The sequence below is a fragment of the Bombina bombina genome, chromosome 2 (assembly GCF_027579735.1).
Source record: "Bombina bombina isolate aBomBom1 chromosome 2, aBomBom1.pri, whole genome shotgun sequence".
NCBI classification, from domain to species: domain Eukaryota; kingdom Metazoa; phylum Chordata; class Amphibia; order Anura; family Bombinatoridae; genus Bombina; species Bombina bombina.
This window is the reverse complement of record NC_069500.1, coordinates 950104026-950176114: the sequence shown is the minus strand read 5'-3', so window position 1 is coordinate 950176114 and position 72089 is coordinate 950104026.

Genomic DNA, 72089 nt, shown 5'->3' with positions numbered 1-72089 from the left:
AAAACTTTTAAACATAACATTTTTTGTCAAGTGTCGGCCGACAACTATAAGGGAAAAATGTTTTTCCTTTAAATATATTCCTACCTAACATTAACAGTATATTCACTACTATAAATGCATTTTGAGAATTACCTATCTATTTTTATCTGAATATTTATTTTCTTTATTTTCATTGTTTTATTTCATATATTCCTACCATGTTATCGTTTTAGCTTTTGATCTTTTTAGCTTTTGATCTACTCCCCTAATATAACATACCAAGAGCTTTTTACAGCCTACTCACTACACGAATTCCGCTAGACAAAATATACGTTTTTTCCATTAATATATAAATAATTTGTGTTTTTTGACTACTTTAGGGAATTGAACTAGGTATTCTATGTACTAGGTACAAATAACCTAATTAGCTGCTAACACTAAAAACAACGGAGCAAAATATACCAGCCAAATATATCAACCAAGGAAAAATAGATAAAAGTAGTATAACCTATGAAACTACATAAGGACCAAAACAATCCAACATAATTGCATACACTGCATGCATAGGGCCTTCCATATACCCCACATTTTGTAGTAACGACATCTATATGTTTTTAATGCCTATTTTTTAATGTATATGTATTTTTTGGAGTTAATAAAATAGCAACTTAAAAGTTTTATTTGTTATATCACTTGGTTATTTTTCAAAAACCTCATTCTGGAATTATTTCTGTCCATTTTAAACATAAGGGTATAAGCATTAAGTTGCGCCACTCACTCCTTAAACCCACACCCCTCCTGCACACCACAACTAGATATTTTTGGGGAAAATATCTTAGGGGTTAGGGCATACCCAAACAAGGCAGCGCAAAAAAGTTTTAAAACTCTCCTACCAAACATATGCTGTTAGTGCCTGGGCACCAGTATTCAAGCTTAGAGAGCTGGTGGTGGTGTGTATTGATGTCTGTCAAGACTTAAGGGACAGTATACTGTAAAATAGTTTCTCCCTTAATGTGTTTACAATTGCTTTTTTTACCAACTGCAGAGTAAAAAATGTATGAAAATTAGCTTTTAAGGCTTATTTGTGTATATTAAAGCTCTGATTTTGTGTTTTGAAGCAACAGCCTAATAAAATAGGTAGAGCTTGTAGGTATAATCAGATCTCATTATTGTATCACATTGTATACATATATCTGCTTCTTTATCTTATATCTGTCCTTAAAACAATCACCAGTACTTTGAGAGAACAATGGAAAAATCAACATTTTATTACTTTATCTCTGCTATATCCCACTGGAAGTGTAATTTCTTCTGCTGGCTGTGTTTATAAAGCTTATCTATAGCTGGTACGTGCGGCCACAAACTTTCAGAATAGGTGGGGATACCACATGCTAAATCAACAATTTCAAATGCCAATATAAGGGTAAAGGAGCTACTTGTAAACAATTTAATACACTCCAGCAGGTAAAGTGGATCATTGGGAACATATTAACCCCTTAACGACCGAGGACGTGCAGGGTACGTCCTCAAAAAAAGGCAGTTAATGCCTGAGAACGTACCCTGCACGTCCTCGGTGTGGAAAGCAGCTGGAAGCGATCCTGCTCGCTTCCAGCTGCTTTCCGGTTATTGCAGTGATGCCTCGATATGGAGGCATCCTGCAATAACCTTTTGAAGCCATCCGATGCAGAGAGAGCCACTCTGTGGCCCTCTCTGCACCGGAGATCGGTGGCTTCCTTCGTTGGTGGGTGGGAGCAGTACCGGGAGGCGGGTGGCGGCCATCGATGGCCCTGGAGATGTGGAGGGGGGCGGGATCGTGGGCGGGGATGCCCAGGGGCGCGCACGGACGCGCGCGCGTGCACGGGAGGGCGGGGGGGGGCGCGTGCACGGGGAGGGAGCGGGTGGGAACCGCTACACTACAGAAAAAGGCAATCAGTTCAAAAAATGTATAAAAAAAAAAATACGATCAATGAGATGGTGGGGGTTTGTGGTGGGGGGGGGGTGTTTGGGGAAGCTACACTACAGAAAAAAAATACATAAGAAAGAAAAATAACACTAAGAAAGAAAAAAAAAAAGCCCTTTTTTGTGCAAGCTGGGTACTGGCAGACAGCTGCCAGTACCCAAGATGGCCCCCAATAAGGCAGATAGGGAAGGGTTACAGAGCTGTTTTGGGGGGGATCAGGGAGGTTGGAGGCTAAGGGGGGTCCTACACAGCAGAAGAATTATTTTTTTATTTTTTAAAAAAACCTAAACCCCCAAAAAGCTTTTATTTTAGTACTGGCAGACTTTCTGCCAGTACTTAAGATGGCGGGGACAATTGTGGGGTGGGGGAGGGAATGGAGCTGTTTGGGAGGGATCAGGGGGTCTGATGTGTCAGGTGGGAGGCTGATCTCTACACTAAAGCTAAAATTAACCCTGCAAGCTCCCTACAAACTTCCTAATTAACCCCTTCACTGCTAGCCATAATACACGTGTGATGCACAGCAGCATTTTGCGGCCTTCTAATTACCAGAAAGCAACGCCAAAGTCATATATATCTGCTATTTCTGAACAAAGGGGATCCCAGAGAAGCATTTACAACCATTTGTGCCATAATTGCACAAGCTGTTTGTAAATGATTTCAGTGAGAAACCTAAAATTGTGAAAAATTTAACGTTTTTTTTTTTATTTGATCGCATTTGGCGGTGAAATGGTGGCATGAAATATACCAAAATGGGCCTAGATCAATACTTTGGGTTGTCTACTACACTACACTAAAGCTAACATTAACCATACAAGCTCCCTACAAGCTCCCTAATTAACCCCTGCACTGCTGGGCATAATACACGTGTGGTGCGCAGCGGCATTTAGCGGCCTACTAATTACCAAAAAGCAATGCCAAAGCCATATATGTCTGCTATTTCTGAACAAAGGGGATCCCAGAGAAGCATTTACAACCATTTGTGCCATAATTGCACAAGCTGTTTGTAAATAATTTCAGTGAGAAACCGAAAGTTTGTGAAAAAATTTGTGAAAAAGTGAATGATTTTTTGTATTTGATCGCATTTGGCGGTGAAATGGTGGCATGAAATATACCAAAATTGGCCTAGATCAATACTTTGGGATGTCTTCTAAAAAAAAATATATACATGTCCATTGATATTCAGGGATTCCTGAAAGATATTAGTGTTCCAATGTAACTAGCGCTAATTTTGAAAAAAAGTAGTTTGGAAATAGCAAAATGCTACTTGTATTTATGGCCCTATAGCTTTCAAAAAAAGCAAAGAACATGTAAATATTAGGTATTTCTAAACTCAGGACAAAATTTAGAAACTATTTAGCATGTTTTCTTTTTGGTGGTTGTAGATGTGTAACAGATTTTGGGGGTCAAAGTTAAAAAAAGTGTGTTTTTTTCCATTTTTTCCTCATATTTTATAAAAATTTTTATAGTAAATTATAAGATATGATGAAAATAATGATATTTTTAGAAAGTTAATTTAATGGCGAGAAAAACGGTATATAATATGTGTGGGTACAGTAAATGAGTAAGAGGGAAATTACAGCTAAACACAAACACCGCAAAAATGTAAAAATAGCCTTGGTCCCAAACGGACAGAAAATGGAAAAGTGCTGTGGTCATTAAGGGGTTAAAGGGGAGAACATTTTTGAGTAAACTGTCCCTTTAGGGCTACATGTACTAAGGGCTCGATTTACCAAAGCCCTACGGCTGCAAGTTCTCACAAGAACTTGCTCGCCATAATTTATCAAGCAGCGGTCACCAGACCGCTGCTTCCTTAACCTCTTCGCCACCTCTAAGGTGGCGAAATTCAATCTCCACGGTTGAGTCAGACCAAGGAGATTGACAGCTCCTGCCCACATGTGATTGGCTGTGCGCGGGCAGGGACACGTGTGCAATGTTGATTACCTGCGGGTAATTTCGCCCCGCCACTGGCGAGCTGAGGCGTACAGGGGCACGTATACGTGCCCCTGTACGCCTCAGCTTTGATAAATCTAGCACAAAGCAGCAAAGCTACTTTGGAGCCCTTGCAATGTAAGAAGCCGCATTCATCAGACCGCTGCTTCTTACCCTCTCCACCACTTCTGAGATGGCTGATTTAAATCACTCACTTGGGCTGAGGCAGGGAGGCAGCATTACACACTGTGTGTAATGGTACATATACAGGGTCCGCTGCCCATTCGACGCAAAGTTGTGCGGACAGGTTCTCCAGTTGACAACATTGTCCACACGTTGCTTAGTAAATGGGGCCCTTAATTTGCGTCATACATCCACTGCAAACTCTCTGAAATGTGTGGTGCTGGAAAGCTGGTGTATGGCCTCACAGCATATGTGCGTATGCTGCCAGAAAACAGTAATACGTTTTACAAGAATGCATTTTTGGTAATATAAGTATATTTAAAAAATGCTTCTATTCTAAAATTGAAATGCGCCCATATGCTAAGAGACGAGAGATCAAATAATACAAAGTTTCTAATACAATAGGATATTTAATAAAGATAAAACAATATTTATTTTTTTCACAAATAGAGAAACACCAGAACAAAGGGGTCACAATCTCAGGTTGGAGGGCAGTAGCCACATGAGTAAACTTTATAATTACTTTTTCAGAGAAAATGTGGGTATTTCATAGAATAGACTACTGTTAAAGGGACAGTATACACCAATTTTCATAAAATTGCATGCAATAGACACTACTATAAAGAAGAATATGCACAGATACTGATCTAAAAATCCAGTATGAAACTTTTTAAAAACTTACTAAGAAGCTCACAGTTTAGCACTGTTGATGAGGTTACACTGGGACAACCAGCAAAAAGGGGTTAAAAAAGCTGTAAGAGCAGACATTCCCCCATCCCTTGTATATGAAAATACCAATTACACAAACGGGAGAAGCAGAAATCTATGGATTTCAGGCTGCATATGATACTTTGGGGCTTGGTTAGGAGTCTGAAAATCAGCACAATGTTATTAAAAAAGCACAACTATACATTTTTTAACATTGTTATAGATGGGCTAAAAATATGATTAAATGGATAATCGGAAAAAAAAATATGCAAAGAAAAATCTAGTGTACAATATCCCTTTAAAGGTGTTAAGAGCAAATTCAGATAAGAAATTCCTGAATTCCTGGGATATGTAACGATTTGAATAATTTAACTCTTCAGAAGAAAACCTAGGCAGACTATTTGTTAAAGGGACAGTAAAGTCAAAATTAAACTTTCATTATTCAGATAGAGCAAGTAATTTTAAAGAATTTTCCAATTTACTTCTATTATCGTATTTGCTCAATTATCATTTGTTGAAAAGCATACCTAAGTAGGCTCAGGAGCAGTAATGCACTAGCGGGAGCTAATTGTTGATTGATGTCTGCACATACATAATATGTTAAGCTATCTCTGAGTAGTGCATTGATGCTTCTTTAACACTTGATACCAAGAGAATGAAGCAAATTGCACAATAGATGTAAAATAGAAAGCTGTCTAAAATGATATGCTCTATCTAAATCATCAAAGGATAGTTTTGTGTTTTATGTCCCTTTAAAGCTTGTAATGGGAGCTGAGAGTGTAAACTGGAAGATTATTGACCTTGTACAGACCAAAAAATACTTTAATAAGATAAACATTTTTTAGCTAAGATGTTGATAATATGAAAAAATGATCAATTAATTTTTATAGACAGTTTTCCTCATATTGACCATCACCATGACAACTGAATGCAAAACGTACTAACCATAGAGTTTATGGTATTAGAAATAATTTGATTTTACAAAGCAGGCATAGAAATAGCATGACTTGAGAAGTGGTATTCATGATCAATTTCCTCAGCTACTGGATAATGTAGCCAGACAAAATAGCAGGTCATATAAATAAAATATGAAAGACTGTATGTTATAAGGCTCCTTAGATTAATTGAAATCAAAATTGAAATATTGGTAAAAATTAGGGATGCATATAAGCATCCATCACAGCAATCAAGTTTGTCTATTGCTGCAACTGCTAAACAATAACATAGTGTTCATTTATCACAAAGCATCACGAGTGAGATAAATCAGATTGGAAATAATCATTGGCTTGTATCATTAGCATATTGACTATTCAAAGTATAATAATACATTAACAATGATGTCAATAATCTACATTAAAAAATAATCATACCTTATAGATTTTTTGACAAAACAAAAAACATGAAGCATAAATATTATAATGCACATTTTATCACATTATGGTGTTACTGCAATTAATATGATTGTTATTAAACACTGAATTCAAATGTATTTAGTTGTAAATTGTATTACAAAAATGATCTATATGTATGTATGTATGAATAATCTATCTATCTATCTATCTATCTATCTATCTATCTATCTATCTATCTATCTATCTATCTATCTATCTATCTATCTATCTATCTATCTATCTATCATCTATCCTATCTCTCTGTCTTTCTGTCTGTCTATTGATCAATCTATCTATCTATCTATCTATCTATCTATCTATCTATCTATCTATCTATCTATCTATCTATCTATCTATCTTTATGTATATATGCTGTATATATATATATATAGTATATGATCACAATCTGTATGGGGTATATGTATATAAGGTGTTTCTCCCCATATTTTAGGGTGATGGTTTCTCTTAGAACCTAAGCATACTTTTAGATGCTTAGCAAAAAGTTGATTGACATTCATTTAGCAGTGACCTACTATCTAGAGGGGAAGGGGACATCTCATTTGAATAAAGGTAATATGTTTGTTTATACTGTATATGGGATGGTGTGTGTACAGGTAGCCCTCAGTTTATGCCGGGGTTAGGTTCCAGAAGGAATGGTTGTAAATTGAAACCGTTGTAAATTGAAACCCAGTTTATAATGTAAGTCAAAGGGAAGTGAGGGAGTTAGGTTCCAGGCCCCTCTCAAAATTGGCATAAGTAACACCTAATACATTATTTTTAAAGCTTTGAAATGAAGACTTTAAATGCTAAACAGCATTATAAACCTAATAAAATAATCACACAATATTACCTATGTATTGACTAACTCCTCCTGTCTTGGGGATTTCAGAAATCGAGCATGCGAGTCCTCACCAAATGGGAGAGGAGATGGTTGACGGGCAGATCTTTGCGAGGTACCCTATCGTTTCATTACAAGACTCTACTCGACTCTTTCTGTTTCACAAAAACCCAGTCTACAGAGGATTGGGAGAGGGACCTGGGGTTGGTGGCCTCGGATGGGGCTTGGCAGCATGCTCTCCGGGATGTCAATACAGCAGTTTGATGCTCTAACTTGTTTGAATTATACATTAAAATCTTACTCAGGTGGTACTGGGTCCCGACCAGGTTACACAGAATATTCCCCTCCCGTTAAGCGGAATGCTGGAGGGGTTGTACATAACGAGGTACACACTTACACATCTGGTGGGAGTGCCCCAGACTGGGAACTTTCTGGACCCAGGTGGCGGACTTACTGAGACAATTGGGGCTGACTGGCGGTCTTACGGGAAACATGGCGCTTTTTCACCTTGGACTGCAGGATCTCCCAAAATCATCCCGACTATTAAGTGTTATTATTCTCCTGACAGCAAAACTTGTTATAGCTAGGCAGTGGATAAAAAACACATTATTAACACTAGCCCCAGTACTGGAGTCCCTAGACTACATTCAAAAAATGGAAGAATACGCACTGAGAGTCGAGGGTCGCTATGACCTCTATTGCTCTATTTGGTTCTTATGGGACGAGCATAGAAGGGTTAGAAATACACCTGGGCGAACCACTAGACCAGCTGGAGCTCAGGCTGCTCCGTAACACTCCGGACCGGTCTGTACTGCAGATGGCCTGGTTATTACTCCTCCATGGTCCCCTGGACCCCCCCTTTTTTTTCACTCCCCTTCTCTTCTTTCTCCCCTCTGGCCCTTCCCTTCTTCCCCCTAGAAGAGGTTCTTCTGGTTTTTATGTCTCCCATTTCTCCATTATGTTTACTTGTTATGCCATGCTTTAAAGTTTGAAAATTCATATATTGTTCAGTTTAGATGACGCTAATCTTGTAAAGCTCTCAGTTGTTCTAACTCTTATTGTGAGCTCTTGAAGCCGAGAACTCTGTCTTCCGATAAGTTCCAGCTATCAGATCCCTTCCGTGGATCTATTTTACATTGTTGACATCAGAGTGTTTCACTATCTAAAAACTGAGGCTACAATGAAGGTCAACACCACTGTTCAATTTATATTCTATTAACACTTGTTTATGGTGCGTAATTACTGTTTTGTATTAGTGCCTGAGTTGTTATCCTTCAATTTGTGTTTGTAACCCTGAATTTCATTGCCTCACTAAAATATTTATTAAAAAAAAAAAATAAAAAAAAATAATAATCACACAACACCGAATATATAATTAAACTAAGTTAAATGAACAAAACATTTGCTAAACAGCATTATAAACCTAATAACATAATCACACAACACAGACTTTACTTTCATTTTTCTGCAAACAGTTATTTCTATGCATTCCAATCTGGACTGATTTATAGACAGGATGATCTTGTTCCTTTGCAAGCTGCTCAATAGCTCAGGTCTGGTTAAACTGATTAATTTCAGCTTGCTTGGCTTGCATATCTTTGCTGCAACACAAGCGGACAGCTCCACCTACTGGCTATTTTAATCAATGCACTGCTTTTCAATGCTTTTCAATAGCAGTCACATGACTGAAAAAAAGGTTGTTATTCTGAAACAGTGCAAATTGAACCGTTGTAAACCGAGGGCCACCTGTATTATGCTTTCAAAAGGGAGAAATTAATAATTCAAAAAGGAACAGAAATGTTTTTTGGCTTCCTTTCCCTGCCCTTTGTTCAGTTCAGTCTTTATATAGTTTATAAATATTATGTGCAGTGCAGTACTCCTACCACAGAGGGCGCTGTGGCATTAGTTTAATTGCCTACAGTATGTTTCTTTCTGCAGTTTTCTGTGGTCTTCTGTTACACTGATGTTTAAAGGGACATAATACTCATATGCTAAATCACTTGAAACTGATGCAGTATAACTGTAAAAAGCTGACAGGAAAATATCACCTGAGCATCTCTATGTCAAAAAGGAAGATATTTTACCTCACAATCTCCTCAGCTCAGCAGAGTAAGTTCCGTGTAAAAAGTTATACTCAGCTGCTCCCAGCTGCAGGTAAAAAAAAAAAAAAAATGAAGAAATGAACAGCAGCCAATCAGCATCAGCAGTGCTGAGGTCATGAACTCTTTTACTGTGATCTCATGAGATTTGACTTAAAGTGTCAGTAAACCTTAAAAATAATGTTATATAATTCTGCACATAGTGCAGAATGATATAACATTATATTAGCGCAATCTTTATAAAACAAAATTTCCCCTTTGAATTTTTAAAAAAACCTGCTGTTTCACAGACCCGCTCTCTGTGATCTGCTAAGCGGGTCTGTTTTTTTCAAACAGCGCATCGGGCCAGCTGTATAGTCACAGCCCGGCCCGACCGCGCCATAGCACTAAGTGCAGCTCGCTCCTGCTCTGTCAGACAGCAGAAGCGAGCTGCACTTAGTGCTATGGCGCTGTCGTGCCGGGCTCTGACTATACAGCTGGCCCAATGTGCTGTTTGAAAAAAACAAACCCGCTCAGAAGATCACAGAGAGTGGGTCTGTAAAACAGCAGGTTTTTTTTAAAATTCAAAGGGGAAATTTTGTTTTATAAAGATTGCGCTAATATAATGTTATATAATTCTGCACTATGTGCAGAATTATATAACATTATTTTTAAGGTTTACTGTCCCTTTAACTCTCATGAGATTTCATAGTAAGCTTCCTTTACCTGATTGGTGAAACAATATATGAGTGCACGAGGCTCATCCCCTAAGCTGTCCAAGGACAGACACACTAAAATGCTGCTTAGAAATCCTTTACAATGGAATGTGGCTACTGAGGAACTTTTGTGGTAAAATATCTTTCTTTTTTACATAGAGATGTTCAGGTGATATTTTCTAGTCAGCTTTTTACAGCTATACTGCATCACTTTCAAGTGTTTAAACATTTGGGTATTATGGCCCTTTAACAGTTTGAGGTCAGGTGTCAGGTAAGGGAAAGCCATTGTAAGTGATATAAAATGCCAGGGCAGGTAAGAGGCAAGGGGTGAGGAAGCCAAGTAGCACAATTTGTGTTATTATTTACTTCTGTGCTATAATATTTTGATGAAAAGACTTCATACAAATATAAACATAGACAGTGCTACCCCTTGTTTTATACCCTATTCCTTTAATTCTGCCCAAAAAACTTTTTTCATTAGTAAACCATTTTCTTTTAAGTATTACGTCTAAATATTATGTAAATCCTTAATTTCCATAGCATTTTAGATGTATTATGTTATGCAAACTAGCAAGCAATAATCATTTAATTCAAAATATTTGAAAAAGGTAGAAAGTGTAGAGCTTAAAATCATCAAACTACAAACAAGACAGGGATTTCAGCACAAATAATTTATTTTGATTAAATAATCACACAAACATCTATAGTTGTTGAAATGTTACACTAAGTGTCCTCAAGGAATGCAAATCCACATGTAGGAAAGGATGTCATTTATTCAATAAGCAGACAAATGAACCATTTTTGTACTCAGAAGCAAGAACAACATTTGAAATGGATATAAACGATTAACCACAATGTTTCAAATACAGAGACCTAAGTATCCGCAGGACAACACCTCCACTAGAGGATAGCACCGCCCTAGGCATATTTTTTGGCTATCATAGTGATCCTAGAAGATCTATGCCTGCTGGATATGTCTAACAGCCTTAATTAAGACGTGTCCCATATACAGACAAGTACTGTTCAATCATAAGTAGTTTTTATTATTAACAATTGTTTCGGTTTATATACCAAAGACTACGGAGTTATATGCAACACCACTTTCAGAGGGCACCTCATTTAATAAAATGAAATCCGGTGTCATGAAAACTATAATAGTATATAGGATCCATGCATACAACCCCAAAAACAAGTCTTGTGTAAACCGTGACTATTTAAGTGATAACATGACATTACATATGCAGAACTTGGATATTACAACGTAACAGCCATAAGCTTAAAATAGCAAAAATGTGAATAGTTCATGTGTTATACTACATGCGGTAAAGGGTTAATTTCCCAATGATTTTATTCCTTTTTACACATCACCTTTGTTTGCAAATGTCCGCAAGTAAGCAGTGTTGGCAAAGTTCATATTATCCAAATGGATTTAGCCTCATTCAACTTTCTCCTTTTGCTGTATTTAAGCAAAGAACATACTTCAGCTACTCACATAGCCACAAAAGAGCACGGCTTCCAAAGGCAGGCGTTTATACCTGTTCAGGATCCTCCTTGGTTTGCCGTAAACACGGAACTTGTTTGGTCATCTGTTTACTCCGCAACAAAGTTTCTTGCTCCGAGAACGTCACTGCCGACGCGCGTTTCACCCCCACGTGACACTACGTCATAGGGGTTCCTCAGGGAAAACGGTTAATTCCTCAGTGTGGGCCTTGGCTTTTTAAACCGTGCATGCTTCAATACGATTGGATCTTGCAGTTTAGTTAGAAGCCAGTAGGTTGAATTGCTTCTAAGCATGCCTCCCTTTTTCCAGGAAAGGTGAAAAGATTTTGAGTGCAAAGGATAGTTGATTCAACAATTTATCTTACACCATTGTGCTTAAACTTAATTTTGTTAAATACTGAATATATACCTTTATACGATCAACTTTCATAAATATATACAGTATATTTTTTAAAAACCTGCAGGTTATGTTTTAAACATTAACCTTACATATAGAGAAACAAAAAATGGTTCATAAATTAAGAACAAATTTTTATTCTAAATTTTAACTTTAAGAGGATTGACTTATAAGTTATTTATTTAGGATTGGTGCAGATTGAGAATGTACATCAACGCAGTTGTTCCATATACATTATTTATATATCCAATAATAGAGGATCAATTGAACCTCCACCATTGAAAGACTAATGTGATTCACAGAAATGCTGCAAATTCAAACTTTTCATTAAGGCCTTTTGGACTAACTGTTTGAAGTTTATACATCCACTCAGTTTCTTTTTTGAGGAGAACATTATCAATGTCTCCTCCTCTCCCATAAAGGGAACATTTTTCAATTCCAATTACTTTTAAGTCAGCTTCATTACAACCATGGCGTGTAGCAAAATGTAAAGCTACACCACTTTTTATCTCCCCTTTACTTGCTGTCTTAATGTCGTCTCTATGCTCGGTCACTCTTTCCTTCAACATTCGCTTAGTTTTGCCTACATAGAACACCGGGCAACTACAGGATAGCAGATAAATTACATTCTCCGATTTACAATTAATAAATTGTTTTATAGAATATACACCAGTGCCAGTTGAAAATGTCTTTGATCGAACAATATATTTACATAGAACACAGCCTCCACATTGAAAGCTGCCTGTAATCTTCCTGTGTTTTTCTAGCCAGTCACTCGTATTAGGGCTTTTTACATAGTGGCTTTTTACCAATTTATCTTTAAGATTTGGTGCTCTCCTGGCTACCAGAGAGGGCTTATCTCCTACTATACTCCCAATTTCTGCATCAGCAAGTAGGAATTGCCATTTTTCAGAGAGAATACCTCTGATTCTCTCCCAATGGCAATTGTACGCAGTTACAAACCGGACTCTTTGCTCTCCTACTTCAATTTTACATTTATAGAGCAAATCATCTCTATTCTCTCTCCTTGCTCTTTTTAGAGCATATCTTAAATTTCTCTTAGAGTAACCTCTATTTTCAAATCTATTAAACATTTCTACTGCATGTGTGTCAAACTTTTTCATACTTGAACAATTTCTCCTTAAACAGAGAAATTGCCCAACTGGTATCCCCCGAATTAGAGGCTTTGGATGGTGACTTGATGCTTCCAAAATATTATTTGTTGCTGTATCCTTTCGATATATCTCAGTTGCAAGATTCTTGCCCTCCTTTTTGATTTTAACATCAAGGAAGGTCAATTCACTTACACTGAAATCAAAAGTTAGCAAAATGTTAAACAAATTTGTGTTTAAAATCTTGACAAATTCTCTCAGGGAATCTTCAGTCCCCCTCCATAGGAGGAAGACATCATCCACAAAGCGTAGCCAAATTAGGACATGTTGTTCAAGCCAGTCCTGAAGTTCCCCAAAGACTACAGTATTTTCCCAGAATCCTAAATGGAGACAAGCATAGGATGGGGCACATGTCGCCCCCATCGCCGTTCCCCTAATTTGTTTATAGAATTTCTGGTCAAAGCAAAAAACATTATTTGTCAACACAAAATTTAAAAGATCCAGAACAAACTCTGTGTGTTTCTGGTACATAGGACCTCTACTCTCCAAAAAATGCCTGGCTGCTTTTAGGCCAACCTCATGGGGTATTGAAGAGTAGAGTCCCTCAACATCCAAAGACACCAGTAGAACGTCTGGTTCCACCTCTAAACCATCCAATTTTCTCAAGAGGTCAAAATGTTTTTTGCTTTGACCAGAAATTCTATAAACAAATTAGGGGAACGGCGATGGGGGCGACATGTGCCCCATCCTATGCTTGTCTCCATTTAGGATTCTGGGTAGATACTGTAGTCTTTGTGGACCTTCAGGACTGGCTTGAAGAACATGTCCTAATTTGGCTATGCTTTGTGGATGATGTCTTCCTCCTATGGAGGGGGACTAAAGATTCCCTGAGAGAATTTGTCAAGATTTTAAACACAAATTTGTTTACATTTTACTAACTTTTGATTTCAGTGTAAGTGAATTGACCTTCCTTGATGTTAAAATCAAAAAGGAGGGCAAGAATCTTGCAACTGAGATATACCGAAAGGATACAGCAACAAATAATATTTTGGAAGCATCAAGTCACCATCCAAAGCCTCTAATTCGGGGGATACCAGTTGGGCAATTTCTCTGTTTAAGAAGAAATTGTTCAAGTATGAAAAAGTTTGACACACATGCAGTAGAAATGTTTAATAGATTTGAAAATAGAGGTTACTCTAAGAGAAATTTAAGATATGCTCTAAATAGAGCAAGGAGAGAGAATAGAGATGATTTGCTCTATAAATGTAAAACTGAAGTAGGAGAGCAAAGAGTCCGGTTTGTAACTGCGTACAATTGCCATTGGGAGAGAATCAGAGGTATTCTCTCTGAAAAATGGCAATTCCTACTTGCTGATGCAGAAATTGGGAGTATAGTAGGAGATAAGCCCTCTCTGGTAGCCAGGAGAGCACCAAATCTTAAAGATAAATTGGTAAAAAGCCACTATGTAAAAAGCCCTAATACGAGTGACTGGCTAGAAAAACACAGGAAGATTACAGGCAGCTTTCAATGTGGAGGCTGTGTTCTATGTAAATATATTGTTCGATCAAAGACATTTTCAACTGGCACTGGTGTATATTCTATAAAACAATTTATTAATTGTAAATCGGAGAATGTAATTTATCTGCTATCCTGTAGTTGCCCGGTATTCTATGCAGGCAAAACTAAGCGAATGTTGAAGGAAAGAGTGACCGAGCATAGAGACGACATTAAGACAGCAAGTAAAGGGGAGATAAAAAGTGGTGTAGCTTTACATTTTGCTACACACCATGGTTGTAATGAAGCTGACTTAAAAGTAATTGGAATTGAAAAATGTTCCCTTTATGGGAGAGGAGGAGACATTGATAATGTTCTCCTCAAAAAAGAAACTGAGTGGATGTATAAACTTCAAACAGTTAGTCCAAAAGGCCTTAATGAAAAGTTTGAATTTGCAGCATTTCTGTGAATCACATTAGTCTTTCAATGGTGGAGGTTCAATTGATGCTATATTTTTGGATATATAAATAATATATATGGAACAACTGCGTTGATGTACATTCTCAATCTGCACCAATCCTAAATAAATAACTTATAAGTCAATCCTCTTAAAGTTAAAATTTAGAATAAAAATTTGTTCTTAATTTATAAACCATTTTTTGTTTCTCCATATGTAAGGTTAATGTTTAAAACATAACCTGCATGTTTTTAAAAATATACTGTATATATTTATGAAAGTTGATCGTATTAAGGTATATATTCAGTATTTAACAAAATTAAGTTTAAGCACAATGGTGTAAGATAAATTGTTGAATCAACTATCCTTTGCACTCAAAATCTTTTCACCTTTCCTGGAAAAAGGGAGGCATGCTTAGAAGCAATTCAACCTACTGGCCTCTAACTAAACTGCAAGATCCAATCGTATTGAAGCATGCACGGTTTAAAAAGCCCACACTGAGGAATTAACCGTTTTCCCTGAGGAAACCCCTATGACGTAGTGTCACGTGGGGGGTGAAACGCGCGTCGGCAGTGACGTGCTCGGAGCAAGAAACTTTGTTGCGGAGTAAACAGATGACCAAACAAGTTCCGTGTTTACGGCAAACCAAGGAGGATCCTGAACAGGTATAAACGCCTGCCTTTGGAAGCCGTGCTCTTTTGTGGCTATGTGAGTAGCTGAAGTATGTTCTTTGCTTAAATACAGCAAAAGAAGAAAGTTGAATGAGGCTAAATCCATTTGGATAATATGAACTTTGCCAACACTGCTTACTTGCGGACATTTGCAAACAAAGATGATGTGTAAAAAGGAATAAAATAATTGGGAAATTAACCCTTTACCGCATGTAGTATAACACATGAACTATTCATATTTTTGCTATTTTAAGCTTATGGCTGTTACGTTGTAATATCCAAGTTCTGCATATGTAATGTCATGTTATCACTTACATAGTCACGATTTACACAAGACTTGTTTTTGGGGTTGTATGCATGGATCCTATATACTATTATAATTTTCATGACACCGGATTTCATTTTATTAAATGAGGTGCCCTCTGAAAGTGGTGTTGCATATAACTCCGTAGTCTTTGGTATATAAACCGAAACAATTGTTAATAATAAAAACTACTTATGATTGAACAGTACTTGTCTGTAAATGGGACACGTCTTAATTAAAGGGCCACTGTAAGTAAATATTTTCTATGCCGGTTACTAACTAACTACCCCAAATACGCTTTTTATCAATAGCATTTCATTAACATATCTCTACCGTATATCAGAAATCTTGTCTGCAAATTTAATTGTTTTCCAAACCCACTCCGTGGGTATCCTTTGCTCTGTACCAATCCGTTTACAATACCTAGGTTTCAAAATGGCGCTTTAAACACAGAGTTATTGGTTTAAGTATTTTGAACATGCAGTGCTGAAAATAGTGGGCAGGATAACGTGACATCATCGACTAATAAAAGATATAACTTTTAGAACGTTATGAAACTTCGTTTTGGAGAAAATATAGGTCAATAGGTTTTAATTAATGTTTATTAAGTTTAATATGTTAGTTGTTTAGCTTAAAAATTATAACAGAAAGTAATCCTTTAAGGCTGTTAGACATATCCAGCAGGCATAGATCCTCTAGGATCACTATGGCCTAGATTTGGAGTTTTGTCGGTAACGACCCGAAAAACTAACGCCGGCTTTTTTCTGGCCGCACCATAAAAATAACTCTGGTATCGAGAGTCCACATAAAGGCTGCGTTAGGCTCCAAAAAAGGAGCGTAGAGCATTTTTAACGCAGCTTCAACTCTCGATACCAGAGTTGCTTACGGACGCGGCCAGCCTCAAAAACGTGCTCGTGCACGATTCCCCCATAGGAAACAATGGGGCTGTTTGAGCTGAAAAAAAAACAAACACCTGCAAAAAAGCCGCGTTCAGTTCCTAACGCAGCCCCATTGTTTGCTATGCGGTAACCCTTCCTACGTCTGCACTTAACACTCTAACATGTACCCCGAGTCTAAACACCCCTAACCTTATACTTATTAACCCCTAATCTGCTGCCCCCGCTATCGCTGACCCCTGCATATTATTATTAACCCCTAATCTTCCGCTCCGTAAACCGCCGCTACTTACATTATCCCTATGTACCCCTAATCTGCTGCCCCTAACACCGCCGACCCCTATATTATATTTATTAACCCCTAATCTGCCCCCCACAACGTCGCCTCCACCTGCCTACACTTATTAACCCCTAATCTGCCGACCGGACCTGAGCGCTACTATAATAAAGTTATTAACCCCTAATCCGCCTCACTAACCCTATCATAAATAGTATTAACCCCTAATCTGCCCTCCCTAACATCGCCGACACCTAACTTCAATTATTAACCCCTAATCTGCCGACCGAATCTCGCCGCTATTCTAATAAATGTATTAACCCCTAAAGCTAAGTCTAACCCTAATACTAACACCCCCCTAAGTTAAATATAATTTAAATCTAACGAAATTAATTAACTCTTATTAAATAAATTATTCCAATTTAAAGCTAAATACTTACCTGTAAAATAAATCCTAATATAGCTACAATATAAATTATAATTATATTATAGCTATTTTAGGATTTATATTTATTTTACAGGTAACTTTGTATTTATTTTAACCAGGTACAATAGCTATTAAATAGTTAAGAACTATTTAATAGCTAAAATAGTTAAAATAATTACAAATTTACCTGTAAAAGAAATCCTAACCTTAGTTACAAATAAACCTAACACTAGACTATCAATAAATTAATTAAATAAACTACCTACAATTACCTACAATTAACCTAACACTACACTATCAATAAATTAATTAAATACAATTGCTACAAAGAAATACAGTTAAATAAACTAGCTAAAGTACAAAAAATAAAAAAGAACTAAGTTACAAAAAATAAAAAATTATTTACAAACATAAGAAAAATATTACAACAATTTTAAACTAATTACACCTACTCTAAGCCCCCTAATAAAATAACAAAGCCCCCCAAAATAAAAAAATGCCCTACCCTATTCTAAATTACTAAAGTTCAAAGCTCTTTTACCTTACCAGCCCTGAACAGGGCCCTTTGCGGGGCATGCCCCAAGAAATTCAGCTCTTTTGCCTGTAAAAAAACATACAATACCCCCCCCCAACATTACAACCCACCACCCACATACCCCTAATCTAACCCAAACCCCCCTTAAATAAACCTAACACTAAGCCCCTGAAGATCATCCTACCTTGTCTTCACCATACCAGGTTCACCGATCGGTCCAGAAGAGCTCCTCCGATGTCCTGATCCAAGCCCAAGCGGGGGGCTGAAGAGGTCCATGATCCGGCTGAAGTCTTCATCCAAGCGGCATCCATCCGGAGCGAAGCGGCAGCATCCTGAAGACCTCCACCGCGGAACATCCATCCTGGCCGACGACTGAACGACGAATGACGGTTCCTTTAAATGACGTCATCCAAGATGTCGTCCCTCGAATTCCGATTGGCTGATAGGATTCTATCAGCCAATCGGAATTAAGGTAGGAATATCTCAATCAGATTGAGCTTGCATTCTATTGGCTGATCGGAACAGCCAATAGAATTAATACATTTATTAGAATAGCGGCGAGATTCGGTCGGCAGATTAGGGGTTAATAATTGAAGTTAGGTGTCGGCGATGTTAGGGAGGGCAGATTAGGGGTTAATACTATTTATGATAGGGTTAGTGAGGTGGATTAGGGGTTAATAACTTTATTATAGTAGCGCTCAGGTCCGGTCGGCAGATTAGGGGTTAATAAGTGTAGGCAGGTGGAGGCGACGTTGTGGGGGGCAGATTAGGGGTTAATAAATATAATATAGGGGTCGGCGGTGTTAGGGGCAGCAGATTAGGGGAACATAAGGATAACGCAGGTGGCGGCGCTTTGCGGTCGGCAGATTAGGGGTTAATAAGTGTAGGCAGGTGGAGGCGACGTTGAGGGGGGCAGATTAGGGGTTAATAAATATAATACAGGGGTCGGCGGTGTTAGGGGCAGCAGATTAGGGGTACATAAGGATAACGTAGGTGGCGGTCGGCAGATTAGGGGTTAAAAAAAATTTGAGTGTCAGCGATGTGGGGGGACCTCGGTTTAGGGGTACATAGGTAGTTTATGGGTGTTAGTGTACTTTAGAGTACAGTAGTTAAGAGCTTTAGAAACCGGTGTTAGCCCAGAAAGCTCTTAACTACTGACTTTTTTCCTGCGGCTGGAGTTTTGTCGTTAGATGTCTAACGCTCACTTCAGAAACGACTCTAAATACCGGAGTTAGAAAAATCCCATTGAAAAGATAGGATACGCAATTTACGTAAGGGGATCTGCGGTATGGAAAAGTCGCGGCTGGAAAGTGAGCGTTAGACCCTATTTTGAGTGACTCCAAATACCGGCGGTAGCCTAAAACCAGCGTTAGGAGCCTCTAACGCTGGTTTTCACGGCTAACGCCAAACTCTAAATCTAGGCCTATGATAGCCAAAAAATATGCCTAGGGCGGTGCTATCCTCTAGTGGAGGTGTTGTCCTGCGGACACTTAGGTCTCTGTATTTGAAACATTGTGGTTAATCGTTTATATCCATTTCAAATGTTGTTCTTGCTTCTGAGTACAAAAATGGTTCATTTGTCTGCTTATTGAATAAATGACATCCTTTCCTACATGTGGATTTGCATTCCTTGAGGACACTTAGTGTAACATTTCAACAACTATAGATGTTTGTGTGATTACTTAATCAAAATAAATTATTTGTGCTGAAATCCTTGTCTTGTGTGTAGTTTGATGATTTTAAGCTCTACACTTTCTACCTTTTTCAAATATTTTGTATAGTATTTTTAAGGGTCTGCACAATTTTCCTTTATATAAGGTGATAATTAAATATTCCTGAAGTTAAATTTTATACTCAGGATAATGTATTGTTAAGGCCATCTCCCTACCCTATTTTCTATAATCATTTAATTCAGCTCTTAAAAAGTGCTAAATTTTAAGGGGTGTTTTGGATAATGCTTGAGTGCAAGATAAATAGAAATTGTGCATGAAACAATATTACATTTACCAAATATAATCAACCAAAGAAGAAATTGGGGAGGGTGCTCAGTGTAAGAATATGCAAGCAAATGTATAATGAAAAGATACACCATAAAGAGAACTCACTTAAAGGGACAGCCTAGGCCAAAATAAACTTTCATGATTCAGATAGAGCATGTAATTTTAAACAATTTTCCAATTTACTTTTATCACCAATTTTGCTTTGTTCTCTTGGTATTCTTAGTTGAAAGCTTAACCTAGGAGGTTCATATGCTAATTTCTTAGACCTTGAAGCCCACCTCTTTCAGAATGCATTTTAACAGTTTTTCACCACTAGAGGGTGTTAGTTCACATATTTCATATAGATAACACTGTGCTCGTGCACGTGAAGTAATCTGGGAGCAGGCACTGATTGGCTAGACTGCAAATCTGTCAAAAGAACTGAAAAAGGGGCAGTTTGCAGAGGATTAGATACAAGATAATCACAGAGGTTAAAAGTATATTATTACAAAGGTGCTGGTTATGCAAAACTGGGGAATGGGTAATAAAGGGATTACCTATATTTTAAAACAATAAAAATTCTGGTGTAGACTGTCCCTTTAAAGGGACATTATACACTCTTTTTTTCTTTGCATAAATGTTTTGCAGATGATCTAATTATATAGCCCATAAAGTTGTTGTTTTTTTAAAAATGTATAGTGTTGCTTATTTTTAAATAACATTGCTCTGATTTTCAGACTCCTAACCAAGCCCCAAAGTTTTATGTGAATACCGTCAGATACCTACTCCAGCTTGCTCCTGTTTGTGTAAAGGGTCTTTTCATATGCAAAAGAAGGGGGAGGGGGGGAGTGTCTTATTTGCCACTCGAAGTGGGCTTTCCAGCTACCTTTTCAACAGAGCTAAACTTAAAGCTTCTAAGTAAGTTTTTAAACAGTTTTATACTGGATTTTTATATCAGTATCTGTGCATCTTATTCTTTATAGTAGTGTCTAATAAATGCAGTTATATGAAAATAAGTGTATACTGTCCCTTTAAGTTACTGATCAAGGGTGAGAAAAACAACGACACACAGAACAATAAAATTTAACTTCTAATAGTAAGAATCATATAAAAAAGAAGGGGGGAATTGCCCTTTAAACATGGGGAAAGATACAAAAATACATAAAAATGCTTAACGTTAAATATACACAGAGTACCGGTCTAGCCAGTGAGGGGCACACTAGTATATATATGAATGAGGGGACTGGGTAACAATTGTATCTATATGAGGAGTTAATATGAAAATAGTGTCCAAGTCAAATCAAATGGTATTGTATTATCTAATTACTGAATTACCTTAGCTGATTGTATCACTCTAAGTTACTGTAGGAATTATTTCACACAGTTAACACAATTGCCACTAGCATATAGAATTTATTGGAATTAGTGTATTAGTATACAATAAAAGAAAAGGGATAGTATTCCCAATATGTTAGCAATATCCTAATATGTTCCAGTATAACTGAACTAGATCATATAGGCTAAATACATGTGGAACGATTTACATACATATACTAAAGAGAACATATTATATAACATATATTACATAGTATCGAGAAATACTAAGTCACTGTGGAACATTTTTCACACAGCTGACAATAGTTACTAGCATATAGCAAATATAAGTGTAAGTGTAATAGTATACAATAAGGTAAAAGGGATATGATTCCCTATATGGTAGCAATTAAGTAATATCGTAATACCAGTCCAAGTACAGCAAAGCTTAATTAAATCATATCATATAAATATATGTGGAACATCTTTCACACATATACTAAATATAACGTTAAGCACAGAGTAATGTCGCACTTAAAGGGACCTACAACACTTCTTCTGTTGCATAAATAAATACTTTTTAGGTATATACTGATTAGCCTAATGCATAGAATATAATGTCACTTGATCACCCCTCAATGTGCTGATTTATAACCTGGATGAAATATAGAATTAAACTGCCACCTACATATTCCTGTGTGTGCCGCCATATTGTAACATACGCTCTCCTCATATTGGCGATCACGTGATGCGCATGCCAGAGGTGTCTAATACACATGCAGCTATGAATACTATTCTCTCACTTGCCGATAGCGAGCTTCATAGTGATTGAATGTGAGCTATGTCGGATGAGCGGATGTAGTAAAATATATATATACTAGTCCTAAAGCCCGTTCACACGGGCCATGTTGTGCAGTACAGCGGTCTCTCTCTCTCTCTCTCTCCCGTGTTTTTTATATATCTGGGGTGATTACATAAGCCTGTGCACCCTTCACTTGTTCCCAGTTTGTTTGGATTGAGAGCTTGCATTGTGTGGCTGTTTTAGGGTCCCAGGTTTTTGGAAAGGACCTTGACGTGGTACCTGGGCTTGTCCCATTTGGCCAAATGCGGTAACTAACCTTTCCATTTTTGCTTTTAATCTTAGCTGAGTGCTTGTAAGTGAGTGCTGGACTTTCTCTGTGTGTTGTATTAATTTGTTTTGTAATTTTCCCTATGGTTCTTGCACCCAGACCTGTCTGGGGTTAACTGCCTGTGACTCTGGGGACAGCACAGCTTCCTGTGAGTGCCAGTAAGCACCCAGGGCTGAGCATGTTGCAGGGTCATGGGATGTGTACCCAGTTCGGTCTGAGAGTGCAGTCCCCTTCCGTGTTTTTTATATATATATATATATATATATATATAGATAGATAGATAGATAGATAGATAGATAGATTAGACATGCGCACGGGTGAAAAATTTGTTTTGTTCAAAAGATTATTTTCAGATTTTTTTTTAAATGTTTTAAATCAATTCTGATTTTTTACTGTTATTTTCAATGGGAACAGCTAATATAGACAATTAATATTAACAACATTTTAACATTGGCAAAGACGAAAAAATTGAGGCTACTGAGCAACAGGTAAGAAAAAGATATGTGGTTTATTCCATTAAAATGACAGAGGACACAGCAATACAAAGAGGGGTGTTAGCCATCTAACATGTTTCGCGCACAAGAGCGCTTACTCATAGATGCTAAGTGCAAGTAAGAAAGACCAGAGCATTTAAAGGGACAGGCACCAATAGAAAACAGGTTCATCAGGTGGCATAATCTAACAGGTGTCACCTAAATAATTTACAAAATTTATTAAAGTTGTCTGCCCTTCATATATGCTATAGTTTGTATATTAAAAACAAATACATTTTACTTGTGAAAGAGAAAGCAATATTTGGCTCATAAGAATTGCATCAAATATTTAAATACTCAAATAATTCAGAAACAGTTCATAATAGAAACAATATACAAAAAGCAAATGGGAAGAAAAAAAAATGAGAAAAAAGGGGGTGTTTGCACAAAACTGAACCATATCACAATTGCATAGCAAACAATATATGAAAACTATATGAAAAACTCATAATAATTATATGTTGAAAAACAATTAATATGTATCTGCCTACATGCAATTATGTGAGGAATTATTGACAAATATTTGTGTTTATTTTGTGAAAATAAATATTTGCCATATATGCTAATTGTTAAAGAAAACAGAACAAGATCAAAATCAAAACAAAACAAAACAAAGTGAAAATAGGGTACACCCAGGGCTTACATGTATCCTATATAGACTCCACACTTAGAATAAATTTATATTGAAATTTTATATTATTGCATAAATTCAAAAGTAGTGTCTATATTCGCATTAACAACCATAGGTGGGACCCATATGTATAACCTAATGCCTAGACAGATATTGGTGTATACTAATAGTTGTAAGTCCAAGATTTTTTGAGAAGAACAAAGGTATAAGTGGACATACTAATATGAAAATATATGTATGGACATCAATATACAATGATAAATATACACTCTCATATCTGTCTAATCCACGAAATATCTCATATCCCACTCTAAGTTCATACCTAGTGGTGATTTGGATCTTAACTTATAGATCCAAAATAATTCCTTTTTATCCAATATTTTGGATAAGTTACCCCCACGTGTAGGTACTCTAGCTATATCTATAACCTTAGTTTTAAATTTGGGTACATTAGTAAGGTGGAAGAGATTAAAATGTTTGGCCACTGCGGAATCTTTATTAAAATTCTTTACATCTCTAAGATGTTCCCTAGTACGGTCCCTAAGACTTCTGGTTGATTGACCTACGTACTGGGCCCCACAGAGTTGACAATCAAGTAAATATACAATATAGGAGGTCAGGCAGGTAGCATAAAAATCAATATTGAAGGTTTCACCTGTGACTGTGCTACAAAAACTATTGGTGTAGTCCATAGTGTCACAGGTTAGGCAATTAGAAAGATGTGCTCTAAAATTGCCCTTACCTCTAAGCCAGTTAGCATCAGTACTGGCCTTAGATTTCACTAGACTAGGTGAAAGCTTAGAAGCTAATGTAGGAGGTTTTTTTGCTACAAATCTACAATCTTTAATATAAGATTGAAGGATATCATCACTCTTCAATACATGTAGATGTTTTTTAAGAATACTACATATTGAATTGTATTGGAGAGAAAATTCTGTTGAAAATACAATGCTATTCTCATTTAAATAGTTTCTTGTTTTAGGGTCATCCCTAGATATAGCAATACTGCTAGTTGTTTCCATTGAGGGGGGGGGAGGGAAAACCTGTGTCTTGGGTTTCCAATATTTAGTCTCCTCAAAAACTTTGATTAGCTCTTTTTCATTATAACCTCTAGCTTTGAGTCTTACAATTAATTCTTTACCCCCTTGTATGTAATTTTCAATATTGCTGGCATTGCGTCTGAGTCTGATAAATTGGCTCCTAGGTATTGATTTTACTAAATGATGTGGATGGCAAGAGGTGGCGTGAAGTATGGTGTTCCCTGCCGTATCCTTTCTGTATGTACTGGACTGGATCTTATGTGTGGAAATGTCGCCATATAAATGAAGATCTAGAAAGTTAACTCCCTCAGGGTGCAGATCTCCAGTGAATCTTAGATTGATATCATTGTCATTGATGGTGGTCAAAAAATCATCAAAAGGAAAATCATCTTTCACAATGAGAATAAGATCATCTATATACCTCATGTACATAAGGATGCCGGACCTGAAAGGTTCCCTAATATCATATATATGCTGGAGCTCCCACTTACCCACAAATAAATTTGCGTAAGAGGGGGCGAATTTTGCCCCCATAGCTGTTCCTTGACATTGTAAATAATAGATTGAATCAAAGTTAAAATAATTGTGGGTAAGTAGGAACTCCACAACTTTGATGGGATGGATGTTGAAACAATTAGTAGAAGTATTAAGTGGGTGAACAAGGCTCTCCTTCCCTCCTCCTGGAAAGAATCTCACTTAAAACTTCTTAATAATGCGTATATTTCACCAAAAAGGCTTATACGCTGGTCTTCAGAAACGCAAGGCCAGTGCTATAAATGTCATTTTCCTGCAGCAGATCTACTCCACTGTTTTTGGTTTTGTCCGAAAATAAATCAACTATGGTGTAAGGTAAATCACTGGTTAAATAAAAATACAAAGGAGAATCTAGTGCTTGACCCAAAGTTCATAGTATTCTTAGTATCGGATGTAGCATCTCATAATTTAGCGAACACTATTATCCTTATAGTTCGGAACTTAATTCTGAAGAACTGGAAAAATAATAAACCTCCTCTTTTTAGTATATTTTTAAATGCGGTTAAAACACAGATTATGTTTGAGCAATACAATATATGTAGTACATGTGATAAACAAATACAAAGTTTCTTTAACAAATGGCTGAAAATCATAAAGTCATATCCTCTCTCCACACAATATATACTCACTAAATCATTCCATAAGTCTACATATTTCGAAGGCTTAATTTTACGTGATATCTTTCCAGTAGCATGGTATTAATAAGGGGAAGGAGTGGAGGGAGATGGTGGAGTGGAGGAGACATTTTTACTTTCCCCTTCTTTCCTGTTCCCCTTTTTTTTTTTTTTTTTTTATTATTAGGATTTTGATAGAGAAATGATGTTAGTAATATTTCTTTTTTTTCTTTTTCTTTTTTTTCTCTTTTCTTCTCTTCTTCTTTTCGACCTCAAAGTAAGAGGCTTATAATTATGTTTAGTATTAGGGGTTAGTCCAGTATTGAAAAAGTTAAAATAAGAGAGATTGGGTATCAATCAAGTGAGAAAAGATCCGAGGTCTGAGCGGGTCAAGCATAGGCCGTAATTAACTGTACTAGTATGGAATTCACTGATTGACAACTTAATACCTGCTGTGAAGATATTCTGTATCATTATATTTAATTTTGAATTATATGCATGTATCTGTTAATATGTTGTAAACCTGAACTCTCTGTAATAAAAATATATTTAAAAAAAAAAAAAAAAAAAGGAACTCCACAACCTCCAAGATAAACTGTTTAGTCTCATCCTCATAGGTGGTGTTTCTATTCAGGAAAAATTCCAAGGCCCGGCATCCATGCACATGAGGTATAGAAGAATATAAAGATGTGGCATCTATTGTCACCCATTTGTAGCCTTCCTGCCATTCAAAATTCTCTAATACTTCTAGAAGATGGCTGGAATCCCTAATATAGCTATATAAACCCCTGACTAGAGGTTGCAGGATACTATCTATCCATTCAGACATAGGCTCCAAAAGGGAGCCTATGCCTGAAATGATAGGTCGCCCTGGGGGGGATAAGAGGCTTTTGTGCGTTTTTGGGAGATAATGAAAAATCGGTGTGATAGCATGTGTAGGCAAAAGATATCTGGATTGTTCAATAGTGAAAATACCCAAGGAAACAGCTTCCTCAAGTAATTTCTGTAACTGTTTTGAAAAAACAGCAGTTGGATCCAACTCAAGTTTCCTATATGTAGTGTTATCAGATAGTTGTCTAGCAGCCTCCATCATGTAGTCAGATTTATTGAGAACAACGACATTGCCCCCTTTATTCGAATTACGGATGACAATGTCGTCATTCTCAGCTAAATCCTTTACAGCCTGTCTTTCCAAAGTGGTCAAGTTATGTTTGTATCTATAACTATCAGAGTTTCCTCTAGTTTCAAAATATCCTCCTCTACACGTTTGTGGAAAGAATTGATGAAGTTGCCCCTAAACTGCCTAGGATAGAAATTAGACTCATATTTCCTTGGAGTTGGTAGAATTTCTTTCTTGGAATCATTAATTTCTTTTTTTTTTTTTTTTTTTATTTTTTTTTATTTATACATTTTTATTGGTTTCTTAAACATGTTAACAGGAATGAGAAAAAGAAAATCAACATCACAGTGCAAATATTACATTCTTCAAAGACCGCTCTTTACAGTTCGCTTATCTTACAAGGTCATGTGATTCCCCTATCCCAATTACAACAATATATATTTTTTTTAGGATCTCACCTGCTGATTCAGGTTTCATTGATAAAACTCTAAACGGGTTAAGTGTGTCATCAAAACTCGATCATACCAAAGTAAATGCTGCTGCTGCTGCGCCGCAAATCCCCTTCAGTTTCATGCTTCTCTACCCCAATTGTGCGATAAGTGTCTGGGGTGATCTTGCTTACGTGAGGTGCCTAAATTGACCCTAGATACTCTTCCCATAAAAACACCATAGAGTGAAAGTCATCAATGCGATTACTGTGCTGATAGTGATATTTTTCCAATGATAGTACTCTACTGACCTGTTCTCTCCAGTCTTGTACACTGGGAACCTTTGTCTGTTTCCAAAGTCTAGGTATCAGTTGTCTAGCACAATTTAACATAATATATAGTAGCATCGCTCTCAGTTTGCATTTTATTTTAGGTGTCTTATTTAATAAGAGTACAAACGGGCTGCATTCTAAATGAATAGCTATTACCTTTTCTATCTCTGAGTGCAAGTTGATCCAATATGTTTTTATAAAGGGACAGTTCCACCATATGTGAGACATATTTCCCTCTTGCCCACATGCCCTCCAACATTGAGTGTTAGCACTTGGGTAAATTCTAGACAACCTTTTGGGAGTTAAGTACCATCTGATGAGTACTTTCAGATTGGTCTCTGTGGCATTCATGGAAGATGGGGCTTTCCCCATTTGCTGAAAAATTGTCTGCCACTCGTTTGGTGTTAAGGACTCTTGCAATTCTCTCTCCCATACCTTAGTGTATGTGGGTAGTTGGGTGGAGTGCATTGTCACTAATAACTTGTATGACTGGGATAACCCTTTTTTCGATGTGCCTGTGGAGTAGCATATTGATTCGAATGTGGTTAATGGCCTTATTAGGTCTCTTTTCTCCCTGTTGTGGTTAATATAATGTGACAGTTGGAAGTATTCATACCAGTTCTGACCTACAAAAATATTTCTGTCCGTCATTTCTTTTCTAGTCAAGAGTTTACCTTTATCTAAGCAAGTATATGTCGGTACACAACAGTGAATGTTCGTGGTTTCTTCCTTTATTTTGTAGTGTCCTAATGGGGAGTCAGTGTTTGCCAGTAGAGGAGTTAATGGGCCTGGGATAGATGAAATGTCTTTTTTATTTTTTAATATTGTGTCCCATACATCAAAGGTTTCTGCTACTATGGTTGGAGGTGAACTACAAAGTCTCCTACGCGATTTATTGAGCCAACACTGGCTCCCTAGGCTGGCCACATCGGTCAGATTGTGTTCTAACTTTACCCATTCCTTATTGTCTGAATGTTTACACCAATCTATAATTCTGGTTAGCATGGTCGCCTGTTTGTAATAAAGAAGGTTGGGAACTCCCAGGCCTCCTGTATATCTATCCCTGTATAACATTTTCTTTGAAACTCTCGGCATTTTGCTCTGCCAGACAAATGAGTTTACATTAGCCTGGAGCCTATTCAAGTATGTTTTGGGTAATGTGATGGGTACCGTTTGAAAGATATATAGTATTCTTGGTAAGAATGACATCTTAAAGGCCTGTATCCTACCTAGCAAGGACAGGCATTTAGTTTTCCATCTATTAATCTCTACTTGTAGTTCTTTTAGCAGTTTCTCGTAGTTTAATGTATAAAGTTCCTCCTTTGTTCTTGCTATTTGCGTACCCAGGTATGTTAGGGAATGTTTTTGGATAGAGAAGTGCAATTGGCTGCTAATATGTTGAAGGAGTGTATCAGATACTGCCACTCCTAATACCTCTGATTTAGTTCTGTTAATTTTGAAATAGGAATGGGAGCTAAATAGATCAAATTCCAATTGTAATGCTTTTAAAGATGATAGCGGATTGGTCAACGTCAATAAGATGTCGTCTGCATAGAGCGACAGTTTGTAGTCCACATTTTGGATCTTAAGGCCCTCTATTGCAGGGTTCTGGCGTATTTTGGAGGCCAAAACCTCCATAGCTAACACAAATAGTAAGGGGGATAGTGGGCATCCCTGCCTGGTGCCGTTTCTAATATTTATGCTGTTTGATAGGGAGTCATTTAATCTAACCTTAGCTGTGGGATTATCATATAATGCAAGAATCTTATTAAGCATGTGTGGCCCTATTCCAAATTTAATGAGAGTTTGCTGTAGAAATGCCCAATTCAGCCTATCAAAGGCTTTCTCAGCGTCAATCCCTAGGAAAATCGCAGGTATCTTCTCTCTATGAACATAGTCCATGAGATCTATAGTTTTCACCGTATTATCCCTTGCTTCGCGGCGCGGGACGAACCCAGCTTGGTTTAAGTGCACCAAGCCAGGTAGGAATCTGTTTAATCTCGCGGCTAACACCTTCGCAAATATTTTTATGTCTACATTTAGTAGTGATATAGGCCTATAATTTGATGGGTAGGTCGCTGGTTTCCCAGGTTTAGGGAGTACCGTAATATGTGCTTCTAGCATATTAGGTGGGAATGTGGTATCCTTGGATATTTGATTAAAAATCTTCTGCAGGTGGGGTAGTAGAATCGGGGAGAATGTTTTATAATACTGTGCTGTGTAGCCATCTGGGCCTGGACTCTTTCCCATGTTTAAACTTTTGATGGCTGATATTATCTCTCCTGATGATATTGGGTTTTCTAAATCCTCTTTTTGCTCTGCTGATAATTGGGGAAGTTTACAATTCTCTAAATAGGATAGCATATCAGGTAGTGTAGTATTATGTGTTTCCTCCCTGTCAATATTGTATAATTTCGAGTAATAGGATTCGAATTGGGCTAAAATATCTGGTGTAGTTTTTACCTTTTGTTTATTGGGTGTATTGATGTCATGAATATATGTTTTATATTTTTTGAGTTTTAGTGCCCTCGCCAGTAATTTCCCACTCCTATTGCTTTCATAGTGATATCTCTGCTTAATTTTTAATGTCATTAGGTTGTGTTCTTTATTTAATAGGTCTTTCAGGGCATCTCTAGCTTTTTGTAGTTCCCCTAGTACCTGTACGTTTTGTGGATCCTGTTTATGTTTATATTCTACGTTAGACAATGTGTTTGTGAGGTCATTATAGTGTTGTCTGGATGTTTTCTTCATGTGCGATTTAAATTTGATGAATTCGCCCCTCATATAACATTTATGTGCTTCCCACACCATGAATGGATTGCTATCTTCCCGGTTGTTTATTGTGAAGTACTCTTTTAATGAACTAGTAAATTTCTCGGCGTATAGGGGAATATTTAGTAGGGAATCATCTAGTTTCCAAGTGAAGGGTTGGGTTGGTGTATTTGGCCATTTAAGTCGTGTAATCACCGCAGAGTGGTCTGACCATGTCGTGTGAGAGATCTTTGAGTGACATATAGTCGTTAGGCCTGCTTGGTTAGTCAAAATGTAGTCTATTCGACTGTAGGTGTGATGTGGTAGTGAGAAGAAAGTATAGTCTTTTTTAGAGGGATTTACAAACCTCCATACATCATATAAGTTATAGTCTCTCATCAGTTTCCCTAGGTATCTAGTCGCCTGTGTCGTGGGTCTGTATATTTTGTGTGAACTATCAATATGTGGGTCTATTGTGGTATTAAGATCCCCACCTATGAAGGTAACCCCCCTGGAGAAATCTATTATTTTATTGAAGATCTTTTTGAGGAATGGGAGTTGGCGTACGTTTGGTGCATATATATTTATCAGCGTCACTGGGCTGCCGAATAGAAGCCCGAAGACCCCTAGAAACCTACCCTCATTGTCCGAGGTGGTCTGAATGTGCTTGAAGGGGATATCTTTATGTATCAGAATACTAACTCCACATTTCTTAGTTTCTGCAGAGCTATGAAAGTGTTGGGAATAGCGTGACCCAAAGTATCTAGGTTCACTCTTTTTTCTAAAATGGGTCTCTTGGAGAAAAACAATGTCCCCTTTCTTTCTGTACAGATCTAATAGTGCTATTGATCTCTTCTGTGGGGAATTTAAGCCCTTTGCATTTTGAGATATTATGGTAATCGGTTTACTCATTTTATCCATCTCTAATTGTGGGTTGTGCTAGGGTAGCTGTTTGTGTTGTGGCCCTTGGGAGTAGTTTTATGTTCTGAGTGTAAGCAGTGGCGCAGCAGTTATTCTACAAGTTAGAATCAAAGAACAGCAAAAAAAGAGAAGGAGAAAAACAAAAACAAAAAGATGACACCAAAAATAAGAAGAAAGAACAACTTCAAAAATGAAAATAAAACAATAAAACAATAACACAGTAATTATAACCTCTCTCGTTCTGTGTGTATTGCAAAAATAAAGTAGATGCAATCAACACTTTACTGAAAGATGTTATATAAAGGCCTATTGTATTACTTATATATCTAGTACTAGATCTTATAGTCAACTGTTATTAATCGTAGAGGTGTAAACCAACAGTATGAAAATATCATGAACAGCATACATTGTTATTAAACATGGTCCTGGAACCAACAGTGCAAGATTAAATAGAACATAATTTTAATGTTGAAATCTATAACTGTTAGGAGTAGGCGAGATAGTCCTCTCCTATTGTAACTAATAGCTGAACTAGAGAGTTCGTCGCCAGTTAAAGTCTAAAGTCTATATATATATAGTTTTACCCATCTGGACGTATACCGGCGCCTTTATCCTTCTTCTGTTACGTGAGCCCTTGGAGTTTGGGCTATTCTCTTTGTTTGTGGTGGCTGGGTTCTTGTAGATGGGTTGGTCTCAGTGGTGTAAGAGTCTGTTTGCCCCTTGCTACTTTCCTTAGGCCGTTTTTTACGTTGTGGCTGTGGTTGTAAATCTTCGTTCTCTGGGTCGGTAGGGGGATCCAGATCTAAAGCAGCACAGAAATCTGGTATCTCCGAGATCTTAGTGCAGGAAAGTTTTCTATTTCCATGGAGGACATATAGGTGGAAAGGGAAGCCCCATCTATATAATATCTTCTTGCTCCGCAACAGGGCTGTTAATGGTGCCAACTCCTTCCGTCTTTGCAGTGTGCGTTGCGATAGATCCGTATAAAATTGGAGAACTGTGCCCCTGAATTTAACAGGCTGGTTTCTGCGGGACAGGTTGAGGAGTTCCTCTTTTTCCATAAACTGCTTAAACTTTATTATTATGTCTCTAGGCGGGGCTTTATCTGGTGGTCTGGGCCTTAGGGCCCTGTGTGCTCTGTCCCAATTTATTTCCCTGGTTGACGTTTCACCTCTCAAGTGGGCAAATAGTGCTGGGAGGTAGGTAGGTAGATCCTTCGGTAATACCGACTCGGGTATACCTCTGATGCGAAGATTTTTTCTACGTCCTCTGTTTTCTAGGTCTTCTATTTTGTCGTGAAGAACCTCTATCAGATCTGCTTGTGTAGTGGTGGTTTCTTGTATTTGATTTACTTCTTCCTGGATATTGTTTGTATAATCTTCCAGGGTGTCAACCCTAAACCCAATAGTATGTATTTCTTGTTTAAGTTCCGCCATCTCTTCTCTCATACATGTCCTTACTATCTCCGCTATGTCTTGCTTAGAGGCCAGAGATGAAAGTACAGAGGATGGGATCTGTGTAAGGGTATCTGGGGCTTTCTGGGGTCTGTTAGGCGATGGTGAGATGGGCTGCAGTTCCTCATCTTGTTCGTGTACAGTAGAGGTAGAGTGCTGGCTTGCAGAGTTAAAGAAAGATTCCACGCTAGGGCTCTTTATATGCGTGTGTTTTGCGGCTTTCATTGGTTTCAGTAGCCTCTTAGACGTCATTTTAGGCCTTGTCTTTGCAAATGGGATAACGTACAGTTTGTTGTTGTTTGTACAAATGTCTCTACAAAATGATATAATATAACTTGCCCTATACCTCCAAGCTGTTGTTTGGTAATATGCCCCTGCCCCAGATGTATCTGTAACTGGTGCTAGAGTGTATCACCAGATTGTGGGCTTATTCCCAGAGGTTTCAGTTCTCACTCTAGGGTATTATATGTGATTCTTTTGCGAATGTACTTGGGAGGTGCAATAGCCCCCTTTTTTCTTATTTTGTTCTACTGCTGTTACTGTTTATGTGGCGTCTGCTGTGCAGCTCCTGTCACTGTGATCTCTCTACATGCAATTGCCTTATTCTAGCTGCGTCACAACTTTTAGGCCTTGTCTCCGTCTCTATCCCCTCTAAGTATTTATGCAAGGAGACCACTTCTATTGCCCTGATCACAGTGGTTATTAGATGCGATTGAGGCTTCTACCCCCTTTAGGTAGTTTGTCTGAGTCCTGTGGTGAGGCTTTCGTTTACCCCCCTCAGCAATACACTGTTCCGGCAAACTGTAAATGCGCCACTAAGTTGGTGGCGGGCCGCCCGTTTTCGTGGCGCTTTTATTTCTCACCCGATGTGTCCGGTTCAGCCTCTAGCCCCTCCGATACTCAGAGTTGAATACCGGCGGTATTAGGATGCTCTCTGCTGCTGGGGACTGCTCCTCTCTCCGGATACCTCCAAAGTCAGCACCGCACAGTACACTGGAGTGCCGGTGACCTGCTATTCTCCCAGCCCTTAAGCCTTGTATTTCCAAGAAGCTCCGATGTGAGCCAGTGTCCCACAGTTGTTGCCTGTTGATTTCAGCTGATAGAAGTGTATGCTTATATGCTCTATTTACATTTTTATGTTTGTTGGCTTACGGAGCTCTGGAGTTATGCTGCCATCTTAGCAGCGGCCAGCTCCGCCCCGGAATCATTAATTTCTACATTGAGATTATCTATAGTTTCAATTAGACAAATATCTGAAAAGGTAAATAATTTATTCCAATCTACATTTTTTTCATTTTTTTCTTCATTTTTTTTTTCAATGCTGTTAGTTAAAGAATTTGATACATCATATGTGATAGTGTGCTCAGAGTTGTGAAAAAACCTTTTAAGTGTCAATTTTCTGATAAATCTGTTTACATCAATTAAAGTCCTAAATGCTGAAAATTTGTGTGTCGGTGCGAATCCTAATCCCTTCTTCAGGACTTTCTCATGTTCCTTGGATAATTGAGTATCAGAAAGGTTAATAACATTTAGAGTTATTTCTTCTTCTGCGACTTCTGTTGTTTTCCCATGTTTGTTTCTCTTTTTCTTCCTTGATCTTCTTGTCCGTCTCCTAAAGGGATGCTTGACTGATTGCGAGTTTTAGGACGAACTGCCTTGTCAATATTGGCTTTATCTTTCTTTGATGTAACCTGTGAAGAAAAGGAAAGAGAAGAGGGGTGGGGAGACACTGGAACAGATGTATCATCGCTAGATCCTGTGGAATCAGAGTCACGGTCAGTGGATTCCGGTTCGGTGGATGAGAAGACCACCCTGTGTTCTTTATCTTTTTTCAAAATAGGTTTGAGGGGTCTGTTATCTTCCCCGTCATTCGACCGTTTCTTTGTAGGTCTCCTATGACGTCTGCGGAACCTCGACCAGTCGTATACTCTGTTATTGTCATAGTCTTCGCGGTCACGTAGAAATTTGTTCTTTTTCTTTTCAGCAATTTCTGCATCTGCTTTCTTTATTTTTTCTTTCATTTGTGATTTTAATTCTGCATATTGTTCCTCAGTTTTACGTGTTTTTAGGTCTGCTTTGGTGGTCAGAATTTTATCTTTCAGATTATTCCTTTTCTTTTCTTTGCTTTTTACCAATACTCCTAACAACTTTAGAGAACACTCATTTAGAGCTGTGTTCCATTCATCCTGTAAATCACTGTCTTCCAGATCATAATTAGGATATTTTTTTATTCTGAGGCCTCTGGGGATTCTTTTCACATCTATATAGTGTGTCAGTGTAACAACATCCCACATGGACCGTAAATCAGACATTAGTAGTTTCTCTAAGGTGTTGAAGAGTTGTTTTAAGTCACCATCACATGTAGTGTTAGCAGAGCTTGAAAATATAGTGTCAAAAAATTGCTTTCTGTTCTGAATATCAAAGAATGTAGCCAAATTGCCACTTTCACCCTCCATGTTTGTGTGTCCAATAAAGTCTTATGGTATAGATATAAACCTGTTGCTGCTCACACAGTTAACCCTTGAACTCAAATTTAAATTTATATACCGGTAAGGTCTGGTAATAATAAAGTCCAATATGTATGATACAACTGAATTAATTTTTTTTTTAACATTATAGTATTTACAACAATTAAAAGAACCTATTTTTCATTGTTAGAAGAACATACAACTTCTGTATGACTAAAATCCAGCATTTAGTGCCTGACCGACTGTCCCTAACACCAGTCATTAGTAATATTATGGCAGGATTGGACAGGGGAAAATAGACACACGAATGGTCAGATCCCTGTACATCATTACAAACAAAGTAGCATTTTTAACCAAACAATGTAACTCCTTCCCCCCATTCTTGCAACTTTTTTGGTGCAAAATGGCATAAAAGAACAAACAACTGTATTTAATCAAGCAATCAATTGTTTTTTGTCTGTTTTCTCCAATAATGTATTCAATATTCGTATATCAAATGACTCGATGAATCAGCAAAATTCGAACTTGAATGCACCGTTCTAATATATACACAAACAATTGTAGGTGGATCCAGCAAACTAGGATGCGGCCAGTTGGCCAGGTGCACATTGGATGAGCTATAGCGACCATTTAGCTCTACATATGTACAAAAAGGCAGTTCCACAGCACCTTAAATAAAATGTCCTTTATTAAACTTTCATGGACAGCATAACATGCGACGTTTCGGGAACGTTATCCCTAATCATGCATGATTAGGGATAACGTTCCCGAAACGTCGCATGTTATGCTGTCCATGAAAGTTTAATAAAGGACATTTTATTTAAGGTGCTGTGGAACTGCCTTTTTGTTCTAATATATACAGTATATATATATATATATATATATATATGTATATATAATAGAATATATTGCATGTATATTAGATATACACATGTACAATAAACCCACATTGCCCAGCTCATTTAGGTTTATTATTCATGTAAACATTTTACTATTGTATTGTAACAAAAGGGTTTGAGTTTAGGTTCACCATGTACATCATATTGTCATTAAAGGGACATTGAACCCAATTGTTTTATTTCATGATTCAGATAGAGCATGACATTTTAAGCAACTTTCTAATTTACTCCTATTATCAAATTTTCTTCATTCTCTTGGTATCTTTATTTGAAATGCAAGAATGTAAGTTTAGATGCCGGCCCATTATTGGTGAACAACCTGGGTTGTTCTTGCTGATTGGTGGATAAATTCATCCACCAATAAAAAAAGTGCTGTCCAGAGTTCTGAACCCCCCAAAAAAGCCTAGATGCCTTCTTTTTCAAATAAAGATAGCAAGAGAACAAAGAAAAATTAACAATAGGAGTAAATTAGAAAGTTGCTTAAAATTGCATGCTGTATCTGAATCACTAAATAAAAAATTTGGGTTCAGTATCCCTTTTAAGGATCAATTATACTACACCTTTACTGCATTTAACATTCCGCCAGTGGTAGAAAACCATCTCACCCCACAGTGAAGTGAAGTAAAAATAGAATTTAAGCAGCTCTCATTCCTATTGGCTGATTCGAACCTCAGCAAATCGACTGCTCTGCCTCCGCAGGGATGAAGAAGATGCCGGTCCCTCGATGGATGAAGATGGAGCCGTTGAGATGAAGATCGTTCAAGCTGGACTTCAGCAACTGTGAGTACCTAAAGAGGGGTTAGTGTTAGGTTTTTTTAAGGTTTTTTTGGTGTTTTTTTTTTTAGATAGGGGTTTGGGCTCGTCTTAAAAGAGCTGAATGCCCTTTTAAGGACAAGAAAAAGAGCTGAATGCCTTTTTAAGGGCAATTCCAATACAAATGCACTTTAGTATAGTGGCAACAATGTCGGGGAGCGGCAGAATAGGGGTTAATACATTTTATTAGTAGCAGCGATGTCGGGAGCGGCAGATTAGGGGTTAATAACTTTAAAATAGTGTTTGCAATGTGGGAGGGCCTAGGTTTAGGGGTTAATAGTGTAGTTTATAGGTGTTAGTGTACTTTGTAACACTTTAGTTATGAGTTTTAAGTAACAGTTTTGTTGCGTAAACTCATAACTACTGGTCTCAGATGGCGGTACGGATCTTGTCGTTATAGGGTGTAACGCAAGCTTTTTTAGCCTCACCGCAAAACTTGTAATGGCAGCGCTATGGTAATCCCATGAAAAAATGTCATTTTTGTGAGTGCGGGATTGACGTTGCATTACAGGCAGCTATGACTGACAAGCGTCGTAATGGCTGCGTTACTGTTTTAATGCTGAAATTGCCATTTTTTCAGCGTTAAAACACAAACGCAAAACTTGTAATCTAGGTGTATGTAAATTACTAAAACTAAAATTCATATTACCAAATCACCTGATTAGCCTATTAAAAAAATAATAATATATAAGGGGCGCGATCCGATATAGATCGCAGTTTGCGGCGCAAGCGAGGGAACCCGTGTCGCCCGCAGTTTCAGCTCGCAACTCAAGCTATCCCATATATGTCGCCGTCAGATGCTAACGTGCCGGATGAACCAGCGATGTCCAGAAATCTGCGCAAGTACAAATTTCTGGCGTCGCCAGTGACTTGCGGCACGTTAGAAACTGCCGGCGCCTACAAAACCTGACTAAAGTCTAAATCACCCGCATTGTCTAACACGCCTCCCTAACATAGCCCGACACGTCTAACACGCCTCCCTAACATAGCCCGACACATCTAACACTCCTCCCTAACATAGCCCGACACGTCTAACCCTCTATCCGCTATCCCCCCTCACTATCCTAACAATAAAATATGTATTAACCCCTAAACCGCCGCTACCTAATAAAGTTATTAACCCCTAAACCGCCGCCAGCTATATTAAATCTATAACCCCCTAAAGTGAGCCCCTAACACCGCCGCCATCTACCTTACCTACCCCCTAAAGTGAGCCCCTACCCCACCGCTATTTTAAAATTATTAACCCCTAATCTAATCCCCCTACCCCGCCGCCATCTATATTAAATTATTTAACCCCTAAAATACTAAACTATCCCTACCACTAAACCTAAGTCTAACCCTACAAATAGCCCTAAAAAGGGCTTTTGCGTGGCATTGCCCCAAAGTAACAGCTCTTTTGCCAGCCCTTAAAAGGGCTTTTGGCGGGGCTTTGTCACAAAGTAAACTGCTCTTTTGTCTACAATCTACATCCCCCTACACCGCGGCCACCTATAATAAATGTATTAACCCCTAATCTAATTCCCCTACACCGCCGCCAGCTATATTAACTATATTAACCCTAATTATATTAGGGTTAATATAGTTAATATAGTTATTATATTATATATATTAACTATATTAACCCTAATTATATTAGGGTTAATACAGTTAATATCGTTATTATATTATATATATATATTAAGTATAATAACCCTATCTAACTCTAACATCCTAACTAAACTCTTATTAAAATAAATCTAATATTAATATTATTAATTAAAATATTCCTATTTAAATCTAAATACTTACCTATAAAATAAACCCTAAGATAGCTACAATGTAATTAATAATTACATTATAGCTATGTTAGGGTTTATATTTATTTTACAGGTAAATTGTTAATTATTTTAACTAGGTATAATAGCTATTAAATAGTTATTAACTATTTAATAGCTACCTAGTTAAAATAATTACCCAATTACCTGTAAAATAAATCCTAACCTAAGTTACAAATACACCTACACTATCAATAAATGAAATAAACTACAAATATCTATCTAAAAATACAATTAAATAAACTAAACTAAATTACAAAAAAAAACAAACACAAAATTACAAAAAATAAAAAAAAGATTACAAGATTTTTAAGCTAATTACACCTATTCTAAGCCCCCTAATAAAATAATAAAGCCCCCCAAAATAATACAATTCCCTACCCTATTCTAAATTAAAACAAGTTCAAAGCTCTTTTACCTTACCAGCCCTTAAAAGGGCCTTTTGTGGGGGCATGCCCCAAAGAAAACTGCTCTTTTGCCTGCAAAAAAAAAACACAATACCACCCCCCAACATTACAACCCACCACCCACATACCCCTAATCTAACCCAAACCCCCCTTAAATAAACCTAACACTACCCCCCCTGAAGATCTCCCTACCTTGTATTCACCCCGCCGGGCAGAACTCCTGATCCGATCCGGGCGATGTGTTCCAGCAAGCGGCAGTGAAGTCTTCTTCCATCCGGGCGATGTCTTGAAGCAAGCGGCAGAGAGTCTTCTTCCATCGGCGACGTCTTCAAGCAAATCGGCATCTTCAATCTTCTTACTTCGCTTCTCCGCCGCGGAGCATCCTTCCGACACGACGACTTCCCGACGAATGAGGTTCCTTTAAATGACGTCATCCAAGATGGCGTCCGTCGAATTCCGATTGGCTGATAGGATTCTATCAGCCAATCGGAATTAAGGTAGAAAAATCTGATTGGCTGATTGAATCAGCCAATCAGATTCAAGTTCAATCCGATTGGACTTAAAAATCTTGTAATCTTTTTTTTATTTTTTGTAATTTAGTGGTTTTTTTTTTTGTAATTTAGTTTAGTTTATTTAATTGTATTTTTAGATAGATATTTGTAGTTTATTTAATTTATTGATAGTGTAGGTGTATTTGTAACTTAGGTTAGGATTTATTTTACAGGTAATTGGGTAATTATTTTAACTAGGTAGCTATTAAATAGTTAATAACTATATAATAGCTATTATACCTAGTTAAAATAATTAACAATTTACCTGTAAAATAAATATAAACCCTAACATAGCTATAATGTAATTATTAATTACATTGTAGCTATCTTAGGGTTTATTTTATAGGTAAGTATTTAGATTTAAATAGGAATATTTTAGTTTATAATATGAATTAGATTTATTTAATAAGAATTTAGTTAGGGGTGTTAGGGTTAGATAGAGTTAATATAGTTTATATAAATACTATAGTAACTATATTAACTATATTAACCTTAATATAATTAGGGTTAATATAGTTAATATATATAATGTAATAACTATATTAACTATAATATACTTAGGGTTAATATAGTTAATATAGCTAGGTAGATTAAATTAGGGGTTAATAATTTTAATATAGATGGCGGCGGTGTAAGGGGTTCACATTAGGGGATAGATCAGTTAGATGGTGGCGGTTTTAGGGGTTCACATTAGGGGATAGATCAGTTAGATGGTGGCGGTTTTAGGGGCTCACAGTAGGGGGTTAGTTTATGTAGATGGCGGCGGTTTAGGGGTTAAATACTTTATTAGGGATTGCGGCGGGGGATCGCGGTTGACAGGGAGATAGACATTGCGCATGCGTTAGGTGTTAGGTTTATTTTAGCAGATCGCGGTTGACAGGGAGATAGACATTGCGCATGCGTTAGGTGTTAGGTTTATTTTAGCAGCCAGTTTAGGGAGTTACGGGGCTCCAATAGTCAGCGTAAGGCTTCTTACGGCTGCTTTTTGTGGCGAGGTTAAAATGGAGTAAGATTTCTCCATTTTCGCCACGTAAGTCCTTACGCTGTATATTGGATACCAAATTGCGTGGGTTTGGTATACCTGCCTATGGCCCAAAAAACTACGGGCGACGGCAGAAATATACGCGCGTAACTTCTAGGTTACGCCGTATATAGGATACCAAACCCGCGCAAATATTGGCGTCACCGACTTTTGCGGGCGACGATTTTTATCGGATCGACCCCAAGGTGTATACCATCTGAAGTACAGATACTAGTGAATTTGAACAGAGCTAACAAGTTTTATTTACTAAAAAAGTCAGCAAATAAAATTTGCTTAATAAAGTAAATTTTTAAAAAACTATTTTATTTAAATAGTTTGAATTGGAATTAATGGATTGAAGCCACAGTTCACTCAGCAAACATGTTATGTTATTTATAAGATATTTTCCATTACAACATTTTTAAGTGCACTGATATACTTCATGAACGATATTGTGTCACTTAAAATATGGTCTGTTCCTGGGCAAATACATAACAAAGGCAACCTTTAAAAGCTTCTCTTCATATCCATTAAATATTCAGTTCAATCAAACTTATTATTATTATAAAAGATGTATTTGTTTGCAAATATTCGGAGAGATTACATAAACGGCGCAAGCTTCAGCGCAACTGCTAAAACCAGCGCCGCCAGTAATTTCACCTTGCACATCAGGGTATTACATAAACCCAGCCGGCAGTTCATAAAGGGCCGTAAGTCGGATAAACTACTGATGTCCAGAAATGAGCGTAAATACAAACTGGAGTCGCCAGTGGCTAACGGCAGTTTAATAACTGCCGGCGCCTAAGAAAATATAAAATAATTTCAAATCTCCCGTAAAAGTCTAACACGCCTCCCAAAAATAAACCGACACGTAAAACCCCTATATCCGCCATTAAACCCACATCAGAAATAATAATAAAAGTATTAACCCCTAAACTGAAAACCCCATACAACGCAATAAGCCTAATTAAACTATTAACCCCTAATATGCAATTCACCCACCTCGCAATCTACCTCATAAAACTATTAACCCCAAATCCGCCATTAACCCACATCGCAATAAACCTAATAAAGTATATGAACCCCTAATCCGCCATTAACCCACATTGCAACAAACCTAAGTAAAAGTATTAACCACCAATCCGCAATTCACCCACATCGCGATCTACCTAATAAAAATATTAACCCCTAATCCGCCATTAACCCACATCGCAATAAACCAAAATAAAGTATATTAACCCCTAATCCGCCATTAACTCACATCACAATAAACCTAATAAAGTATATTAACCCCTAATCCGCTATTAACCTGCATCGCAATAAACCTAATAAAGTATATGAACCCCTAATCCGCCATTAACCCACATCGCAATAAACCTAATAAAACTATTAACCCCTAATCCACCATTAACCCACATTGCAACAAACCTAATAAAACTATTAAACCCTAATCCGCCAAACCCACACAACGCAATAATCCTAATAAATCAATAAAACCCTAATCCGCCAAACCCCCACAATGCAAATAACTAATTAAATGAATAAACCCCCTAACCTAACACCCCCTAAATTAACCCCAATTACCTAAATTCAAAAATACTACATAGTTACAATTAAAATAAAAAAGCTAACATTACTTAAAAATAAAAAAATAAAAATTTAAATGAATCTATGATTACAAAAAATAAAAAAGTCTAACATTACATAAAATAATAAACCAAATTATCAAAAATAAAAAAATTAAACCTAATCCCTATGAAAATAAAAAAAGCCCCCCAAATATAAAAAAAAACCCTTATCTAATGCTAAACTACCAATAGCCCTTAAAAGGGCCTTTTGTAGGGCAGCACTTTTCTTTAAAAAAATACTAAGTCCCCCCTATAACAGTAAAACCCCCCACCCACCAAACCCCCCAAAATAAAAAAGAAACCTAACACTAAAAAATCCTAAACTACCCATTGCCCCTAAAGAGGCATTTGTATGGGCATTGCCCTTAAAAGGGCATTCAGCTCTTTTACTGCCCTTAAAAGGGCATTCAGATCTTTTAATACGTGCCACATTTATATGCGGTGCCGTATATGTGATACCAAAACCGCGTAAAAAACGGCGTTGCCCGCAAAAGCATATGTAATCTTTCCCATTATGTCCAGATTTTAATTGGTATTAATTGAGGTAAACTGTGCCAAAATATATTTGCATTGAAATACATTCTGTGTTTAGTAAACATACAATAGAGAATAATAAATCTAAAACATAGACTATAAAATGTTCTGTATACACTGTTTTATAAAAAAAAGCCTTTTAATTTTTTTTGACAAACCATATTTGGAAATTTAATTTTAAGACACTTTTAAATTCCCTTTTATTTTCAAATGTGCTTTGTTCTCTTGGTATCCCTTGTTGAAAAAGAATACACACATATCCTACACTAGTGGAAGCTAGCTCCTGATTGGTACCTGCACATATTTGTCTCTTGTGATTGGCTAACTAGATTTGTTCATCTAGCTGCCAGTAGTACAATGGTGGTCCTTTAGCAAAGGATAACAAGAGAATGAAGCAAATTTGATAATACAAGTAAATGTATACATTGTATGTTCTATCCATTCCAAATCATTAAATACAATTCTGGGGTTTTCTGTCCCTTTAAGTTTTGTAAGGATTATGTAGCTAAAATATATATTTTTTTAATTTTCAAGTGTTCAAAACCATGATTTGAGGAACAAGTAATAGACAAAAGTTAGTTTCAAGATCTGTATCTTTTTTTATGTAATGGGAATGTATGCCAAAGAGTTTTGGATAATAATTTGCATAAACTTTTCAAACTTTTCCCATAAATCACATTCTTTTCCCATGTAATTGACTTACTAACTACACGCAAATTCAGAATTTTCAAAAGGATCATATTTATTACCTGATCTGAATAAGATTATTCACATCAGGTCTGGATTATTTCACTTATTTAGACCCTAAAAGTCACTTTTTTAGATTAGTTTTTTGTTAGAGAAGCCAATGCAGACAAAAGATGCATTGACATCTATAGAATGTCATGTTCCTTGTCAACCCCTCATCTCCCTCAAATTCCTATTAAGAAAATCCATTGGGGTTTTATAACAAATTTGAATAAGAAGGTTGAATAGAGCTGAATAAAGATACATTGAGCTAGTTGAACAAAAAGTATTATACAAAAGAAACTATCTGAACAATTCATAAGGCCACTAATGTGACTGGTGTGAACCTCTTTCTCAAGGCATTGTATTTTTAAAAGTATTTTTAGACTAGAAATCTTGAAAGAACACAAACTACATTTAGGAAGGTAGTGGTGACATTTTACAAATTATAGGTAAGTATGTGAAAGTATCCTATACAACAAATATTTAATTAAAATGCTTTCATTCAGTGACAATCTCATCATTTGGATTTGCACTTTACATATAATTAACCTCAGACAGAGGATATTTCTTTTCTCAGTGAGATAAATTGTTATCACCATTTTCCCACCATGGTGCTTTTTCATCTCTCTTTTTTTTTCTTTACCACACATTATTGTTTGTTCCTAGTGCTAATTTTGAAATAAATGCTACTTTAACTTATCTCAAACCTTAAAAAAAAAACATTAGGCTACATTACGAGTCTTGTGTTAGCCTTAAAAAGCAGCGTTGAGAGGTCCCAATGCTGCTTTTTAACGCCTGCTGGTATTACGAGTCTTGAAATGACAGGCTCACCGCTCAATTTTTTGGTCAGACTCAAAAATACCACAAATCCACTTACCTAAATTGCGTATCCTATATTTTCAATGGGACTTGCATAACGCCGGTATTACGAGTCTTCAAAAAAGTGAGCGGTACAGCCTCTCCTGTCAAGACTGATACCACATTTAAAAGTCAGTAGTTAAGAGTTTTATGGGCTAACGCCATAGCATAAAACTCTTAACTAAAGTGCTAAAAAGTACACTAACACCCATAAACTACCTATTAACCCCTAAACCGAGGTCCCCCCCACATCGCAAACACTAAAAAATATTTTAACCCCTAATCTGCCGAACCGGACATCGCCGCCACTATAAAAAATATATTAACTCCTAAACCGCCGCCCTCCCACATTGCAAGCATTAGTTACATTTTTATTAACCCCTAATCTGCCGTCCCTAACATCGCCGACACCTACCTACATTTATTAACCCCTAATCTGCCGCCCAGACCCTAACACCCCCTAACTTAAATATAATTTAAATAAATCTAAATAAAATTACTACAATTCACTAAATTATTCCTATTTAAAACTAAATACTTACCTATAAAATAAACCCTAAGATAGCTACAATATAACTAATAGTTACATTGTAGCTAGCTTAGGGTTTATTTTTATTTTACAGGCAAGTTTGTATTTATTTTAACTCTACACTATAATTAAATTAATTACCTAAACCAAATACAATTAAATACAATTTAAAAAAATTATCTAAAGTATGAAAAAAACAAACACTAAATTACAGAAAATAATAAAATAATTACAAGTTTTTTAAACTAATTACACCTAATCTAATCCCCTTAATAAAATAAAAAGCCTCCCAAAATAATAAAAAGCCCTACCCTATACTAAATTACAAATAGCCCTTAAAGGGCCTTTTGCGGGGCATTGCCCCAAAGTAATCAGCTCTTTTACCTGTAACAAAAAGTACAATACCCCCCAACATTAAAACCCACCACCCACACACCCAACCCTACTCTAAAACCCACCTGATACTCCCTTAATAAAACCTAACACTAACCCCTTGAAGATCACCCTACCTTAAGAAGTCTTCACCCAACCGGGCCAAAGTCCTCAACTAAACCGGGGAAAGTGGTCCTCCAGATGGGCAGAAGTCTTCATCCAAGCCGGGAAGAAGAGGTCCTCCAGACGGGCAGAAGTCTTCATCCAGGCGGCATCTTCTATCTTCATCCATCCGGCGCGGAGCGGCTCCATCTTCAAGACATCCGACGCGGATAATAATATTATGCAGGTGTCGGCGATGTCGGGCGGCAAATTAGGGGTTAATAAGTGTAATATTAGGAGTGTTTAGACTCGGGGTTCATGTTAGGGTGTTAGGTGTAGACATAAAATGTGTTTCCCCATAGGAATCAATGGGGCTGCGTTACGCTTTTTTGCAGCTGTTAGTTTTTTTTTCAGCCGGCTCTCCCCCATTGATTCCTATGGTGGGGAAATCGTGCACAAGCACGTTTTGCCAGCTCACAGCTACCGTAAGCAGCGCTGGTATTGAGGTGAGATGTGGAGCTAAATTTTGCTCTCTGTTCACTTTTCTGCGGCTAACGCCAGTTTTGTAAAAACCCATAATACCAGCGTTGTCTGTAGGTGAGCGGTGAGGGAAAACTGCTTGTTAGCACAGCACCCCTGTTAACGCAAAACTCGTAATCTAGGTGATTATTTCTATGACTTTCTCATGGTCTAACGCTAAGGATTCTGGGAAATTGGATGCATATGATAATCATAATTGTCATATTTTTTTAAAATTCTAAAACAGACAAGAAAATCATGGATATTAAAGTTTAATTACATATATTTATACATTTTACTGTTTGTGGAAGGGAAAAATGTTTTAACATGCATTTAAGCACTGTTGACCTAAATTAAAACATATTTTTGCATGAAAAGGAATAAACCAAAGCTGATTTTTTAAATGGTTTAATCTAACAGGGAGTTATCAAATGACACACAAACGACAGAAGCTTACTGGCTGTTAAGGAAACTCCCACAGATCTATCAGTGTATAGTGACACACACCAAACGCATTGTGACATCTGTTTTTAAAAAAGATTAAAAACTGTAAAAGATTTTTAACTTGAACAAAAGTTTATTGTGCCTGTGGGTGTGGATATTAAAATATGACACTGTATCCTTTCTTAATATTTTACCTATGATTTGTGTGGTAACACTCAGAAAAAAAGCACTCACATTGAAGATCTAATGCAACATGTACAAAAGCTTAAATATATTTTAAACACATGAGTGTAAAATGGCTCAGTGGTAAAGCAGTTTATTGCAAAACAACAGAGAAACTATTATATACTGTATACATTCCAGTGAACAAGAAAACAAAGATCAATTTCTCATTTATTGCTTTTTATTTTCAAATCTGGCACTAAAGGTTCTTCTACTTTATCATTCTCCTCTGTATGATGTATGGTTTGGACATAGGTCCAAAAGCATAATTAAATTAACTAGGTACCAAATATTATACAGCATGACATTGTTATGAACAAAAAGCACACTTTTGTACCTACCGAAATACTATATTTGTTCTGTGCCTATAGTTTTTTTTCACATTAAGGCAAGTACTGGATCACAATCACTTTGCAGTGTTTGTAGTTCAGTGCCTACATAAAGAGACATGAACCCCAAAATATTTCTTTAGTGATTCAGAGAGAGCAAGTAATTGTAACCAACTTTCCAATTTACTTCTATTGTCAAATGTTCTTCATTCTTTTGGAATCCTTTGTTGAAAAGTAGAGAGTTACGCTCAGGGGTGAGCACGTCTATAGCACAATATAGCAGCGGTTTTGCAAGAATGTAATACATTACTTCAAAGTCCTTAAAAACAGAAGCAGAGGTGCCACATGGTGTAGAACTACCATCATCGGGGAACATCAAGCAGGTCACAAGAAGTACACTCTCATTAAAGATTCGCACGTGTAGTGCATATATTGCAAGCCGAGACCATTGAGACGCTCAGCAGCCTCACTCCTGTCTCCACTCAGCAACACTTCCCCACAGAAGGGAAAAGTTCCTTCCGCATCATCCAGGTTATGGGTGACACTTCCTCAACAGGACTATGGTGATCATCAACACTCCCACATCAGTCACGGGGAAAGTCAGCGTGGATTTACCTTTAAATATGGCCAGATGGCACTCAGGTCTCTCGGATATTAGGTGAAATATTACCCTACAAATCTTAACTTCCACCTACACTCTAATGTCTTGATAAGGGGGGATGCTAACGTAACATAAGCAAAATGTTACAGATTGCACACACTCATACATACACAAACTCGCTCATACATACAAACACTCTCATCCCGCACTCATAGTTTCACAGTAGATTATCCAATCTTGTGCGGGGGATATCAAACCTAAGCTTAAGAAGCACTGTTAAACAACATGTCCAGTATCCCTTTAAAGGGATATGAAACCCAATTATTTCTGTCATGATTTAGATAGAGCTTGTGATTTTAAATAACTTTCCAATTTACTTCTATTATGTAATATGTTTTGTGCTTTCGGTATCCTTTGTTTAAAATGATATGCTCTGTCGAAATCAGGAAAGAAAAAAATTGTGTTTCATGTCCCTTTAAGCTTTACTATTTCTGTATGTGCAAAAATATAGTAACACCCTACTTCAAACATCTTTCTCTCTGTTGACAGTTAAAAAGGTTAGCAAAGGTTTGTGGAGTAACAGACATACATAAAGAGAAAGGAAGTGTAAGCAAATAATATCTGCTGTATAATGTAGAGCCTTGTATAGTAATGCACAGACAAAAAGGGGCAGAAGAGTGACAGAAATGCCAGTGTAGGGTGTAGAGCTGCATATGCCCAGATATCAACAAAGGGTTAATTTTCTTAGGAGGATTAGTGTGTGTGCACGTTGTGGAGTGTGTCTAAATCACCATTATCCAGCCTCTGAACTGCCTGACTTATTAAAGTTTTCCTCCTGTCCTCCTGGGTTGGTGGTCAGCAATTGGTAGTTATAGCTCCTTTAATAGTTGTGTTAGGGTCCTGGCTCAAGAAAACAAAGATCAATTTCTCATTTACTGCTTTTTATTTTCAAATCTGGCACTATTGGTTTTTCTAGTTTATCATCCTCCGCTGTATGATTTATGGCTTGGGACATATGTCAAGGAATCACCCTTAGGTCAAAAAGGGTTAACTGACCTTGTTGCAGTAAGTCTGAAGACAAATAATTCTTCCACTGTCAGGCACTGCATGCTGGAAGACTCACTGTCTTGGGGACATTAAGGTTTGGACATTTTAAAGCCCTATCTTTGCCAATTGGTCTTTGTCCAGGCAGTAGACAGAATGGATGAGTGACAGCTATTGAATGGGGACGATGTTACCAGGTGTGGGCGTGGAAGGGGTCCCTATTGGTTGAGTGATGGGCCAAAGAGCTTAGTTGGTGGTGCCTCTATCTGGTTGGCATAATATCTATACTCTGCAGCATATCGGCAGGCCTGGACTACCAACTATCTTTGCAAGGGGCTACATTTAGACCAATCAGAAAGTGCTACCTAGGTGCTGAATCAAAAATGGGCCAGCTCCTATGCTTACATTCTTGCCTTTTCAAATAAAGATACGAAGAGAATGAAGAAACATTGATAATAGGAGTAAATTAGAAAGTTGTTTAAAAACATAATTTATGTAAGAACTTACCTGATAAATTAATTTCTTTCATATTAGCAAGAGTCCATGAGCTAGTGACGTATGGGATATACATTCCTACCAGGAGGGGCAAAGTTTCCCAAACCTTAAAATGCCTATAAATACACCCCTCATCACACCCACAATTCAGTTTAATGAATAGCCAAGAAGTGGGGTGATAAGAAAGGAGCGAAAGCATAAAAAATAAGGAATTGGAATAATTGTGCTTTATACAAAAAAATCATAACCACCACAAAAAGGGTGGGCCTCATGGACTCTTGCTAATATGAAAGAAATTAATTTATCAGGTACGTTCTTACATAAATTATGTTTTCTTTCATGTAATTAGCAAGAGTCCATGAGCTAGTGACATATGGGATAGCAGATACCCAAGATGTGGAACTTCCACCCAAGAGTCACTAGAGAGGGAGGGATTAAATAAAGACAGCCAATTCCACTGAAAAAATTAATCCACAACCCAAAAAAAGTTTCAATTTTTATAATGAAAAAAACTGAAATTATAAGCAGAAGAATCAAACTGAAACAGCTGCCTGAAGTACTATTCTACCAAAAACTGCTTCTGAAGAAGAGAAAACATCAAAATGGTAGAATTTAGTAAAAGTATGCAAAGAAGACCAAGTCGTTGCTTTGCAAATCTGATCAACAGAAGCTTCATTCTTAAAAGCCCAGGAAGTAGAAACTGACCCAGTAGAATGAGCCGTAATCCTCTGAGGCGGGGATTAACCCGACTCCAAATAAGCATGATGAATCAAAAGCTTTAAGCAAGATGCCAAAGAAATGGCAGAAGCCTTCTGACCTTTCCTAAAACCAGAAAAGATAACAAATAGACTAGAAGTCTTTCTGAAATCTGAGTAGCTTCAACATAATATTTCAAAACTCTTACCACATCCAAAGAATGTAAGAATCTTTCCAAAGAATTCTTAGGATTAGGACACAAGGAAGGGACAATAATTCCTCTACTAATGTTGTTAGAATTCACAACTTAGGTAAAAATAGAAATGAAGACAGCAAAACCACCTTATCCTGATGAAAAATCAGAAAAAGGAGACTCACAAGAAAGAGCAGATAATTCAAAAACTGTTCTAGCTGAAGAGATGTCTAAAAGGAACAATACTTTCCATGAAAGTAATTTAATGTCCAAAGAAAGCATATGCTCAAACGGAAGAGCCTGTAAAGCCCTCAGAACCAAATTAAGACTCCAAGGAGGAGAAATTGGCTTAATGACAGGCTTGATACGAACCAAAGCCTGAACAATACAATGAATAACAGAAAGATTAGCAAATTTTTCTGTGAAAACAGCACAGAAAAAGCAGAGATTTGTCCTTTCAAGGAACTTGCAGACAAAAACCCTTATCCAAACCATCCTGAAGAAACTATAAAATCCTAGGAATTCTAAAAGAATGCCCAGAGAATTTATGAGAAGAGCATCAAGAGATGTAAATCTTCCAAACTCGATAATAAATCTTACTAGACACAGATTTACAAGCCTGCAACATAGTATTAATCACTGAGTCAGAGAAACTTCTATGACTAAATACTAAGCGTTAAATTTCCATACCATCAAATTAATAATTTGAGTTCCTAATGGAAAAAACAAATGTTAAGATATAAGGTCTGGCCTTAATGGAAGTGACCAAGATTGAACTGGACATCCGAACAAGAACCATATACCAAAACCTGTGCGGCCATGCTGGAGCCACCAGCAACACAAAAGATTGCTCCCTGATGATTTCGAAAATCACTCTAAAAAGAAGAACCAGAGGCGAAAAAAACATAGGCAGATTGATAACTCCAAGGAAGTATCAATGCATACACTGCTTCCGCCTGAGGATCCCCGGACCTGAATAGGCCCCTGGGAAGTTCTTTGTTTAGATGAGATGCTATCAGATCTATTTCTGGAAACCCTCACATCTGAACAATTTGAAAAAACACATCTGGGTAAAGAGACCATTCTCCCGGATGTAAAGCTTGATTGACAGAGATAATCCGCTTCCCAATTGTCTATACCTGGGAAATGGACCGCAGAAATTAGACAGGAGCTGGATTTAGCCCAAGCAAGTATCCAAGATACTTCTTTCACAGCCTAAGGACTGAGAGTCCCACCCTGATGATTGACATATGCCACAGTTGTGACATTGTCTGTCTGAAAAACAATAAACGTCTCTTTCTTCAAAAAGAAGCCAAAACTGAAGAACTCTGAGAATGCACGGAGTTCCAAAATATCGAATGGTAATCTCGCCTCCTGAGATTTCCAAACCCCTTGTGCTGATCCCCAGACAGCCTTTCAACCTAAAAGACTCGCATCTGTAGTGATCATGGTCCAGGTTGAATGAACCGAAGAGACCCGTAGAACTATATGATGGTGATCTAACCACCAAATCAAAGATAGTTGAACATTGGGATTCAAAGATATAAAAAGTGATATCCTAGAATCCCTGCACCATTAATTCAGCATAAAAAACTGAAAAGGTGAATGAAAATGAGCAAAGGGAATCAAATCCAATGCTGCAGCCATGAGACCTAAAACTTCCATGCATATAGCAACTGAAGGAAATAATAGAGACTGAAGGTTCCGACAAATGGAACCCAATAAAATTGTCACTTGTCTGTTAGAGACAAAGACATTAAAACAATCTATCTGGAAACCTAAAAAAGGTGACCCTTGTCTGAGGAATCAAGGAGCTTTGATAAAAAGATCCTCTAACCATATCTTGAAGAAACAACAAAAGTTGAATCATATGAGATTCCGCAGAACAAAAAGACTGAGCCAGTACCACGAGACCGTCCAAATAAGGAAAAACTGAGAACCTTGAAAAGATTCTTAGAGCTGTCGCTAGACCAGAAGGAAAAGCAACAAATTGGTAATGCTTGTCAAAAAGAGAATCTCAGAAAATGAAAATAATCTGAATGAAAACAGAAAATGAAGATATGCATCTATTGTATCTATTATAAACAAATAATGCCCTCACTGACCAAAAGGCAGAATAGACCATATAAACACCATTCTAAAAGATGGTACACTTATATGACAATTCAAAAAGATTTTCTATCTTTGGGACAATGAATAGTTTTGAATAAAAACCCCAAACCATGTTCCTAAAATGGAACTGGCATACATACCCCAGAAAACTCCAGGTCTGAGCAGCGCCTTGAGCCCCAACGGGTGACCAGCCGCGCTTCACAAGAACCCAATACATACAGGTCTGAAACACACTTCAGGAAAGTGTGAGCCTTACTGGAATAGCTGGAATATGTTAGAGAAAAAAAGACTTCTCACAGGCGGTTTTACTCTGAATCCTATTCTGTACCCAAATCTAAGAAGTTTGGACCGAATTGAACCAAACAAATTTTTAAAAAAAAGTCTAAACCTGCCCCTTACCAGCTAAGCTGGAATAAGAACTGCACCTACATGCAAATTAGGGGAGCTGACTTTGATCTTTTAAATGGCTTAAATTGAATGAAGAAAATTTCCAATTATAAACATGTTACTTGGGGAAGAATTAGGATTCCGTTCCTTAGTAAGAACAGAAACTAATATAAGCTTAAGATTTAGTCTTAGAACTCAATCTTGAAGCCCAGAGTAACAGTTGAAGAATTGAATCCAATTGTGAACCAAATAATTGATTACCTTGGAAAAAAAGAAATATGGAATTTAGAAATCAAATTAGCATTCCAAGATTGAAGTCACAAAGTTATTCTAGCTAAAATAGCTAAAGACATAGATTAAACCTCATTTGCGAAAATATCAAAAAAATGATGACACAAATGAGATTATTAGCATGTTGATCAACTTAACAATGCTAAACAAATCATAATCCGATACTTGTTGCACTAAGGTATCCAACCAGAAAGTTGAAGCAGTTGCAACATCAGCCAAATAAATTACAGGTCTAAGAAAAGTACCTGAAAATAAATAATTTTCCTTAAATAAGATACAAGTTTCCCATCTGAAGGAAAAAAATAAATACTATTTGCTATAGGAATAGTAGTATGTTTAGCAAAAGTAGAGATAGCCCCATTAACTTGGGGGATCTTTCCTCAAAACTTAAAACTAACTGCCGGCAAAGGATACAATTTAAAAACCTTAAAGAAGGAATAAAAGAAATTCCCGGCCTATTCCATTCCCTAGTATCAGGACCTGGAAAAAAACCTCTGAAGAAACCTCAGAAGGTTAATAAGCAGAATTTAAATGTTAGCTAGTCTTAAAATCAAAAGAACTAGTTACTTCAATATCCAAAATAATCAACACCTTTTCAACAAAGAATGAATGTACTCTATTTAAAAATAAAAAAGTAGATTTGTTAGTGTCAATATCTGATGAAGAATATTCTGAATGAGAAAAAACACCATCAGAGAAGGATAATTCAGTATGTTGTTGGTTATTTGAAACTTCATCAACTAAATGAGAAGTTTAAAAAAGACCTAAAAATTTTATTAGAAGGCGGGATGGCAGACAAAGCCTTAGAGTAGAATCAGAAAATATTCTTATAAATTCCTAAGTATATCTTGTACATTAGATGTAAAAAGAATAGCAATAGATAATGCATAAATACTAATGGACTCTGCATGTAAAAGTTTATCATGATAACTTATTACAAACCATAGCTAAAGATAAACATTCATAACATTAAAATAAATGAACTTGGCTTTGGTAGGACTGATATCAGTCATCAGGAATCCAATAGTATTTTCTGATATAGGAACAGTTTTTGGAATATCTTGCAATATGTAATAGAAAAAACAACATATAAAGCAAAATTATCAAATTCCTTAAATGACAGTTTCCGGAATGGGAACAAATGCAAACAGAACAGGCCTCTAGAAACCAGAAGCAACTAAAAAATGAGACTTAAATATTGTTAAAAAATCTGGCGCCAAGAATGACACCCACATATTTTTTGGTGCCAAAAACGTCTGCAACAACACGAGAGCCAAAAATGACGCAACTACGTGAAAACTTCCGGCGTCAACTACGACGCCAGAAATGACGTCATTGATGTCAGACAAACGTCAATCTCGCACCAAAAAAGTCTCGCGCCAAAAATGATGCAATAAATTCTAGCATTTTTTGCACCCGCGAGCCTAACAGCCCGCAATTTAAAGGAAAAAAGTCAATTGAAAATTTAGGTAAGAAAAATATTTTAATTCATATGCATTTTCCCCAAAAAATGAAACTGACAGTCTGAAAGAAGGAAAATAAACTGATTGACCTGAATCATGGCAAATATAAGTATAAAACATATATTTAGAACTTTACATATAAAGTGCCAAACCATAGCTGAGAGTGTCATAAATAAAAGATAAGACTTACTTACCCAAAGACACTCATCTACATAAAGTAGATAGCCAAACCAGTACTGAAACGAGAATCAGTAGAGGTAATGGTATATAAGAGTATATCGTTGATCTGAAAAGGGAGGTAGGAGAAGAAATCTCTACGACTGATAACAGAGAACCTATGAAATAGATCCCCTAGAGGAAGACCATGGTATTCAAATAGGCAATTACTCTCTTCACATCCCTCTGACATTCACTGCACTCTGAGAGGAAAACCGGGCTCCAGCCTGCTGCGAAGCGCATATCAACGTAGAAATCTAGCACAAACTTACTTCACCACCTCCATGGGAGGCAAAGTTTGTAAAACTGAATTGTGGGTGTGGTGAGGGGGTTATTTATAGGCATTTTAAGGTTTGGGGAACTTTGCCCCTCCTGGTAGGAATGTATATCCCATATGTCACTAGCTCATGGACTCTTGCTAATTACATGAAAGAAATTGCCTGCTCTATCTGAATTATGGAAGTTTAATTTTGTTGAAGACAGAATTTATTAAATCATGTCATTTTTTCTTCTATGCGTATTTAAGTTAATGATTTCTTTACATGCATTTTTTTTCATTTGGTTAATTTATCTACAACATTTTACAATTCATTAGTTTTTATTTCTAGAATGAATCAATCAGAAGTGTTAATTAGTTTGTTTTGACACATAATGAAAGGCAAAGATAAAGATAAAGGTAGCCTCCAGGCATCAGGTCCTAAACACCAGACCTTATACTCATCAAGCTGCTAGAATGGAACACTTGAGAAATCATAATTTTCTTCAGTTGTCAGGTGACTGATTACTGGACACTTGCTTTTGGATCTGTGATCCTTCACTTAATCTAAACAATGGTAGTGTTACAGATTTTTTTTATCATAAAAATAATAAACTCTAAAATTCAAAATGTAAATATTTATTTATTGACATACACAATAATATGTGTTTTGTGCAGGTATATACATATTAATTTATATTTATCAACATACTCACACACACACACATATATATACTGTATATATATACACACAATTCAATGCAGCACTCACTGGGGTTATATCAAACTAACAAGAGTATTGCATTGAGCAATGATACCTTTTTATTGGACTATCTATACATTTATAAGATGACAAGCTTTTGGAAGAATGTCTTCCTTTATCAAGTCTGAAGCAATACTGACCAATTTGATGGAATTTACAGATTATATATATTAAAACACAGGCTAGAAAGACAGAAAGTGTTACAGAGGTCTGAATGCAAGGGGAGGAGGGGGTGTTGTAAAATCATGAGGGGGGTTTAGGAGACAGAGGCAGACAGTGTCCAGTGAAGGATAACAGACAGGGGAAAGCTTGTCATGTTATAAATGTATAGTTAGTCCAATAAAAAAGTATCATTGCTCAATGCAATACTCTTGTTATTTTGATATCTAAATCTCTGGACTAACATGGCTACTCCAATCAACATGACTATATATACTTTAGATATATCGGGACAGCAATTAAACCACTTATAAAGAATAATTATAAAGGCCCTTGGAGCTGTTTCAAAGAACTGCCTACTTATGAATCCTTTTAAGACTTATGGCCAAAAGGAAATAATCCAGAGAAAAATGTGTGTTGTGATAAATATAAAAAAAAGAGTGAAGCAAATGTATGAGAGATTTCTCAATAGAGACAGGCACACCAGCTCCAACCCTCAGGATTTAACCTGTTATATGGTATGAATTGCTTTTACAGCAGATGGCACAGTACAATCAATATTATTCTACAGGATATGGAGAATTAAAAGAACATTAAACTTCTGGGCACAACTGCTTTACTTTGGTTACTACTCTCTTTGTTATTATTTTTCCTCTTGTTCCTGCAGCTCCCTTTAAAGCTGTTAATTTATTTTAACCATTTACAAGTGCTGGATAGTGAAACTCAGCATCTTCACACTGGGAGTCGCCATCTTGGATTTTAAAAGACCAGTAAATACAGTAGATTTCCATAATCAACAAATGTATGATCAAAAGACAATGAAATAGCACATAGGGGCATATTTATCAAAGTGCGAGCAGACATAATACAATGTAGCGTATCATGTCTGCTGCACATCGATAAATGCTGACAGCATACGCTGTCATTTATCAATGCACAAGCAGTTCACCAGAACTGCTTGTGCAATACCGGCCCCCTGCAGATTTGCGGCCAATAGGCCGCTATCAGGGGGTGTCAATCGTATTCAATCTGGTTGATTTCTGTCCGACGCCTCAGAGCAGGCGGACAAGTTATGGAGTAGCGGTCTTTAGACCGCTGCTTCATAAACTTCTAACAAGGGGCATCAAGCCATCCGGAGCTTGATAATTCGGCCCCTTAGTGTGAACTTCAAGTGAGTTTAAATTATTTTCTGACAAATTTCAAAGTTATCTATTTTTCCACTCCTCCTTTATCATGTGACAGCCATCAGCCAATCACAAATGCATATACACATATTCTGTGAATTCTTGCAAGTGCTCATTTTGTTAATGGGAGTAAATTGGAGAGCTGTTTAAAATTGCATGCTCTATCTGAATAATTTTAAGAACTTTATGTATCTTTATGTACTCATGCATATTGTGACAGAAGCAGTATTCAAATGTAAAAATCCACAGCACCAAAAATTTTTTTTATAAATCAATCTTTGAAATTTTTTATTGTTTATGTTCCTGCATATGTTTGTACCTGCAACAATAATACATTTCAAAGATTGATTTATAAAAAAAATTGGTGCTGTGGATTTTTACTTTTGGATACTGGAGAGGATAGCAGTCTCCTCTGTTCCACTGGCAACAAGAAATATAGGAAGAAGGTGCTGTTTGTGAATTTTTTGGTGCTCGTGACAGAAGCAGTAAGCATTGACAGATCTGTGATATTGTTGCCCTCTTGACAAGTATTACTGTGCACTTCAGTTTAGATTGCACAATACAGAGCAGGAGCTGCACATTTTTGCAGTGGCTGCATGTCTCAATATTATTCATGAGGGCTTTTTTACATTTGTTATGTAACTTCTAAATTGTGGTAAAAAAACAAATTGAAAATATGTAAAGTGTCTGCTTTCTATTGTGCGAGATAATTCAAAGTGCAAGGTAGAGATGTCAAAAAGCCAGTAACATCACTGACCTATGAAAGTGCACTGCTTCTACCTCAGGATACAAAAATATGTGAGCTACAAAATGGCCGCTGGCTTCATTAATAGGTTAAAATAAGATAAATGCTTTAGTGTGAGCTATGGGTACAGGAGAAAAAACAATCGCATGGTGAGTAGTAACCATGTTACTATAATTGTACCCAATAGCTTAACGTCCCTTTAAAGGGATACATTCTCTAATTTGTTAGCGCATATCATTTTAAGTCTAAGGTCCCTACACTTCTGTGTGTTTAAATCTTGCAAAGGGTATAAACACATAGTAGAAGTGCCACTTGGGACCATCAAAACACTAGTAGTGTAGGGTCGATAGTCTCTAATAAATGAATGTAACTTTTCAAGTGTTAAAGCCCTTTAATTTCAATACAGAGTTAAACTGGTGCTGAACTGTAACATGCATTTTACTTTACTTATGTATTAATATAATCATGTTGCTGCCAGAATTGCATTATCATTTTCTGAAACAGTACTGTTGTATCTTATTTCAAATTACAATAATAGTTGTAGCATCTTCAGTTTTCTGGAGGATTCCTGCAGTGCTTTTCTTTGTGTTATGCTTTCTAATAAATAAAAAATGAATGTTTTGTTAAACCCCAAATTCAGTAAATATATATTCCTCCTTTAAACACAAACAGTACAATGCTCCTAAGGCATTACTTTTTATTAGTTTTGTTTCTTCCCTTAGAGCGTAGTAAATTCTCTTTAAAGAGCTTATCCATTGGCCTGACAGTATGGTTTATTGATGCAAGAGCAAAGATTGCGAACAGTTTTAAATACTCAACTTTAAAAATATTTAAAGACACATGTAACCCAAATGCTAAAACACTTTAAAGTTATGCAGCATATTTGTAAAACGTTGACTAGAATATCCCATGAACATCTTAATGTAAGAAAGGAAAGGTTTTTTGCCTCAAAAAGTGTTCTGTGAGCAGTTACAACTCAGCTACTATTTTTACTGTCATCTACAGGGTGAATAAAACAACAGCCAATCAGCATCATCAAATGCTCAATTCATACTTTAGTTTACTATATGGGATTTCACCATAATCTTATGGGATTAAACTACAATTCTGTGAGAGTTCATAGGAAATAAAGTGACTGTGCCTTAAAGGGACACTGATCTCGAACATTTTCTATCATGTGAAATTGGAGCAGGTAAAATTATTTAAATGTTTTTGCATTGAAAAACCTAAGTAAAACCTATTTTAATTTGATATATAATTAAATGGGCAGGCTACTCCAGAATGATATTGTTTAAAAAGGTAGATAATCCCTTTATTACCTATTCCCCAGTTTTGCATAACCAAAACAGTTATATTAACATACTTTTTACTTCTGTGATTACCTTATATCTAAGCCACTGTAGACTGCCCCCTTATTTCAGTTATTTTGACAGAATTGCATTTTAGCCAATCAGTGCTGACTCTAAGGTAACTCCATGGGAGTGAGCACAATGTTATCTAATATGGCACACACAAACTAGCGCTGTTCAGCTGTGAAAAACTGTCAAAATGCACTGAGATAAGAGACAGCCTTAAAGGGCGTGGAAATTAGCATATGAGCCCACCTAGATTTAGCTTTTAATAAAGAATATCAAGAGAACAAAGCAAATTTGATGATAAAAGTAAAATGGAAAGTTGTTTAAAATTGCATGCGCTATCTGAATCATGAAAGTTTAATTTTGACTAAACTGTCCCTTTTCAGGAAGTGTGTAACTATGAACAAATGAATCCTGGGAATATTCATTAAAAAACAATGCAATAAATGCAATATGGAAAAGACATTTGTTATGAGTATAATATTCCTTTAATGCACCTTGCCCTTATCAGAATTTAGATATTCAAAATTGTCTCATAAGCGAACATAAAAAATTAGTGATGTAATTATTTTTACTTTTTTTTGTGTCAGGGAAAATTTAACAAATGTTTTTTTTATGTACATATTTACAAGGAGTAATAATTTTTATTTATTCATGAATTTTAGATCTTGTTAACCTATTGAGAGATTATGGTAATAACAATATATAACTTTCATTATATATTATTACATTATTTGCATTTCTGTTATTTTGCAAGGTTATTTATTTATATAAGTTTAAATTATGAAAGGAATCAATGAAACTAATATGCCTTTATTAAGCGTTTAAAATATAAAATAGGTAAGCATAACAAACATTTTATACAAGGTATAAAGCAAATAGAATTACTTTCTGTTCTCTGCAGATGTTGACTATGCAATAGTTGTGAAAAACCCTTGGGATATTAGTAGTAATTTTTTCGTGTATGGAAATAAAATATTTTTCATCTAAGTTTATACAATTCTTTAACTTTATAACTACGGTTTCCTTCATCTCTCTCAGGCCTCTATGATTGAAAGTGCTACGAGGCAGCAAAATATTCTAAGATTGTAAATATAATGTAGTCAGGCCTTGCATTGATATTCAATATTTAAACAGTTATGCATGTGTATTGCATTATGGTTTAAGTAATGCATATAAATTAAAATGTATTTATATTAGCTTGTTGTGTTTATTAGTGATAACCTAGATATATATGTTAATATATATTTATATTATAGTAGTCAGCATCATTAAATTATATTTTTACATAAAAAGCATTCAATTATGTAGATCTATAATATTAATTATACTGTCTTAAATAAGATTAAAAAAAACATTAATCAACATTAATTACATTTTTATTTATATGTGAATATTTAAACAACAATGCATCATTTAAATAATGAATATTTATGCGTAGGGCTTTAGCTTTCACAGTTAGTTTTAGGTTATGGCAGATTAGGGGTCAATGATTAAATAATGCTTTGCCATGTACAATGCATATTGTTCAAAGTGTTGCAGATATCTTAAAAGGTATTTAATATTTGCATATAACAATGCATATTTTGTCATGGAGAAGAGGTAAACACTGGAGGACCAGCAAAACTTCTCTGGCCTATCCGGGCTCCTGGAACTCAGCACTGGACTGGAATTGAGCCCCTTAAAAGAGGTGTATCGAGTAAGGTGCAAGGGATCAAGACGATCTTATACTATATTGTTGGCAATTTGATGAGGCACCTAGGGATACCACTTGTTTGGGGCTGTTACCTTCTAGGAGGAATGAGGGGCCAGATTTGAATTGTCAATGTATGCTATTGGTCGATCTGTGTTAGTGGTCATCATAGTTATAGGCATGCCGCAGCAATCTACAGAATTTTCCTCTTGCGCTGCTATGTTTAACAGACAGAGTGGACCAAGATTTTAATAACGTATCTTCACAACTGAAACATATCTTAGATCAAACCAACTTGTAATATTTTATCAAGAGCCTGCATAAGTCTTTAGCACTCTATGGCAGCAGTCTTTGCAACAATGTATAGCTTTATTGGCAAACACTACTGCCAAAGAGTACTCAAAGACATATGCATGCTTCTATCTATCTCTCTCTCTATATATAACACACAGAGAAAGTCCAGCACTCACTCACAAGCTCTCAGCTAAGATTAAAAGCAAAAATGTAAGGGTTAGTTACTGCATCTGGCCAAATGGGACAAGCCCAGGTACCACGTCAAGGTCCCTTCCAAAAACCTGGGTCCCTAAACCAGCCAAACAATGCATGCTCTCAACCAAACAAACTGGGAACAAGTGAAGGGTGCACAGGCTTATGTAATCACCCTAGACATATACAAAACACAGAAGGGGATTGCACTCTCAGACCGGATTGGGTACACATCCCAAAACCCTGCAACATGCTCAGCCCTTAGTGCTCACTGGCACTCACAGGAAGCTGTGCTGTCCCCAGAGTCACAGGCAGTTAACCCCAGACAGGTCTGGGTGCAAGGCCCATAGGGGAAATTACAAAACAAATTAATACAACACAGAGAAAGTCCAGCACACACTAACAAGCTCTCAGCTAAGATTAAAAGCAAAAATGGAAGGGTTAGTTACCGCATCTGGACAAATGGGACAAGTTAAGGTACCACATCAAGGTCCCTTAAAAAAACCTGGGTCCCTAAACCAGCCAAACAATGCATGCTCTCAAACAAACAAACTGGGAACAAGTGAAGGGTGCACAGGCTTATGTAATCCCCCTAGACATATACAAAACACGGAAGGGGACTGCACTCTCAGACCGGATTGGGTACACATCCCATAACCCTGCAACATGCTCAGCCCTGGGTGCTCATTGGCACTCACAGAAAGCTGTGCTGTACCCAGAGTCACAGGCAGTTAACCTCAGACAGGTCTGGGTGCAAGGCCCATAGGGAAAATTACAAAACAAATTAATACAACACAAAGAGAAAGTCCAGCACTCACAAGCTCTTAGCTAAGATTAAAAGCAAAAATTGAAGGGTTAGTTTACCGCATCTGGCCAAATGGGACAAGCCAAGGTACCACGTCAAGGTCCCTTAAAAAAACCTGGGTCCCGGGGGGGGCGGAGCCAGCAGCAGCAATGGAAGCTGTGTAATCTCTGAGCTCCGGGACCCAGTTCCATATATCAGCTCAAAACTACTCGCAAAGCCCTAGATTCCACTAAATAACATGCCCTCATAAACGCTCTATAGACCGGGAGTCAGGAGACAACATTTTTAAGCAGACCCAGCGGGTTTACTCTCGTCTTAGAACCTCACCGCATCTCTACCCGATAACGCACTAACTTTTACCCGGCTCGGAGCCAACCTTGAATCCGGGACTTCACTACGTGTCCTGACCACCTTGAGGAATCCTTCCTCACTCTGATCGCAGACCCGGATTGCCCTTAGCTGTAACTACAGTGTCTCCTACCTACTCTCGGGCCCCACCGCCATTACTGGGAGTGAACCGCACACGCAGCATAGAGACCGCAGCTGCACTATAAGAAGCCGGAGGTCACTTCTTTTACGGGTAAGGAGAGGGGATAGAACGGTGCCCTACACCACCCGGGCTCTAACTAGAGACAGGGGGAGCGAGTGCAGACAGGCACACCCATAGTGGAGACCAGCCGCTTATCCAGAGGCCTGCTGTACGGGGCCTACAGATTTTAGCCTGCACAGTTAACCACGTGGCAGAATCACCACGCGGCAGTGTACCAACTAACACTACTCAGACCCCAGAGGTCCTTGGGCTCTGCACCTGGCCCTTATTTCATCCCACTTTATTGGACATTACCATACTAACAACAGATCTGGTTCAGGCCTTTTCCTTTTTCTCTTCTAACCATAACTGCATAGGAAAGGGTATCTGTAGCATACTTTTACAACTTCCCCCTGCACAATGAATGCAAAACGCACTTCGAAATTGAATAAACCCCCTAAGATGCACAACCACAGAGACAGCATGGTCGCTCAGTTTTTCTCGCCCCCTGCCTCAAAAGTGGGTGACAGCACTGAATCCGCCAAGTCGCCAAAAAAGAAATTACAGTCTTCGCAAGTACAAGAAGATGACACTGAGGAGAGCACACCCGTCCCCAACACCATCCTCTCTACCCTAGCATCCAAACAGGATATAGCGGATATCATTCGCTCGTGTATCAGGGAAGAGATAGCAGAAATAAAGCAAGACCTTCACTCAGTGGGCAATAGAGTGGAGGCCTTGGAAGAATTCACGGACCACCTTCAAGTGGAAATCAATACAACTCAGGATTCAACAAACCATCACACAGCTCTTATAGCAGATCTCTTCGACAAAATCGAGGATCTGGAGAATAGGAGCCGCCGGAAAAATCTCAGAATCAGAGGTGTTCCTGAGTCGGTATTACCTAAAGACTTTCCAATCTATCTCCCAGCTTTATTCGCACATCTCAGAAACACCACTCCCTCCACAGATATCCCTTGGGTTCGAGCCCACAGAGCCCTTAGACCGAAACCCCCAGACACTGCCCCCCCAAGGGACATCATCATGAAGTTTAGAGAGTTCAACGAAAAGGAAGAACTCCTAAACCTCTCTCGTAGGCACCAGCCTGTTAAATTCAGGGGGGTTGTTCTCCAATTTTTTCAAGACCTCTCCCAACGAACATTGCAAAGGAGGAGAGATCTGGCTCCTGTAACATCTCTTCTCAGACAGAAGAAAATCCTCTACAGGTGGGGATTCCCCTTTCATCTCTATGTTCTTCATGGAAATAGAAAGTTAATTTGCAGAACCCTAGAAGATGTCAACGCCTTTTGCCAGGCCTTGGAATTGGACCCTCCAGAAGAACTCTCTCCAGAGAACTCTCACGAACCCCCTAGAAAGAAATCTACAGGACCTGCCATGAGAGACTGGCAGCGTATTCCCCCCAAACCTCAGTCTAAGCCGCAGGCCAAGCCCCCCGGCTTGCTCTCTAAAGTCACAACTTAATCAATTATTTTGTATCTTAGCTATCCCTACGAACTGATCATTCTACTAGAGACTTTGCCCGGTGCTACAGCTTGGTCGCTGGGTAATGTATAGCCTCATTGGCCATAAACCTTTTACTGTTAGACGACTTCTGATCTAGAAATAAGTAAATTTAGGAATTTAGGAATTATTGTATTGTACTGTTGGAAATATTTTACCAATGTAATTGAACATTAGTTATCCCTAAATGTATATCACTTGCTATGGAATGGGTTATAATCCCTCCCTCTTAACACTAAAAGTTTAATGCTTGCATTAGTATCTAGATTTTTTATGAGAAAATGTATGTTTTGTTTTGTGTTCTTATTCATGTTTTTTTTGCTATGCGACAGAGATACAGACCCTAGGGCATACTTAATACAACCTTCTTTTTATACTCTACAACCACACATGCATGCCTATCATTTATTGCAGTCATCTAATCACGGACACCAGTCACACCAGCACCATGGAAGGCCACACTAAAACTCTCACTTTACTGAGTCAGAATACCAAAGGCTTGAATTCTGCACAAAAACGCTCACTAGCCATGAGAGACCTACGTAGGAAAGGGGGTGATATTCTTTTCCTCCAAGAGACTCACTTTTTAAAACATAAGGAACCTAATTATTTTGGAGGTTTCTATACTCAAAGCTTTCACAGCTCTTTTGACCACAAAAGGCACGGCGTAAGCATCCTAATCAGCAGACAGATCCCTTTTACTCACATCCACACCTACACTGACTCTGAAGGCAGGTTTTTATGTGTAACTGGCACCCTGTTTGGCTCCCCGGTGACACTGGTCAATCTTTATGCTCCCAACACCAGACAGCTCCCCTTTTTCAGGAAAAGTTTCGCTAAGATTCTAGACCACACAATAGGTGCACTATATCTAGGGGGAGACTTCAATCTCCCCATTCAACCACATTTAGATTCCTCGAACCCTCGACCCACAACTCCTAAACACACAATCAAGCAACTATGGAAACTTATGCTAGACCAAACTCTATTTGACATTTGGAGATTCGTCCACCCTGAGAAGAGGGACTATACCTTTTTCTCTGCCCCTCATAGTTCATATAGTAGAATTGATTACCTTTTTACTAATCAAAGAGGCCTTTCCAATGTACTATCCTCCAGGCTTTCACATACCGTTTGGTCAGACCACTCGGCTGTACTAACAACACTCAAATGGCCATCAGCACCTGGTGGCAATTTTCAGTGGAAACTAGACGAGAAACTATTAGATTCCCCAACTCTAGTTCCTAACTTAGAAAAGCTTCTACAGGAGTATTTCAGATTTAATTCCTTACCGGAAACAGATCCTTTCGTTGTCTGGGAGGCTCATAAATGTTTTATCAGGGGGGAATTAATTAAACAACATGCACAAGCTAGAAAGAAAGCACGGCAGGTATACAAAACATCCACTGACCTACTAGCCAAACTTGAATACGACCATAAGCGAAATCCTTCCTCCCCCCAACTATTAGCAGACTTAATGAAAGCCAGGAAAACTGTACATGACTTACAACTTAGTGAAGCTAATGCACTGGCCTTACTGACTAAACAAAAATTCTACTTTGAAAGCAATAGAGCGGGAAAACTCCTAGCACGCTCCTTAAAACTGAAAAAACTTAAAACCTTCATCCATGAAATTAAATCTCCAACGAACCAAACTGTCAATACCACTTCTGAAATACTTTCCCAATTTGAGGCGTATTACTCTAATCTTTACAACCTCTCTAACCCTGACCGCCCCCCTGACCCCAGTAATGCCATAAACAACTACCTTCTAAACACCCCTTTACCGCAACTCTCTGATGCACAAGCGACAGAACTGGACGAACCTTTCTCAATGACAGAGCTCACAACCACCCTTAAAGACTTGCCATCAGGCAAAAGCCCTGGCCCTGACGGTCTCTCGGTCGCTTATTATAAAAAGTTCGCACCCACCCTGCTTCCACACCTCTGTACCTTATTTAACTTAGTTGACCAGGAACACCCTTTTCTCCCCCCTATGCTGGAAGCACACATTTCAGTGATCCCTAAGACCGGAAAACCCGCAGATAGCCCATCTAATTTTCGCCCCATTTCACTACTAAACGTAGACGTTAAGCTTTACGCTAAACTCATAGCTAATAGACTTAATAAGTTCCTCCCCCAACTAATTCACACAAATCAAGTAGGTTTTGTCCCCAAAAGAGAGGCGCGAGACAATACCATCAAAATCCTAAACTTAATCGAATACACACAGTCACAAAACATTCCTTCTATCTTCCTTGCCATCGATGCCGAAAAGGCTTTTGATAGGCTGGATTGGTTGTTCCTTAAGTCAACGCTCACTCGTTTTGGCCTGAGCAACAAATTCATTGAGAAAATATTTGCCCTATACCATATGCCGAAAGCCCGTATTAAGTTAAACGATTCCCTGTCAAATGCATTCCCAATAACAAATGGAACGAGACAGGGTTGCCCTCTCTCCCCCATATTGTTTATTCTGGCCATGGAGGTTCTTGCCTCCAGGATCAGGAATGATGAAAAAGTCCACGGTATTTATATAGCAGATACCCACTACAAACTAACACTCTACGCGGACGATATTTTATTCTCACTGACTTCCCCCCCACAATCTCTAGAGGCCCTTTTACCGGCTTTGGGCATTTACAGTACTCTCTCCAATTTCAAAATAAATAAGCAGAAATCAGAGTTTCTAGGTATTGGCATCTCAGACCAGACAGCCCAACAGATCACTAATCACTACCAATTCCGATCCCAACCTTCTTCCATAAATTACCTAGGGGTAAAACTAACGACCTCAAAAGAAGCTCTACACCAACAAAACCACCAACACCTTTTTGACTCCATCAGAACAGACATGAGAGCCTGGCGCAACAAATTCCTCTCCTGGCTTGGTAGAGTCCAAGCATTCAAAATGAGCATCCTGCCTCGCTTTTTATATATGTTCCAAGCCCTACCCATACAACCCCCCCTACATTACATTCGTAGTGTGCAATCTTTCGTTAACGGCTTTATATGGGCAAATAAACGCCCTCGAATCTCTAAAACCACCCTTTATAGGAAAAGGGATGAGGGGGGACTGGGAGTACCCAACCTTTTATTTTACTCACAGGCAGCACAACTGACCAGAATAGTCGACTGGTGCAAAAACAGTACTGATAAAGAATGGGTCAAGCTTGAGCATGATCTATCTACTTCTCGAAGTCTTGGGTCAGTTTGCTGGACATACAGGCAACATAGGACACTACCATCTCTTACACCCTCGTTAGTGACTGATACACTCTCCACATGGGACCACCTTATAGGTTCACAAAAAGGCATATCGACCATACCCTCACCACTTACCCCCCTTCTACACAACAAAGACTTTCCTCCACTACTTCAAAAACGGACCCGGGACCGGTACACACTATCAGCGGGTTTGCCCTGCCATCTTGTTCTAGAAAGAGGCACCATCATTCAGAAAACCGCCCTTGCGGACAGGAACATTAGCTTTTTTGATAGATGGTTCGAATATTTACAATTAGCACACTTTCTCTCCCACCATAAAGACAAACATAACCTGGTAAGAAACCTAAATCCATTCGAAACACTATGCCACTCCACATTATTAGCGCAGGGCACTCTCTCTACGATATATAAAATACTAATCACTCTACACTCCAAAAACCTTCCATCATATACAAAAGCATGGGAAGCCGAGCTAGGCCATGAGATCCCCTCTGAGACGTGGGACATTATATTTCAACAAATGGGGAAGGCCCCCTCCTCAATGGGAATCACTGAAACGAACATAAAACTCTTAGAAAGATGGTACCTTTACCCCAGCAGACTCGCTAAGATTTACCCTCACACAGACCCACTATGTTGGAGAGATTGCAAACAAGTTGGTACACTCCTCCACATCTGGTGGGATTGCCCCACACTTCAGCCTTTCTGGCTGGACATCCACAGAGAAATCCAAAAGGTACTCAATACATCTATCCCCTTCAATCCTTTGACGCTATTATTTAACAAACCCCCTAAGATCAAATGCAAATACCGACAGGTCTTATTGTACATCATGCTTAGTGGGGCCAAGCAACTGATCCCTAGACTGTGGAAACAGCGACACATTCCTACTCAAAAAGACTGGGTACATAATGTCACTCTTCTCCTTTCCCTGGAAAGGTTTCACTATCAGAAAACAAAAAGGATGGATTTTTACTGCGCCATGTCCTTTTATTGGGAAACATACACTCACACACTTTCTAGACCCCTGCCACAACTACCTAATAATTCTTAGTCACCCCGACACCTTATACAGCCACATCATCCCCCGTAACACATCTCAAAACTAGGACGCATCTGACTCATCTGGAAATTCACCCTGGAGCCATACTTCCTCCGTACTGGTTCTCTAGACCTTATACCCTATCACTTAACTAACTCCTTGATGACTGCAACTTATCTCTCACGTATATCAACATCAGTAAGACCTTTCTATCTTTTACATAGATCTCTGTCGCATTGCTTTGCTCTGTTTAAATGTTAATGTGGAAGTTTCATCCACATGTGTTATCTTATAAAAAAAGAAAAATCCACAAGCTACTATGTCCAAGACCAGAACTTTATGTGGGACTCAACAAATGCATGGATCCTTGGACTTACATACAATGGTCATTACTGGTCTTGCCCTTTGTATATTTCACTTTCATTGTTTCTTTTTTGTCTATGTTATACCACGCCGGATTGTTTCCATGGCAATTGTAAAATTATTATTTATACCAATAAAGCTTGTTGGAAAAAAAAAAAAAAAAAAAAAAAAAAAAAACCTGGGTCCCTAAACCAGCCAAACAATGCATGCTCTCAACCAAACAAACTGGGAACCAGTGAAGGGTGCACAGGCTTATATAATCACCCTAGACATATACAAAACACGGAAGGGGACTGCACTCTCAGACCAGATCGGGTACTCATATCATAACACTGCAACATGCTCAACCCTGGGTGCTCATTGGCACTCACAGAAAGCTGTGCTGTCCCCAGAGTCACAGGCAGTTAACCCCAGACAGGTCTGGGTGCAAGGCCCATAGGGAAAATTAAAAAACAAATGAATACAACACACAGCGAAAGTCCAGCACTCACTTACAAGCCCTCAGCTAAGATTAAAAGCAAAAATGGAAGGGTTAGTTACCGCATCTGGCCAAATGGGACAAGCCCAGGTACCACGTCAAGGTCCCTTCCAAAAACCTGGGTCCCTAAACCAGCCTAACAATGCATGCTCTCAAACAAACAAACTGGGAACAAGTGAAGGGTGCACAGGCTTATGTAATCACCCTAGACATATACAAAACATGAAAGGGGACTGCACTCTCAGACCGGACCGGGTACACATCCTATAACCCTGCAACATGCTCAGCCCTTAGTGCTGACTGGCACTCACAGGAAGCTGTGCTGTCCCCAGAGTCACAGGCAGTTAACCCCAAACAGGTCTGGGTGTAAGGCCCATAAAGAAAATTACAAAACAAATTAATACAACACACAGAGAAAGTCCAGCACTCACTTACAAGCTCTCAGTTAAGAATAAAAGCAAAAATGGAAGGGTTAGTTACTGCATCTGGCCAAATGGGACAAGCCAAGGTACCACGTCAAGGTCCCTTTAAAAAACCTGGGTCCCTAAACCAGCCAAACAATGCATGCTCTCAACCAAACAAACTGGGAACAAGTGAAGGGTGCACAAGCTTATGTAATCACCCAAGACATATACACAACACGGAAGGGGACTGCACTCTCAGACCGGACCGGGTATACATCCCATAACCCTGCAACATGCTCAGACTTGAGTGCTCATTGGCACTCACAGGAAGCTGTGCTGTCCCCAGAGTCACAAGCAGTTTGGAAGGGACCTTGATGTGGTACCTGAGCTTGTCCAATTTGGCCAGATGCGGTAACTAACCCTTCCATTTTTGCTTTTAATCTTATCTGAGAGCTTGTAAGTGAGTGCTGGACTTTCTCTGTGTGTTGTATTAATTTGTTTTGTAATTTTCCCTATGGGCCTTGCACCAAGACCTGTCTGGGGATAACTGACTGTGACTCTGGGGACAGCACTGCTTCCTGTGAGTGCCAGTGAGCACCCAGGGCTGAGCATGTTGTAGGGTTATGGGATGTGTAACCGGTCCGGTCTGAGAATGCTGTAACTAACTCTTCCTGCTTTTTATCTTAGTTGAGAGCTTGTGAGTGAGTGCTGGACTTTCTCTGTGTGCTATATTAATGTATTATTTTTTGTAATATTCCCTGTTTGGGCCTTGCACCCACGCCTGTCTGGGGTTAACTGCCTGTGACTCTGGTGACAGTGCAGCTTCCTGAGAGTGATGTTTTGCACCCAAGACTGTGCATGTTACAGGGTCATAGGATGTGTACCCGGTCCAGCCTGAGAATGCAGACCCCACCCATGTTTATATATATATATATATATATATATATATATACACACATACATACACACATACATACACATACACACATGTATAAAATAGTTTTTGACTATACCAAACACTATATATACTAAAATAAACTTTGTACTTTATTTATAAATTACTCACCATTGCTCTGTTATTTGACATTTTAACTGCACATTACTTTGTCTATATTCAAGAAAATGTTAGACTTGTGTTCATTTAATCTATCCTTTGTTTTGTCTGGTGGACTATCTAAAGTAGATCTTGATATGTAGTACATGTGACGTCATGCAGTTCATTAAGAGTAGGGAATGCTTGAAACATATGTAATGTTGCATAGACCCTGGATAATGTAATAAAGGTCTCTAGTGAAGTGCTCATTTTTTGGAATTTGAAATTGATAACAACAAATACCACAACTCTATTGGTGAACTATCGGTGAAAAGTGATGCTCCAAAACTACCTTATTTTCGGTGTTTTCCGTATGGAGCTTGATTCCCCGTGTTATCATTGTGCAGCGGACATGATACACCACATTGTATCATGTCCGCTCGCACATTAGTAAATTGACCCCAAATTTCCATTTCATCCTCATGTATAGCCATATCTTCTTTCTTTATAGAAGACCTTACTGCTATGCCATTCTATAGTAAGATAACAGAGTGCCTTTTAATTATAAGGTGCTAAAGAGTCCTCTTCCCACTGCCCACCACCACATTCTGCCTCTTCTCTTATTTTCTTCCTCTTGACAGTTTTTTTTTAATAAAAAAAAGATAAGGGGCGCCCCAAGTCAAAATGAGACAAGGTATTCAAATCCCCTTATATAATATGGCAATAAATAAAGGCCCAAACGATAAAATAGGGCAATGTTCAGGCCAATCTACTGTTATACAAAAACAATAACAATAAAGTATCACAGTACTCAAATAGGCCAAGGCTATCAATGTCCCATAAAAATAATGTATGGTAGGAGAATCAGGGCCCAAGGGAAGTTCAAGTCTCAGGTCCAGGCAGCTATCTGTGGGTGGATCTAGGTCAAGATATAGGATCAGCAATCTGTAGATAACATAAGGAAAGAGAAGCGCCACATGGCCTAGTATCGTATGGAAAGGAGAAGAGGTATATCTATGGCCTAGATTTGGAGTTCGGCGGTAAAAGGGCTGTTAACGCTCCGCGGGCTTTTTTCTGGCCGCACCATAAAATTAACTCTGGTATCGAGAGTTCAAACAAATGCTGCGTTAGGCTCCAAAAAAGGAGCGTAGAGCATTTTTACCGCAAATGCAACTCTCGATACCAGAGTTGCTTACGGACGCGGCCGGCCTCAAAAACGTGCTCGTGCACGATTCCCCCATAGGAAACAATGGGGCTGTTTGAGCTGAAAAAAAAACCTAACACCTGCAAAAAAGCAGCGTTCAGCTCCTAACGCAGCCCCATTGTTTCCTATGGGGGAACACTTCCTACGTCTGCACCTAACACTCTAACATGTACCCCGAGTCTAAACACCCCTAACCTTACACTTATTAACCCCTAATCTGCCGCCCCCGCTATCGCTGACCCCTGCATATTTTTTTAACCCCTAATCTGCCGCTCCGTAAACCGCCGCCACCTAAGTTATCCTTATGTACCCCTAATCTGCTGCCCCTAACATCGCCGACCCCTATATTATATTTATTAACCCCTAATCTGCCCCCCTCAACGTCGCCGACACCTGCCTACACTTATTAACTCCTAATCTGCCGAGCGGACCAGAACGCTACTATAATAAAGTTATTAACCCCTAATC